Source organism: Oryx dammah, unplaced genomic scaffold (genome assembly GCF_014754425.2).
Source record: "Oryx dammah isolate SB20612 unplaced genomic scaffold, SCBI_Odam_1.1 HiC_scaffold_15, whole genome shotgun sequence".
NCBI lineage: Eukaryota > Metazoa > Chordata > Mammalia > Artiodactyla > Bovidae > Oryx > Oryx dammah.
The window spans coordinates 12,872,438-12,944,526 of NW_024070199.1; positions in this window are offsets into that span (position 1 = coordinate 12,872,438).

Genomic DNA, 72,089 nt, shown 5'->3' on the forward strand with positions numbered 1-72,089 from the left:
TATATACATTTATAGATACACACCTATGTTTATATCATATATGTGTGTGTATATATATATTTTATATTTTATATATATATATAGAAACACACACATATATATACACATACACATATTTTTTGGCCTAATTTTATATTGGATTTTTTTTTTTTTTTTGGTCACTTGCAGCAAAGAATCTGAATATAGACAGAAAATTGACAGCCAGGACAGAGAGAGGAAACTGAGGGGGAAATGGTGGCAGCATAGATACTGCTTAGTAAACTGGGTTTATGGATGTAAAAACAGCTCTACTGCTGTCTCACTCATACCTATTGTCCTATGACCTTCAACCTGATGTTTTCAGAGGTGGTAGTGTGTCTTGTTTTAAAAGAGAATTCCCCAAATATTTTTTTCATAAGAGCTTGTAGATACAGTAAAATATATCAAGGAAGATTTCTTCTATTCCTGGTTTATTAAAACTGCCTTTTACAATCACGAATACTATGGAATGGTATTCATTGTCTTTCTGTGTATCTACTGATATATTTTTCTTTTGTCAAAATGAAAAATTTTATATGAACAGAATTTTTTTCCTTTTTTAAAAAATTCGGATATAATTGACATATACCATTATAGTAGTTTTGGGTGTAAAACATAATGATTTGATAATTGTATATGATAGGTAATGATGACCACAGTGTCATTATTATCCATTTTCATGTAATTAAATTTTTTTTCTTGTGATGAGAACTTTTAAGATTTACTCTTCTAGCAACACTAAATATGGAATACATGTTTTTAACCGTAGTCACCGTGCTACACATTACATCTTCATGATTTATTTATTTTGTAACTAGAAGTTTTTCTCTTTTGACCCCCTTCACTCATTTGACTTGTTCCTCTTCCTTTGCCTCTGGCAGCCGACCAATCTATTCTCTGAATCTAGGTGTTTGGCTTTTATTTATTTATTTATTTTTACAGCTCTACTGTTACATAATTTACATATCATAAAGCATACCTATTGAAAGTGTACAGTCTGTTGAGGTTGTGTATATGTATACATCTGTGTAACCATTACCCCAGTCCAGTTTTAAAACACTTGCATTACTATAAAATTGTCCTCATTTCTATCTGTAGCTGACTCTCTCTTTCCAACAAAATGCCTATCTACTTTCTGTCCTAATGGATTTTCCTTTTTAAAAAATCTTATTTAAAAAGAATCATAAAATACGTGTATCTAGTTTCTTTCACTGTGTATGATGTTTGGATATTTGATTACAACCAAATATATTTTTTTATATTGCAGAATAACATCCCAGTATATATTTTATTGAGTATTGAGTGTTAAGCCAGCTTTTTCACTCTCCTCTTAGAAAGAAAGTGAAGTCACTCAGTCGTGTCATACTCTTTGTGACCCCATGGACTGTGTAACCCACCAGGCTCCTCCATCCATGGAATTTTCCAGGCAAGAGTACTGGAGTGGTTTGCCATTCCCTTCTCCAGCGGATCTTCCCGACCCAGGGATTGAACCCCGGTCTCCCGCATTGCAGGCAGACGCTTTACCGTCTGAGCCACCAGGGAGGTCCCATTCCAATGTATAGATATGTCATATTGTTTATTCATTTATTGTCTCACATTTGGATTGTTATTGTTTTCAGGATTTGGATGATATATGTTTGTGTATGTCATGTATATTCCTGTGATGATCCCCTGGATGAGGGCATGGGAACCCGCTCCAGTATTCTTGCCTGGGGAATCCCATGGACAGGGGAGCCTGGCAGGCTATACAGTCCATAGGGTCGCAAAGAGTCAGACACTACTGAAGCGACTTAGCATGCATACATATTGCTGTGTGAGCATGTTTTCTTTTAATTTGGGTAAATATCTAGAAGTGGAATTAGTATGTCATATGGTAAATATATGTTTAAGAAAATGACAAATTGATTCTTAAGCGGTTGTCTTACCGTCTCATGAGTAATATATGCATGAAGGTTCTAGCTTCTAAATAGAATTCAAATTATGCCATTCTGTAACTCTAGAATGGCATTGAGAATCTTTCTGAATATAGATATTCCACTGAATGTTTATGGAATGTCATTTTTTTCACTTTAAAATTTTTTTAATTTTCAGTTCAGTTCAGTCGCTCAGTCGTGTCCAACTCTTTGCAACCCCATGAATCGCAGCACGCCAGGCCTCCCTGTCCATCAACATCTCCCAGAGTTCACTCAAACTCATGTCCATCAAGTCGGTGATGCCATCCAGCCATCTCATCCTCTGTCGTCCCCTTCTCCTCCTGCCCCCAATCCCTCCCAGCATCAGAGTCTTTTCCAATGAGTCAACTCTTCGCATGAGGTGGCCAAAGTACTGGAGTTTCAGCTTTAGCATCATTCCTTCCAAAGAACACCCGGGGCTGATCTCCTTTAGAATGCACTGATTGGATCCCCTTGCAGTCCAAGGGACTCTCTAGAGTCTTCTCCAACACCACAGTTCAAAAGCATCAATTCTTCGGCATTCAGCTTTCTTCACAGTCCAACTCTCACATCCATACATGACCATTGGAAAAACCATAGCCTTGACTAGACAGACCGTTGTTGGCAAAGTAATGTAGGAAAACAAAGACATTACAAAAAATGTGAACTGAACCTCCTCAAATAAAATACCATACAAAACTATGTCTCAACTATGAAGGACATTGGCACAATATGATTACCTAATCCACACATCTTATTTGGATATTACCAGGTTTATATGCACTGTTCTTTAGAATGTTGTTATGTAAAATTTTATCACAACTGAAAACTGATATAAACATCACTATAATCATAAGAGTCAGACACAATTGAGCGATTGAACTGAACTGAAAATCATAAGACAGAACTTCATATCGCTTTACTCTCCTATATTTCTAAATAACCCTAACCATTGCAAACCAGTGATTGGTCTTCACCACTGTAATTTTGTCACTTCATAAATGTTATGTAAACAGAATCATACACCATGCACCCTTTTGAATAGGTCTTCTTCACTCAACAGGATGCTCTTGAGATCTATGTAGGTTGTTATGCATATCCATGGTTCTATATTTTTCTTCTTCTCACTCCATTTATGAATACATCACAATTAACCATGAAAACATTGCAGAACATTTGAGCTGGTTTCAGTTTTTGGCTCTTATAAATAAAGCTAGTATAAATATTTCCGTATAAAAGTTTATGTGAATGTCAGCTTTTCTTTCTCTAGGGCATGAGTCAACACAGTGTGCCCTGCAGGAAGAATCTTATCCATGGCCTGTTTTTGTAAAACCCACGAGGTTTGTGACACTGATACTCAGTAGTGTATCTGAAATGGAAAACAATAGTGCCAAGTATTGAAGGTGTTTAAGAGAAACTAGAGCCTTCATACTTTGTAAATGTTACTTACTGAGGAGAATGTCAAGTGGACTATTCTGAATCCATCTGACAGTCTCTTTAATAAATACACATTTACCATGTGATTTACCAGTTTCACTTCCAGATATTTACCCACATTAAATGAAAACATATGCTCATACAATGTTAAATTCTTTTACCATTTTTAAAGGGTTGAAAAAAAATAAAATGAAGAATGTGTGATAGAGCTGGAATTTTGCTTATGAAACTGAAAATACTTACTGTCTGGCATTTTACAGAAAAAGTTTGCCAGCCTCTGCTCTGGAGTAAACTTCCGAGAGTGGGTTGCAGGATTCTGTGACATATGCGTGTTTGATTTTGTAAGAAACAACCGAACTGTTTTCCAGAGTGGCTGTTACATTTTACATCCTCCTCAGCAGTATTTCAGAGATCCAGTTGCTCCAGATTCTCAACAGGACTTAGTAAGAATTCTTATTGCAGCAGTTCTATAAATGAGATATAGTGATTTATCTTTAAGCTCAGTTTGTATTTCTTTACTGCTTAATGTTGATGTGGTTGATCATATTTTCACGTATTTATTTGCAATCCATATGTCCTTTTTTGATGGAATGTCTATTAAGTATTTTGCTCATTTTCTAATTGAATTGTGTATTTTCTTACTGTTGCAATTACGGATTTCCTTATATAATCTTGATACAGTCCTGTTGTTGGGCATGTGATATGCAAATATTTTCTCTCAGTGGTTGACTAATTCTTTCTCTTAAACTATTTTTCTATCCAGTATATATTTTAATTTTGTAAATTCCTATTTACTGATGTTTTCTGTATTTTGCTTTTGGTGTCATGTCTGAAAACACTTAATGTGATTCTAGGTAATGGAGATTTTCTCCTATGTTTTCTTCAGAAAGATTAATAATTTTATATTTAGGTCTAAATAGTATGTTTCCTATAATTATAGTCCTCTTTTTAAAAAATGTTTTAGCTATTTGAATCCATTTGCTATTTATACTTTAGGAAGAGGTAATGACTTTTGCCACTGAAATTTTTAGAGATTATGTTGAACCTACATATCTGTTTGGAGAAGAGAACATAAAAATTATGAAACCTCTACAGATAGTGTTCTGCTTTGGTTTTTAATGCCACTTCAATTTCTTAATCAATGTTTTGAAGTTTTAAATGTGCAAGTATTTCACTTTCCTTGTTTATTCCATGTCAAGTGTTAACTTGACTTTTGAATTTTTCATAATAGCATTTAGAATGAAATCAGTTTTCTTGAGTATTGATTGTATATTCTGTGACCTTACTAAACTTATCTGTTTTAGTAGGATTTTGATTTTTGGTCGATTCCTTAGAATTTTTTGCCTATGAGATTATTTCAACAGTGGATGAAGGCATTTTACTTATCCCTTTCCAATCTTAGTGCTATTGATTAGGCTTGACCCCCTGGAAAGGCATTTAATTGAAACAGTAAAAACAGGCATCTTTGCCCTGTTCCTGATCTTAGAGACAAAACAATAGTCAATGACTATTAAGTATGAAAGTAGCCATAGGTTCTTGACATTTTCAAGAGTCAGATTTGGGTTTCATTAATTTTCTTGAAAGTTTTTATGGTTTATAGTTTATTGATATTATTAATATTTCTAATAATAACTTCTAAATTAGTATTTCTCTTAATTATTTCCACCCTTACTGTTATTTCTTTCCTCCAACTTATTTTGAGATTGATTTGCTCTAGTTTTCTAGCGTCTTGAGTAAAAGTTCAGAATATTGACTTAGATTTTTATTTTTTTCTAACATTGGTTTAAATCTATACATTTCCATCGAAGCCTTGCTTAAAGCTTTAGCTGTAGCCTACAAACTTTGAATGTTATGTTTTCATTTTTATTTAGTTCAGTTTTAAAATTTTTCTTGTGATATCTTCTTTAACTTCTGAGTTTAGAAGCATATTCATTTCCCAAACATTTTGGCATTTCCTGAATTTCTGTCACTGAATTCTATATCTGAATTTATGTCACTGATTTCTGTATCAGTTTTAATGTAGTTTGAGAACATTTTTATTGTTTCCTCATTTCAGTCTTGTTAAATGTACTGAGAAAATAACTTCAGTTCAGTCACTCAGTCGTGTCTGACTCTTTGCGACCCCATGAATTGCAGCACATCAGGCTTCCCTGTCCATCACCAACTCCTGGAGTTCACTCAGACTCATGTCCATCAAGTCGGTGATGCCATCCAGCCATCTCATCCTCTTTTGTCCCCTTCTCCTCCTGCCCCCAATCCCTCCCAGCATCAGAGTCTTTTCCAATGAGTCAACTCTTCGCATAAGGTGGCCAAAGTACTGGAGTTTCAGTTTTAGCATCATTCCTTCCAAAGAAATCCCAGGGCTGATTTCCTTTAGAATGGACTGGTTGGATCTTGTTGCAGTCCAAGGGACTCTCAAGAGTCTTCTCCAACACCACAGTTCAAAAGCATCAATTCTTCAGCGCTCAGCCTTCTTCACAGTCCAGCTCTCACATCCATAAATGACCACTGGAAAAACCATAGCCTTGACTAGCCGGACCTTTGTTGGCAAAGTAATGTCTCTGCTTTTGAATATGCTATCTAGGTTGGTCATAACTTTTCTTTCAAGGAGTAAGCATCTTTTAATTTCATAGCATATGGTTTATCCTAGAGAATAGTACATGTGTGCTTGGAAATAATGTGCATTCTGCTATTGCTGGGGTTAGTGTTATATATTAATATTAACATTTTTCTTATAAAGTTAGCTGTTTCCTTTTTTATGTTGGTTTTGTTTTATTTCATTCTTCTCTGTTCTTTTTGAACTGTGTATCTTCATTTACTAAGAGAGGAGTATCAAACCTCCAAGTATAATGATCAAATAATCTATTTTTCCTTTAAATTTAGTTATAAAATTTGTGTATTTTGAGCCCTGTTGTTGGGTACATTTTTATTTATTTTTGTTTTATCATTCTGGTATACTTGCCTTTTCATCTCTGTAAAACATTATTCTTTGTCTTTAGTAATATTTCTTGTCTTAAAATCTATTTTGTTTTGTATTTATACAGCTACTGCAGCTCTCTTTTGATTGCTGTTTTTGTGATGTATCTTTTTATCATCATATTTAAAGTTTACTGTGTCTTTAAGTCTGAAATTTGTTTCATAGTCATGTGTTTTGTTTAGAATTTTGTAATTCCCTTGCTCTATCTGTAAATGTCTGAAAAGTAAAAGTGAAAGTCTCTCGTTTGTGGTAGACTCTTTGCGACCCCATGGACTATACGGTCCATGGAATTCTCCAGGCCAGAATACTGGATTGAGCAGCCTTTCTCTTCTCCAGGGGATCTTCCCAATCCAAGGATCGAACCCAGGTCTCCTGCATTGCAGGCGGATTCTTTACCAGCTGAGCTATGAGGGAAGACTCTCCTACAAAAGTCTACTTTCACCCATATGTGACATAATAATTGTTATGTTAGGATTTACACCTTCCTTTTGTTTTCCATGTGTGTGTGTGTGTTTGTGTGTTTTATTTTTTGAGGAGGTAGATTTCTCTGGTTTTCTTTTTTACTTTTTTCTTTTCAATCAATATTTTTAATATGCTATTTTAATTTTTCTGTTGAATTTTTAACTATATTATGAAATACATAGTGGTTGATATAGGTATGAAAATATGCATATTATATATCTTCACATTCTAATTCAAATTAGTACTTGTTGATTCTGATAAAAATGTAGCTACTTTTCTCATATGCATGTGCGCTGAGTTGCTTTGGTAGTGTCTGACTCTTTGTGACCCTATGGACTGTAGCCCGCCAGGCTCCTCTGTCCATGGGATTCTCCAGGCAAGAATACTGGAGTCGGTTGCCATGCCCTTCTCCAGGGGATCTTCTTTATCCAGGAATCAAACCCGGCTCTTTTATGTCTCCTGTATTGGCAGGCAGGTTCTGTACCTCTTGCACCTCCTGGGAAGCCAAGTTTTCTCATATGTTTTGCTTTTTCCCTTTGTACTGTTTCACATATATTTCATACATATGTTATAAATGCAAGTATGGAATTTTCTAATTGTATTTTTAAAGGATTTAAGAAATGAGGAAAGTGTCTAAGTGCATTTTATATTAATCTATATATTTATCATTTCCACTATTCTCCATTCTCTTCTGTTCACCCTGCTTATGATCTGCTATGATTTCCTTTAAACTTAAAGGTCTTCCTTTAGTGTTTCTCACAGGAAAATTCTGCTAAGTAAAATTCCCCAAGCTTCTGTTCATCTAGGAATATATTTATTTCATCTGTTCTTCAAAATGACAGTATTAGTAGATATACTAATTATTACAGTATACCAGGTTGATTAGTTGGCAATATTTTGCTCTATTTTGTATGCCATTTCTGTTTGTATGCCATTCTGCTGTCTCTGCCTTCCATTATTTTAATGAGAATTCGGCCATTTTTGGGGGACTTCCCTGGTGGCTCAGCAGTATAGAATCTGCCTGCAATGCAGGAGACACAGGTTCGATCCCTGGGTCAGGAAGATTGCCTGGAGAAGGAAATGGCAACCCACTCCAGTACTCTTGCCCGGGAAATCCCATGGACAGAGGAGTCTGGCACGCTACAGTCCATGAGGTCACAGAAGAGCTGGACAGGACTTAGTGACTAAACAACCTTGCCATTCTGCTGCCTCTGACTTTCATTAAACTGATTAGAATTCTGCCATTAATTTTATTGCTATTCATGTTTTATATGATAAACCATTTTGTTTTTGCTGTTTTTCAGATTTTTCTCTTCATCTTTGCTTTTTCAGCCTTTGAGTGATTTCACAAGAGTTTCTATCATTTCTGCAGTGGTGCAGTTTTTCCTTTTCCTCCTAATACCTTCCATGGATCCTGAATTTCCCATCTATTTTTTTGAAACAGAGATACCTTCCAGTGAGGTTGTCTTTATAGGGAATACAATGTGATACAACGTTAAGGACAAGGAGACAGAAATCTTTTCATATATAATTTTAAAGGACAAACTTTTTCATGACCAAACAAATTAGTTTCAAATAAATGTTTTTTTTTTTCTTTTCTAGACAGCTGACAATCCCACCTGTAATGCCCCTTCTGCCAAAGTTTCCTATTTGGATTAAATATTTATTTATGTAAGGGAAACATTTGCTTTATTTTGTCTCTCCCATTGTCATTCTTCTCTAATTTATTAAACATGCTTCCATTATTTATATGGGAGTTAGGTGTTAGTAGTACCTTGATGCAGAGAAGGCAATGGCACCCCACTCCAGTACTCTTGCCTGGAAAATCCCATGGACGGAGGAGCCTGGCAGGCTGCAGTCCAGGGGGGTCACGAAGAGTTGGACATGGCTGAGTGACTTCAGTTTCACTTTTCATTTTCATGCATTGGAGAAGGAAATGGCAACCCACTGCAGTGTTCTTGCCTGGGGAATCCCAGGGATGGGGGAGCCTGGTGGGCTGCCGTCTATGGGGTCGCACAGAGTTGGACACGACTTAGCAGCAGCAGCAGCAGCAGCAGCAGTTCCTTGATGAGGAAAGCATCCACCGTATCAAGTACAGGCCTTCCAGTGAATCCTGAAATCAGTGCTTGTTAGACTCTGATGATTCTACTGTAGGAATTTTATCTCCTGTGCTGAGACTTAGAAAACTGCTGTTTTAACCTTCAAGATAGAGAGTAGTGTGGTATTTGAGCTGGCAAGTTTCTCAGAGATTATACTATCTAAATCTCAATATTTTATTTTTATGTTTGCTTATGTGTTTGGCTGTGTCCATTCTCAGTGGCAGCATATGGGATCTTTGCCTCGGGCAGGATCTTTGCCACAGGCAGGATCTTTTTGTCACGGTGCAGACTCTCTAGTGTGGCACAGGGGCTCCAGCGCGTGGGCTGAGTATTGATGCATGTGGACTCAGTTGCCCCCTTCCCACTGCCTCGTGTAGAATCTTAGTTCCCTGACCAGATATCGAGCCTGCATTCAAGCCTGCAATGTAAGGTAGATTCTTAACTACTGGACTACCAGGGAAGTCCCTAAATCTCATCATTTTATAAATGAGGAAACTGAGGCTTAAAGAGGCTGAGTGACTGGAGTAACTAAAGATGAGAACTAGAGCAACAACAGGGGCTTCCCTGGTGGCTCAGATGGTAAAGAATCCACCTGCAGTATGGGAGACCTGGGTTAGATCCCTGGGTTGGGAAGATCCCCTGGAGGAGGGCATGGCAACCCAGTCAAGTATTCTTGCCTGGAGAATCCCCGTGGACAGAGGAGCCTAGTGGGCTATAGTCCATGGGGGTCACAAAGAGTTGGACATGACTGAGTGACTAAGCACAGCACAGAGCAACAACCAGATCTTCTAAATAAATGATTGACTATTTACTGTGTATTGGGCATAAAACTAGGCACTAAGGTTTACAGAACTGAGTATGAAACTGAGCTTTGTCCAATGCAGTTTAAGTTCTTGAGGGTGGAAAAATATAAAATGATGTTTGTAATGCATTATGTGATGTACTTACTTTAAAATCATAGAGTCAGAAAGACGAATTACGAAGGCTAGTCACTTAGCCTCTGATACTCATTTTCTTATCTGTTATGTGAGAGTAGTATTACTTATCTTAGATTTGTTATGCTACTCAATGTAGTAATTCAGTTAAAAGTTCCTTAAAAATGGTAAAGTTTAGTAAAATATAAATGATTATTATTCCTATGTTTTACTTATTAATCAAGCACACACACAATCATAACTATACTGCTTTATCTGGGTCTCACACAATGTAGGAACAGGTAGATATAAAAAGAGGTGCTACACAATTTTTATAGGTTCCTTTGGATGGCTGTATTAGAAGATTAATTGATAAAATCCAATCACAGTTAAAAGATTTTTTTTTTTTGCAAAAGTTCTTTCCTGTTAAATAAACAGAGAAATAGCTAATTCTTCTTTATTGAAAATCTTTCTTTCATTTACTCAGCTTAATTAAATCTCATCATATTTCTGCGTCCCTTCTAAGGAATGATTTTTAGCAATTAGTAGTTTTTTAATAATAAAAATTCTTCTAAGGGACTGTATCAAATCACGTGCAGCCTAATAAATCGACATAATCTCTCAAAGAACAGGATTTAGATGTAGCCATGGTGACAAGAAAGGTTCTGCTGTAACTTGACTTCAGGAAATGACAAAATTCAGCAAAATAAGAGCCTATTAATAGTAAAAGGGAAAAAGAGCCCATGCGACAGACACAGGGAATGGTTAAGGAAACAATTTGTTTATGTCAGAGTATGTCCCAATTTATAATAGTAGCTTTTATTGTGTTCCCATTATACAGCTATTTGGAAAGTGAAGTCATTCAGTCATGTCTGACTCTTTGCAACCTCATGGACTGTAGCCTACCAGGCTCTTCCATCCATGGGATTTTCCAAGCAAGAATAGTGGAGTGGGTTGCCATTTCCTTCTCCAGGGGCTCTTCCTGACCCAGGGATTGAACCCGGGTCTCCAGCATTGCAGGCAGTCGCTTTACTGTCTGAACCACCAGGGAAGCCCTTATACAGATATATTATATAATAGTAGACTAATTGATCTCAAATATGATTTATAGAAGTGACACAGAGCAAGAACTTGCAATTAGTTGTCCAGAGATGTCCATAGACTATCTCATCTGAGTTTAGAAAGGAGGAATTATCTTGGTTTACAGATAGAAAAACTAAGCCTCAGAGGGATTAGGTAATTTTCCAAAGACAGCGTATAAACGGCTCTGGGATTCAAATTCAGATTTATCCAAAGCTAGAGTCTTCTTCTGTCCACATTACTTTCCTTATGATAAGCAATATGAGGAAACCTCATTGTAGTAACCTAGTTGTAAGAGTAGATGATTCATTTGATTAGTGTTTTAAATGAACACATGGTGTTTATGATTAAGATCAGTATTTCCAAGGAGGATACATTCCTTCCAATGAAGAGTTTGGTCACATTTTGACAAGTGTTATTATTTTTTAGCTAGCACAATTTAATACAACCAACCTTTTCTATGAAAAGCAGTGTTCTGATACAGACAAGATGATCTTTCAAAGACAAATGAGACATTTTAATAACTTCAACATATTGTTTGTATTAAATAACAATATATTCTTGTGATAAAAAATTTCCCTTGATTTCTACAAAAAACAAGGAATACTACTATCCCTCATTATATATACTGTGTGACTTTATGAAATAGAGACCAAGTCATGACATTAGTACAAATATCTTGACTTACATAGGACACACCTTTCTAGCCAATCTCAGGATTCACACCCATTCATAAACAAGCTTTGATGTGTTACAAGAAAAATCATTCAACTCAGAATTGGAATACCTGGTGCTAGTTTTGGCTCTGTCACTTCCAGTCATTTTTATTGCAGAAAAATTTTTTTCCCACTTTCTCAATCTTCATACCATCATCTGAAAACTGAGGGAACAAGATGCCCTTATTTCTAAAGTGTATTTTGGCTCTGATATCTTAAGAACAAAAACAAAGATTAAGAAAACCTTCTGTGAATATAGTGAGGTGGGCACATTAATGCAAAAACTAAACCTTTTCCTGTGGCATGCTTAGGCATATTAAAAAAATGAGATACCTGATATAAAACAAGAACAAAACAGAACAACAATAATAACAAAATCTTACAAACAGATCAGATTTATCATTCAGAGTAGATTGGAGGACTTTATAATGTATAATTAGAGTTGCAAGTATGCAATCATTGCTATGTCTATATTAATAGCTAATTATGTTACCTATTAGCTCTGTTTGCTCATGAGTAAAGCTAATCTACTGATACCAGTCAGGGTGAAGGAAAGTGCAGTGTTTACTGAAGGATGCCATGCAAGGGGTCCAATTCCCCACTGGATTAAAAATCTCAAATTTCAGGGAAAAGTGAGGGAAAGGGTTGTGGGGTGTGTGATCAGCTCACGGCCATTCTTCTGATTGGCTGGTAGTGAGGTAATAGGGAGTCAACATCATTAACCTTCTGCTTCCAACCAGTCTGGAATCTACATGCTTGTGGACAGCATACAGTTAACTTCTTCCACCTGGTGAAGTGCAGTATCTGCAAAACAGCTCGAAGGATATAACTCAGAACATTGTCTATCGCCCTTGTGCTAAGTCACTTCCGTCGTTTCTAACTCTGTGAGTCTATGGACCATGGACCGTCAGGCTCCTCTGTCCATTGGGATTTTCCAGACAAGAATACTGGAGTGGAGGTCTTCCCAACCCAGGGATCGAACGTCTCTTATGTCTCCTGCACTGGCAGATTGGTGCTTTACCACTAGCGCCACCTGGGAAGCCCCTTGAGGAGGAACTAAAGGTCACTGACTTTGTTCAATGGCTAAACTATTTGTCTTGCTTGACTGTTTTCCTTTCTTTCTGCATTTTCTTACTTCTCTGATTAAATTTATTCTTTAGAACTCTGGGAAGGCCTAGGAAGCTAAAGTTTTTCTAAAACAAGAGGCAGGCAAAAGTCATGTGGATGGGTGGTCTGTCCTTGGAAGGCCCTATAGGATCCTGCTCCATTAAAGTTATATTTGTATTTTCTAATCTTTTAACTTTTCTGATGAATTCAGTAGTTTGTGTGTGTGTACACCTTGACTTACTTGTCATGAAAACAGCTGTGTTCCTAGTAACAAGGAAAGACTAGCAAAATTTAGTTATTTCATGTTTAGTATAATAATGTTTAGCTTCAATTTAGTTGAGATCTCACCTTTAGTTTTTGTTTTTCACTGTTTTTAGATATCTTACATATTTAAGGGCTTTTTTGGTGTGTGGCAAATCCCTATACTAAGACTTATCCCTTATAAGCTGAGACTTAAAGACATGGCGTTGAAATGAGTTATCACCTGGGAAATTGCATAAACACTGGAAGAAGGAAAGCTGGGAAGGATGAGGGGATGACAGAAGGAAGGGAAAAAAAGATACAGGAAGAGAAGATAGAAGGGTTCAGAAAAGGATAAGAAAAAAGAAAGGATGGAAGGAAAAGGAGGGGTAGGATAGAGCAAAGGGAAAGGAGAAAGAAGGAAACAGAAGAATTATTTGGCAGGAAGCTATAAGTATAATCTACAAGCAAGTTTCAAGCATCTAGAAACCTATGTATCCCAGCCAGATGCCTCTTTTCACTCTTTGCTGTGAATATAGGAAGCTACAGGCTACAGTGGCTAATATCCAAGATATATAAAGAGCTTCTACAACTCAATAGCAAAAAAACCCCAAATAACCCAGTTTAAAAAAATGGATAATGAACTTGAGTAGAACTTTCTCCAAAGAAAACATACCTACAGAGAAAATAATAGCTTTGGAAAAGTGAATTTTCTCCCCCAGTTCTCACAAAGAATTGTATTGAAAGCAGAGAAAAGGTAGAAAATCTTTAAAATTTTGTCTTAATTTGGTTATTAACCCATTAACACTGTGAAGATTGGAGTCCACTATCTGAGAATTTTGCATTTACCCAGAAATTTATCCCAACAAAGAAAGTTGTGATATGTGCCACCAAATATCCAACACCTTGGGAAAAAAGTCTCCTATTCATAAACTTTACTTTATTTCTGTAGAGAGATTCTTCTGAAACAACACCCTTCTTAGATTATTTACCTTCATTAAAATCTTATTCTTGTTAGAAGAATAAATGACCAAGTAAATGTTTTTTGTCAAAATTAACAAAATTTTACAAAATTGTAGTTATCTTTTACTGAAGAACAAACTTAATCACACGCCTGAGTTTATTGAAGTGTTATGCTTTAGGAAATATTACAAAATACTTTTGTATTAACAACTCTTTCTTCACTTTGGTGGTGATTGACAGTTAAGATATAGGTTTTCTGTGGCTGTGCTGTAAGAATGTGTCGTCAGGGATGTTAATATCTATTCTGCATAGTTGAATTAGACACTGTGTTACATCACTGAATTTTCATGATTGCTTTGTTGAAAGAAGTAAGAGGCCTCAAATGGAGTCACTTGTGCTAAAGTGGCACATGAGCAAACCAAAATTTAATACCAAACATAGTTTCAGTTTCAATCTATTTGGAGGATGTAGCTTAAACAGTCAGTCTGAAATTTCCTGGTCAGCAGTAGTGAAGTAATCTGCCTGACTGACCCCTTTCATCCCCCAAAGAAGGTTGAGGTAATCCACCTTTTCCTTATTCCTGCCAGCTTCTATGTATAAAAGCTTTCCATTCTGTATGGCTCCTTAGAGCTCTTCTTTTATTTGCTAGGTGGGATAGTTCCAGATTCATGAATTGTTGAATAAAACCAATTTGATCTTCAAATTTACTAGTTGAATTTTGTTTTAAATGACCTTTGATGTAGATACTCTTAGTTTTTTTTTTTTTTTTTAGATTAAGAAATTGTGGATGAAAGTTTTAGGTAATATATTTAAGATCACAAAAATAAAAATTGCTGCAGCTGAATTTTGAAACCACATTGTTTGATTTCAGAGTCTATCACTTAATCCCTATGATCATCATTAGCCATTCACAATTTAATCACTTTCCTAGAGCCCAGAATTGCCCTGACTCATTTGAATTAGGCCTAGACTCATGACTTGTTCAGCCAAGGAAATGCAAGCAGCTGGGGCACGGGTCACTAGGGTGGTGGAAACTTGTTCATTTCCCTGGGTCATAGTCTTCCTATTTTAATAGTGATCTTGGATAAAGGTTAAAATTTAGCTGCTGTCAACTCTGCTCCTTGAGTGACTATAATGGCTTATGTTGGGCAGGTGGCAGAGATGATAGATTAAATTTTGTTGCAATAAACCTCTGAAATTGTGAAGCTGTTTGTACCTTCCACATAGCCTTGTCCATCTTGACTGACCAAACCACTCTGCAACATGTTTTGTTAGAATAAGAGGAGCTACCAGTAGAAACATCTTGGAATCTGGAAGAAGGGGCTCATGTTTGGGAACGCATGTACACCTGTGGTGGATTCATGTCAATCTATGCCAAAACCAATACAGAATTGTAAAGTAAAAATTAAAAATAAATAAATAAATTAAAAAAAAAATAAAATAAAATAAACATCAAAAAAAAAAAAAAAAAAAGAAAAAGTAACAGTGCCTCTCAGAAGGGCAAAGAGAGAGGGAGCATGTAGAAATTGTGAGAAGATGAGGAATAAGAAGAAAGATAAGGCAATTGTCAACAAAATGGAACTATGTTCCATTCCAATCTACTAAAATTAGTAGAAATTGCAGGGATCTGAAATCAAGTCAAATGATGAGAGTAGGCAGCTGATGAGGATTACCCTGTTCATGATATTTAGAAGGTGGCTAACAGGTTATGATTTCATAGGATAAATCTGAAACAATTGTGTGATGGGGGCTATATGTTAAACAGACTGTTTCATTCTGTGCAGGAAAAGAATAAAGTATTAGAATTTACAGGTGGGAATGGGTATATGAATAAAGTTTACTCAGAGATTTTAAATTTCATTATAGAATTTAGACAACCAAACTAGTGTTTGGTATATTTGTGTCCATATAGGCTTATTAAATTTCCCTAACATTTTAAAATTTAACTGCATAGAAGTTGCTTATCCTAGTCTTTAGATATTCCCCTAAGTGCTAGTGAAGTAAGATTTGGATGTTGTGATTTGACATTTCATGAAATTAATCGCCTGGAGAAATCATATAATGAATGCATTCAAGTATTACCACGTTTAACAAGAAAACTCACCCGAAGAGGATATTCATAGACAAATGTAGCATGTGCTTGAACATCAGATTAGATTGATTTTGCATGTTGATTGTTGAGAAATCCTTGGGAACAGGGTTACAAATGAATTCACTTTTGTTACTAAGATGACCTTCTTAATGGGTGACTCATATAAACAAGACAGAGGACTGATTTACCTAGGGAAAAAACTGAGTATTATGAAAGAATGTATGGTACTTTTACTAATACTCACCATTGAATGTTACAACCTCACCAGAGCCATGACAGGCTCAGAGAGGTGCACTAGGCCAAAAATAATCCCTGAGTCATGCTTCAGGGGCTTCAGAGAGATGATAAGTCTGGCCAATCAGAGGGATGATAAGTGGCCAATCAGTAAATACCAGGAAACCCCTGCAGCCAATCAACCCTTGCCAACTCCCTGTCTTTGTTCTAAACTTATAAATACTGCTGAAAATCTGGGCTCGGGGCTCTTGTTCTACTCCACTGTGTTGGATGTGACAGGAGCCCTGGCTCGAGCTAGCAATAAACCCCTTTATGCTTTTGCATTGCTGTGGATGTCTTATTCTCTCAGTTTTGGGGACTCGGACTCTGGGAAAAACAAATTTAAAAAAAAAATGTAGAACGGACTTTTGGTTCTAACTTTGTTGCAAAGTCCAAACTTGTTTCTTATTGCTGCACAAAGCCCAGTAGATTGGGAGATGTTGGGGGAAGGAATAAGGACTTTATTCAGAAATTCAGTAGACTAAGAAGATGGCAGACTAGTGGCCCAAAGAACCATCTTACCCTAGTCAGAATTTAGGCTTCTTTTCTACTAAAAAGGGGAGGGGAGGTGGTTGATCATTGCAGATTTCTTGGTGCAGGGATCCTTTGTTCTTAAAAGCTGTCCACATATGTTCCTATAAACCTCTAAGTGGTTTTTTTTTTTTTTTCCTGTTCTGAAACTTTTTATTTCTCTCTAAATGGATTTTTAAAAGTCAGAGCCCTGAGAATAGGCTATCCTGTGGTTCCAGGCTATGTGCGACAATTTTTTTACAAAATGTGTAGAGCCAGCATGACTAAACACAGGCCACAGAGCACAAAGGTTAAAGTAAAAGGAACAGATCCAACATGGAGTCAGATTTGCTCTTCTCTGTTTCAATTCGAGAACAATTTACTTAAATTAAAAATGTTTTGATAAAACTCCAAATTTAAAAAAATATTAGAAATTAGAAAAGCCTCCAGAGGCATATTGGTCTTATCCAGCAGGTGTGAAATAACCATGGTTATCCATGTACACCTAACCGGGAGTATACTTTATCTGTGAGGGTAACTCTGCTCAATTTAACTTCATAGGTAACATGGCTATGGTGTGATGTTAGCCCTAATGAACAGAATAGTTCTGAGAAACATATTTGAGCCTGAAGATGGTACACTATTCAGTTAGAAGTAAGCTATGGTAAAGTTTCAGAAGTCTATGATTACTCTAAGGTTGGCAGAACAGAATATCCTATGTAGCATTGAGATGGAAATGTAGTTTCACGAGTTGGGTATTAGGGAAGATGTAAAATCAGACTAGTTACCTGTCCCTCCTCAACACAGAATGATAGAAGAGGCCTAATCGTTCTGGATATTTCTGCTTCAAAAGGGAAAACGCAAAGGAGTCACTGATGCAAAACAATTTTAAAATCCAGCCGTGAAAATATTTGAAGATCTCTGCCTAGGTCCCAAGGCCTCCGCATAATACTGTTTTTTTTTTTTTTTCCTCTACCCTGTGGGGTCTTTGATTAAACTTGATAAATATTAGCTTTAGTGTATGATATTCTCTTTTTAATGGATCAATACAGATTTAAATACTATTTTCCCCATACCTTTAAATGTCACTTATATTTCATAAACCATAACATCTCTTCCACCAGTATTCTATTCTGTTCCCCCGAGGTGAAAATCTCAATGATAGAACTTCTGGAATATGCCAGGACTTACCCCATACTTTCCCTATTCCCAACAGTGGCCTTTACTTCTGTTCAGCCAGTGAGTGATCTGGTTCCATGTTCTCTTCCTCAGAGCTGGTTTCCTAGGGTTACAGTCTACTAGATTTAGTCTCTAGTAGTAGAACCAGAAGATTCTTCTCATACAAGTAATTTATTAGGCAGTGTCTCACAAGAAATTAAGGGAGTGAGGGAGGCCTGTTAGGGGAGGCAAAGAAGCAAAGCTAAGAGTTCTGCAGCATATATCGAACCACAGAGTTTTCTTTGTTTTTGTTGTGTGTTGATTTGCTTAGAGGAAAGAAAGATTTGGGGGGTCTTTTTTGGTATCCTCAATTAGGCTGATCATTGATCATTTTTGGTTAAGGAAGGCTGTGTGGCATAAACTTCAGGCACCTCCAAGCAAGACATCACCTGCAGCTCAAGGGTAGCACTCTGAGGAACCCCCAGGAAGAGAGAGATGAAATGTGGACAAACGCGAGCTGAGAATCACAGTGAACATAATTTTTGTGAATGATAACCAACCGTTTTGGAACTGTGCTTATAATACCCATAAGTGTAGCACTGGGTTCAGACACAATAGAGAGATTTCTCAGAAAATTTAGAAAGGTCTGGCTTAGTGTGACATAATCCCAGTGAAGATCCTATCTGTCAGAAGGACTGTATACCTGATCTCTCTGAATACCAGAATCTTACCTCTAATCTTACCTCTAATATTCAGGAAAGGCTCATTCATTGTATGTGCTTAGTGGCTAAGTCGTGTCCGGCTCTGTGTGACCCCATGGACTGTAGCCCGCCAGACAGCTCCTCTGTCTATGGGGATTCTCTGGGCAAGAATACTGGAATACTGGAATGGGTTTCCATACCCTTCTTCTGTACATTCATTTTATAGTGGTGTAAATTTGGAGAGGTTCTTAAGTTAGGGTTTTATAAAGGTAACTAGCATAGATTAAGAGTGGCTGAACCCTCCCTGTGACTGAAGAAATGAGCACAATTTATTTATACGTGTGTTCATACAGTGAAATACAAGATAAATGGTGGGTTCTGAAATGAACCCCTATGGTCTTTTGTATGAAGAGCTAAGAATTCTTAACTACTGATGAATACTGAGTCTGGGTGAGAGTGCATTCTCTTTCTGGGCACTTTGTGTTCTTTTTCTGTGAACTGTTCTCTGGAACGTCATCATTTTGTCTCATAGTTCTTAGTATTCTGTCCCCATCTTTGGGCTTGATCTGTCAGCGATTGCCACATAGGAAATAGTTACAAATCTCAGTGGGTTTCAGAAATAAGTATTTATTTCCCATACATCTTAGAGTCATCTGGGGGAGATGAGCAAAATTTATCATTGTTTTGTTAGGCTTTTTCATCCATAAAGATGCCCTCAAAAAGCAAACTTCCCTCTTCACTTGTGAATGGAAATAGCTAGATGATTCTGCAGCTCTCTGTCTCTCTCTCATCTATGTACTTGTGTCTATATTCTTTTCTTTGTAATAAGCAGTAGGTAATAAGCATGGATGACATTTGAAGTAATAGTTTTCATCTTTCCTCTCCCTTAATTTACTTCCATCAAAATCTGAGTTCAGGTAAGGTATATGAACAGGTGTTACATATTAGTTACTCTGTATTACCATTTTAGGTGTCTAGAGTAGTGCCTCTCAAATCTTCAAACCAAATGAAATAAAATCATAAAGTCACCTGGAATATTATTAAAATGAAAAGTCTGATTCAGTAGGTTGAGATTTGAGTCTGAATAATTTCTTATAAGCATTTAGGTGATACTGATGCAGTTGGTTCACAGAACACAATTTAAGAAACAAAGATGAAATTGCATTTCACAAAAAATTATACAGAAATCTGGTTCTTCTGCTTGTCAGATTATCACTCATTTCAGTATTATACTTTCAGTATATACTTCAGTATTATACTTTAGTGTGTCACAAACAGAAGACTTGAATCCTTGAAAAAGCAATTAAATACTTAACGAGAATGAGTAAACATGTATTGGAGTATGTGCAGAGGAAGTAGTGTATCTATATGTCTCCTCATTGTCCTCAAATTGCAAAATATAGCATTCCTATCTATTGTGTTTGAAGGAGTCTTTCTAGATGGAAAATACTTACTACTCTCTGCCAGGGTAAGATTTTATGAATGAAAAACAGTTGTTTCTACAAAATTTCATTAATTAATATTAGTGACAGAAATTTCTTCTCCTTGGTCATATAAATTGAGAAAACTGCATATTCTGCAAAATCTGCATAATTATCCTTTCTCAGAGGATTTCTCAGTTTGAGGTTCATTCTTGTCCTTAGTGAACATGATGTCTCGTTTGTTTTATACCAAAGCCCATCAGAGATGTGGCTGCTCTTATTTCTCTTGTGTTTTCTGTGGTTTCTTCACCTTTTGCATATGACTTAATCTCAGGGTAAAGATAAATCAAGGATGGGTATATGACTCTTTGGGGCCTTTCAGATGGTATTTAGAAAATCTTCTCAGTGGAACAAAAAGACGTTTAAAGACTTCAAGGTCATGGCCCTAGAAACCTTATCCCTAAAATAACTATGAGTAAGTCTAGAGATAACATAATACTTTAATAGAGGGGTATAATCTGATAGATAGAAAACCCACAAAGACTTACTGGCCCAGACTAAAAGGTACTGAGATAGTTCAAATTACATGGAGGTCTCTGGACTCCCAATTTTTTGTGGAATGAAGCGGACTGAGAAAACTACTTAGTGTCAATCATAGGCCATTTCTTATAGTAAAGAAAGAACACGCTAGAGGGCAAAATCAAGAATATTGGAGAACAGTGGACTAGAGGGTATTGCCAAGCAGCAGAACAGGGCCCTAATTTAGTAACACTTTATGCTTGTGGAAGAAGCTGATCCAGTAATGCGTCCAGGTGGAGTTCAGAAATTCCATGAACCTGTGATTTTCTTATGCTTGTTATGTTTCTACTTTTAAATGAGCACATCTATTATCATTATCTGCCACTGTCTTAACAAAGTATGCTGTTTGTATATCATATAACTTGCTCTCTTAAGTTTAAGGTCTCTGGATCATAGAAACTCTGACCACAGGGATGAACTGTTAGAATCCTTTATACATCTAGTCTGAGAGGGTTAGATTCTAGATTTCCATTCTGATGTAGTAATGGGAAACGGCTTTTTGAGGTCCTGGAATAGGAGTGAGTATACTTTACACGTAGGAGGAATGTGAATAATTTGTGGCCGTGAAGTACACAGAACAACCAACCATTTAGCTCACAACCAAGAACAGTGATGCTGCCTGATAAGATATTATTTTTGTAATATCTCACGTGTAGATGTTGTTTATATGCAACAAGTATAATTAAAATAATTTGCATATATCGTGTCTCTGTAACACCAACTAAAGGTACACTCATGGTTGACATTTGGAAATTTAAAATTTTAAGAGGCATTAGAGTGTTTTACTCTAGTTTCCTTATTTAACTGATGCTTAGCATATTTAGGACCCCACTCCAGTCCTCTTGCCTGGGAAATCCCATGGACAGAGGAGCCTGGTGGGCTGCAGTCCATGGGGTCGCTAAGAGTCAGACACGACTGAGTGACTTCATTTTCACTTTTCACTTTTCATGCATTGGAGAAGGAAATGGCAACCCACTCCAGTGTTCTTGCTGGAGAATCCCAGGGACAGGGGAGCCTGGTGGGCTGCCGTCTATGGGGTCGCACAGAGTCGGACACGACTGAAGCGACTTAGCAGCAGCAGCATAATTAGGGCTTCCCTTATAGCTCAGTTGGTAAAGAATCCACCTGCAATGCAGGAGACCCTGGTTTCATTCCTGGGTTGCGAAGATCTGCTGGAGAAGGGAAAGGCTACCCACTCCAGTATTCTGACCTGAAGAATTCCTTGGACTGTATTGGGTCACAAAGAGTCAGACATGACTGAGTGACTTTCACTTTAGCTTGTTTAAGTGATTGTTATGTTAATCTGTGTTTATAACAACGCCAATGTGTTTAATTCTGAGCCCCATACATTCTATCGAACCATTATCTCTCTCTCTCTCCATCCATCTGCTATCTCTCTAAAAGGCTTCTCTGAATAAGAATATCAGAGTATATGAAGTTCATTTCAGAAACATGCTCCACCAAATGCTTACAACAATTATTTTATGGCAATAAATTTTTTAAACTCCAATGAACGTTTCAAATTTGTGAAAGTCTGGGTGAGTAAAATGCTTCTTTATATATATGGTCAAAAGTTAAGACCATTTTCCCTTGTAAATAAAACAATATTCAGCAAAAGTGTATAGCATAATCTTTATTTTCCTACTTTGTAGAAGTTTAGACTTTTCTTAGCTTTTCTGTAAGTGGAAAAATACCATGATAATAGTTTCCTCCTTTAAAATATGGGAGGAACAGGCATTTGTGGTTAAACAGGTGAAAAATACATATATAGAGTTTTTGAAAGAAGATGTAAATAGAAAGAGGGTTGTACAGTGGGAGGCCTGAAAAAGATGCCAAGAAAGAAAACTGGGATAAGAGGCAAACAGAGAAAGTGATTCTGAGGGGTAGACCTCAGTTCAGTTGCTCAGTCTTGTCTGACTCTTTGCAACCCCATGGACTGCAGCACGCCAGGCTTCCCAGTCCATCACCAACTCCAGAAGCTTGCTCAAACTCATTCCATTGAGTGAGTGATGCCATCCAACCACCATCTTATCCCCTATTGTCTCCTTCTCCCACCTCCAATCTTTCCCAGCATCAGGGTCTTTTTCAGTGAGTCAGTTCTTTGCATCAGGTGGCTAAAGTATTGGAGTTTCAGCTTCAGCATCAGTCCTTCCAATGAATTTTCAGGACTGATTTCCTTTAGGACTGACTGGTTGGACTCGCAAGAGTCTTCTCCCAACACCACAGTTCAAAAGCATCAGTTTTTTAGCACTCAGCTTTCATTATAGTCCAATTCTTACATCCATACATGACTACTGGAAAAACCATAGCCTTGACTAGATGGACTTTTGTTGGCAAATTAATGTCTCTGCTTTTTAATATGTTGTCTAAATTGGTCATAGCTTTTCTTCCAAGAGCAAGTGTCTTTTAGCTTCATAGCTGCAGTCACCATTGCAGTGATTTTGGAGCCCCCAAAATAAAGTCTCTCATTGTTTCCATTGTTTCTCCATCTATTTGCCATGATGTGATGGGACTGGATGCCATGATCTTAGTTTTTTGAATGTTGACTTTCAAGCCAACTTTTTCACTTTCCTCATTCACTTTCATCAAAAGCCTCTTTAGTTGTTCTTCACTTTCTGTCATAAGGGTGGTGTCATCTGCAAACCTGAGGTTATTGATATTTCTCCTGGCAATTTTGATTCCAGCTTGTGCTTCATCCAGCCCAGCATTTCACATTATATACTGTGCATATAAGTCAACTAAGCAGGGTGACGATATACAACCTTGACGTACTCCTTTGGAATCAGTCTGCTGTTCCATGTCCAGTTCTAACTGTTGCTTCTTGACTTGCATACATGTTTCTCAGGAGGCAGGTCAGGTGGTCTGGTATTCCCATCTCTTTCAGAATTTTCCACAGTTGATTGTGATCCACACAGTCAAAGGCTTTGGCATAGTCAATAAAGCAGAAGTAGATGATTTTCTGGAACTCTCTTGCTTTTTTGATGATCCAGTGTATGTTGGCAATTTGATCTCTGGTTTCTCTGCCTTTTCTAAATCCAGCTTGAACATCTGGAATTTCATGGTTTACGTACTGTTGAAGCCTTGCTTGGAGAATTTTGAGCATTACTTTACTAGCGTGTGAGTTGAGTGCAATTATGTGGTAGTTTGAACATTCTTTGGCATTGCGTTTCTTTGGGATTGGAATGAAAACTGACCTTTTCCAGTTCTGTGCCAACTATTGAGTTTTCCAAATTTGCTGGCATATTGAGTACAGCACTTTTATAGCATCATCTTTCTGTATTTAAAATAGCTCAACTGGAATTCCATCGCCTCCACTAGCTTTGTAGTGATGGTTCCTAAGGCCCACTTGACTTCACATTCCAGGATGTCTGGCTCTAGGTGAGTGATCACATCACCATGGTTATCTGGGTCATTTAGAGCTTTTTTGTATAGTTCTTCTGTGTTTCTTGCCACCTCTGCTTAATATCTTCTGCTTCTGTTAGGTCCATACCATTTCTGTCCTTTATTGAGCCCATCTTTGCATGAAATATTCCCTCGGTATCACTGGTTTTCTTGAAGAGATCCCTAGTCCTTCCTATTCTATTGTTTTCCTCTATTTCTTTGCATTGATCATTGAGGCTTTCTTATCTCTCCATGCTATTCTTTGAAACTCTGCATTCAAATGGGTATATCTTTCCTTCTCTCCTTTGCCTTTAGCTGTTCTTCTTTTCTCAGCTTTTTGTAAGGGCTTCTCAGACAACCAGTTTGCCTTTCTTTTTCCTGGGGATGGTCTTCACTGCCTCCTGTACAGTGTCACAAACCTCCATCCATAATTCTTCAGGCACTCTGTCTATCAGATCTAATCCCTTGAATCTATTTGTCACATCCACTGTATCTACCTGTCTTGAACCAAAGACGTTATATAATTTGGGAAGAAATTTGATGCAGAGAGTAATTACTTCTGCATGTTTTTATGTTATTTGGTCATTATAACTGGAACATTGGTGAGAGAAAAATAAGTGTTATAAACATAGTTCAGATTATTTCTGTGTCTTCTGAAAACTACAGAAATTGTTTAGATATTGGGAGTTTCTATTCATAATATATATAAAAAATCAGTTTCAGAAACATACAGATCCTAGGTACTGATGTAAATTACACCCTTTAAAATTGTGACTAAACAGAAATGATTAGCTAATTTACACATATAAGAGCCATCAAGAATAATGTAAAAATACTGCTTTTAAAGGCTGAAATAATTAAATATTATTGTTTGTAAGAGACCGATTTGCTTGACCTACAACAGATTCATTCTACACATCAGCACTTGGGTGAATACTATGTAATTGTGCTGTAGTTGGGACTCAAGGTGCCCATTTATTGTGGAAAGTGAAAGTGTTAGCTCAGTCATGTCCAGCTCTCTGTGAGCCCATGGACTGTAGCTCTTGAGTCTCCTCTATTCATGGAGTTCTCCAGGCAAGAATATGGGAGTGGATTGCCATTTCCTTCTCCAGGGGATCTTCCCAACCCTAGGATCGAACTCAGGTCTCCCTCATTGCAGGCAGATTCTTTATCATCTGAGTCACATGTAGCTATTAATGAAAAGCTGAAGGTGCGTCTTAAAATTAACAGGCTGGCCACATTCTTTTAGAGCCATGTTTCAAGAGGCTGAAAAGTTTCTGCTTCTTAAAGATTATTCAAAGGAAGTGAACAGTACACATTACTGGGTTTTTACTCCCATTTTATCTCATTAACGTATTTTAATAAGGATTAGATGTTGATTAGCTGTAATGACAGCTAATGATTTATATACTAAATTTAGGCAGATGTTAAGGAATTTATTCTAAAAAATACCTTCCATTATAAATCTCAGGAGAAGCTAGTGAGAGAAAGTCAGAGCCTTCTGTGTTCACCATGATAATGAATTAATCGTGACCTGGAAAGGCAAAATGATATCTATTGCATATGATTGGCTCACACACAGGATGGGAATAACAGGTGCTCAGAGCGCTTTAAAATTCTAATGAAAAATATTTTTAGAAGCACTGACAAACTTGAGGTGAAAGTTTTCAGAGTGGAACAAAGAAGCCTTTGATTACCATCATATATTTGTTTTAGAACTAGCAGTGCCTTCATAGATATATTAGTCCAATCCCACCCAGTGAAATTTCCAATTGATCTGAAGTCACATAGAGCATGTTCAAACTAGATACCAAGTCTGTGTTTTTCTTTTCCAAATGGTCCATTTCCTTGTGCAAATTTCTTGGATATTTAATTCAACAAATTCTATTTTGTACCACTTTATGTATTGAGCATTTATGTGAAAGCACAGTAGTGAGTACTGAACCATGATCCATGTAAAGAAATTCCTTTGCCACTTTAAAAGTCTTCTGAAGACTGAAGTGGAAAACAAAATGGATGGTTAACCATCCAGTGCAGGATAAATATTAATATCTTTGAATTTGAAGGTAACAACACATGGGGAAACAGTGGAAACAGTGTCAGACTTTATTTTGGGGGGCTCCAAAATCACTGCAGATGATGACTGCAGCCATGAAATTAAAAGACGCTTACTCCTTGGAAGAAAAGTTATGACCAACCTAGATAGCATATTCAAAAGCAGAGACATTACTTTGCCGACTAAGGTCCATCTAGTCAAGGCTATGGTTTTTCCTGTGGTCATGTATGAATGTGAGAGTTGGACTGTGAAGAAGGCTGAGCACCGAAGAATTGATGCTTTTGAACTGTGGTGTTGGAGAAGACTCTGGAGAGTCCCTTGGACTGCAAGGAGATCAGCCCTGGGATTTCTTTGGAAGGAATGATGCTAAAGCTGAAATTCCAGTACTTTGGCCACCTCATGCGAAGAGTTGACTCATTGGAAAAGACTCTGATGCTGGGAGGGATTGGGGGCAGGAGGAGAAGGGGGACGACAGAGGATGAGATGGCTGGATGGCATCATCACTGACTTGATGGACGTGAGTCTGAGTGAACTCCGGGAGTTGGTGATGGACAGGGAGGCCTGGCGTGCTGTGATTCATGGGGTCGCAAAGAGTCGGACACGACTGAGCAACTGAACTGAACACATATGGTATATCATAATCCCTGTATGGTGGGTCAACTATTGTGAGAAAACTCCAGATCTCCATTGTTTAACCAGTTAAGGCTCAATACTCATTCAGGTCCCATTCTCTGAGGGGTTTGGTGAGTAGTCTTTCTCACAATGTCTTGCAGGCTCAGGTACCCTCAGTATAGTAGCTTTCCTAATCTACCAGCGTTCAGCATCCTCCACTGGATTAAATGTTGATTGCACACAATGGCTAGCAATTTTGAGAGTCACAAAAAAGACTTTAAGGATCAGGGTGTGTTAGTAAAATACCTTACTTTCACATTCCACTGACTAGTAATTGATCACATGGTTCCATTGAGCTATCGGGTTGGCCAAAAAATTCATTTGGGTTTCCACAGCATCTTACAGAAAAACCCAAATGAAATTTTGACGAACTCAGTACAAAGCAGGATGGGAAATACAGGCCTTTCATTAGATGAGGACGTAAGTTAGATGGGAGTTTGTCCCTGCCAAATCCCTTTGTCCAGTTAAAAAAAAAGTTATCTAGTTCTCAGGTTTCCCAGGTTTCAACACTCTATTGTTGTTGAGTCACTAAGTCGTTTCCAACTCTTTGTGATCCCACGGACTGTAGCCCACCAGGCTCTTCTGTCCATGGGATTTCCCAGGCAAGAATACTGGAGTGGGTTGCCATTTCCTTCTCCAGGGGATCTTCCTGACCAAGGATCAAACCTGAATCTCCTGCATTGGCAGGCAGGTTCTTCTTTAATGCTGAGCCACCAGGAAAGCCCTTAACACTCTATTACTGTTCATGAAATTTTGAATAGTTCAACAGGGAATGTGGATCATCCTCTTGATAGTAAAGGATACCTGTCAATTTTTTAGGCATAGATTGTATGTGGGTGTGTGTGTGGGTGTGTGTGCCGAAAGAGGAGTTGCTCAGAACTCACAGGTCTTTAGCTCTAATTCAGCTGTACCACTGCTTGGCTGTATGATTTTGTGCTTTCATTATCACCCCAAGTGGAGATAATAACACCAGATCTATCAACCAGATGGCTTGATAATTTTTTTCACTTTTAATAGACTTTATAAGATGAGTTTTCAGCTCACAAAAAGATTGAGAGAGAGGAAAATGAGTTCTTCTATATCCTCTGACACTCTGCACATGCACACGCGCACACACACGCACACGCACACTCCATCACTATCAACATCTGCCACCAGAATGATACATTTGTTAGAATAGGTGAATGTACACTGACAGATCATAATCACTTAAAATCCATAGATTACATTAGAGTTCACTCTTGGTATTTTTCATTCTATGAGTTTTGATTAATGTTTTGTGACATCCATAATTGTAGAATGATACAGAATAGTTTCACTGCCCTAAAGATCCTCTGTGGCCTGCATATTCATACCTACCTCATCCCTAACTCCTGATCCTCTTTCTTAAGCTGTTCATAGTTTTCTTTTCCAAAATGCTGTATGATGTATTTATACAATATGTAGACTTTTCATGTCGACTTCTTTCATTTTGTAAAATGCTTTCAATTTCCTTGGTATCTTTTCATGGTTTGATAGCTCATTTCTTTTCAGTGCTGAATAATATTCCATCCATCACTATTTGTTGATTCATTTATCTACTGAAGGACATCTTGACCACTCACAAGTTTTGGCAATTATGAATAAATATCCATGTGCAAGCTTTTGTACAGACAAGATTTTAGCTGTCTTGAGGTAATATTGAGGAGTGTGATTGCTAGATTGTATGGTAAGATTATAATTAGTTTTGTAAGACACTGCCAAACTGTCTTCCAAGGTGATTGTATCACTTTGCATTTCCACTAGTAATGGATGGGAGTTTGTTATGTTTTTTAAGCAGTGATATTTTTCTGACCTCACTAGCAATTTTCTTCCCTTCTACTCCGTTGTGTTCCTGCCTCAGATTTCTTTCACTTGAGTGCCCTGCTGCCTGGAAGATTATTTTCCCTAGTTCTTTACATAGTTAGGTTCCTCTCTGTGATGTCACCCTGTATATTTTCTTTGAAACATTTATCAAAGCATTAAAATAAATTCTGCTAGAATGCAAGTTCTCTAATAAGGAGATAGATATATGGACACTGAATATATAATTTTTAAGTGAATTCATTGAAGGAATACAAACCCATAGCCAGAAGTGTATGTTACTGAAAATATTTGTTTGATCACGTGCAAATTTTGTCCCTTCTCTGGACATTCTCAATTATCAGGTGACATACAGAGTCCTTCTAAATATAATGTGGTCCTTATGCTCTTTGTAATTCCCAGGGATCACCTTGAGTAGGTAGGGCCTTTTCTTGTATGGTTTAGATAAGAATCATGGGCATAGGTAGTAGCCTACTAAGGAGCCTCTTCAATGAATCTCTTATTAACTGTATTATCTGGGTTTTACTCAAGCTTCTCATGAACAGTGGACAAACCAAGAGCTTTTATGTATACTGATGGCTGATTCATGTTGATATTTGGCAGAAACCAACAAAATTCTGTAAAAAATTATTCCTCAATTTAAAAATAAACAAATTTAAAATTAAAAACAAAAGAAACATGAGGCAAAGTTCTGAGGGGAAAAATTCTTTTCCATTATGATTTATTACAGAATTTAATATAGTCCCTTGTGCCATACAATAGGACCTTGTTGTTTATCCATTCTATATATAATAATTTGCCAACTAAGAGGTTTTTCTTGAAAGAAGGTCAGCATAACTAGGTGGTATTATGTCTACATCCTATGTTGCTTTGACTTTGACCAATGAGGGTTCACAATTACTCTTTGAAGGATTTGCCCACAAGTGCTACATTCCTGATGTGTATCATCTAATTTACAAATTAAAACACAACTTACATCTAGATAGACAAGCTTAAAGAAGTTCAGCTTAAGAAAACCTTAAAAAAAGGTGTTTTTTTGAAAATCCATACTTTGTTCTAAAGAAAAGCATGATGAAGGCTTTTCAGAGGGCAAAGTATTGTGAAAAAGCATTTGAAAATATTCATGGCATCAGAGAAAAATAGATATCATTTTCTTCTTTTAAGATGTAAATATTTGAGAATAAAGCATTAGAATGAGTGCTCAATATGATGTAATTAGAAAGCCTAGTATTCTTGGTGTCAGCTAAATCTGAGCCTCTGGTTTCCTGTCCTTGAATCCTAAGTGTACAAGGCTGAGGATAAAGGAATTCCTTCCATTTTAAGAGAGATAATACCTAAAATTCACCAAGTAATTGTACTAATGTCATAGGCTTATAATTTAGATAACATTAGACCTAATTTTATAACTAAATAGAATGAAAAGTGTTGAAGTAGCATAGCTATTAAATGAGATCTAGTACTCAAGCATAGATCTCTCTGACCTCAGAGCCTTCGATAGATTCTTCCATTCAATTACTATCTGTACATTTCTTCTATAAATACATTATCTTATGTAAAGTGAGGTGAATTTATTTCCCTTATTTTGTGCTTGTGCCTTCTGAAGCTCAGAAGTGATGTAAAAACTCTAAGGTCACACTTAAACATAAGTGATTTAGAATTGATTAAACTTTATGTCTTTTTCAATTCAGTTCAGTCTGACTCTTTGCGACCCCATGAATCACAGCACGCCAGACCCCTCTGTCCATCACCAACTCCTGGAGTTCATTCAGACTCACGTCCATCGAGTCAGTGATGCCATCCAGCCATCTCATCCTCCGTCGTCCCCTTCTCCTCCTGACCCCAATCCCGCCCAGCATCAGGGTCTTTTCCAATGAGTCAACTCTTCGCATGAGGTGGCCAAAGTACTGGAGTTTCAGCTTTAGCATCATTCCTTCCAAAGAAATCCCAGGGCTAATCTCCTTCAGAATGGACTGATTGGATCCCCTTGCAGTCCAAGGAATTCTCAAGAGTCTTCTCCAACACCACAGTTCAACAGCATCAATTCGTTGGTGCTCAGCCTTCTTCACAGTCCAACTCTCACATCCATACATGACCACAGGAAAAACCATAGCCTTGACTAGACAGACCTTAGTCGGCAAAGTAATGTCTTTGCTTTTGAATATGCTATCTAGGTTGGTCATAACTTTTCTTCCAAGGAGTAAGCGTCTTTTAATTTCATGGCTGCAGTCACCATCTGCAGTGATTTTGGAGCCCCCCAAAATAAAGTCTGACACTGTTTCCACTGTTTCCCCATCTATTTCCCATGAAGTGATGGGACCGGATGCCATGATCTTCGTTTTCTGAATGTTGAGCTTTAAGCCAACTTTTTCACTCTCCATTTTCACTTTCATCAAGAGGCTTTTTAGTTCCTCTTCACTTTCTGCCATAAGAGTGGTGTCATCTGCATACCTGCATAACCTGAGGTTATTGATATTTCTCCCAGCAATCTTGATTCCAGCTTATGTTTCTTCCAGTCCAGCATTTCTCATGATATACCCTTTTAAAAAGTTTTTATGTATGTCTTTTAAAAAACTTTTTATTTGTACTGGGGTATAGCCAATTAGGCTTCCCTGGTAGCTCAGATGCTCATCTCACATGTTAGCAAAGTAATGCTCAAAATTCTCCAAGCCAGGCTTCAACAGTACATGAAGCTTGAACTTCCAGACATTCAAGCTGCATTTAGAAAAGGCAGAGGAACCAGAGATCAAACTGCCAACATCTGTTGGATCATCAAGAAAGCAAGAGAGTTCGAGAAAAACATCTACTTCTGCTTTATTGACTATGCCAAAGCCTTTGACTGTGTGGATCACAATAAACTGTGGAAAATTCTTGCAGAGATCAGAATACCAGACCACCTGGCCTGCCTCCTAAGAAACCTGTATGCAGGTCAAGAAGCAACAGTTACAACTGGACATGGGACAGCAGACTGGTTCCAAATCAGGAAAGGAGTACGCCAAGGCTGTATATTGTCACACTGTTTATTTAACTTATATGCAGAGTACATCATGAGAAATTCCAGGCTGGATGAAGCACAGGCTGGAATCAAGACACCGAGAGAAATATCAATAACCTCGGATATGCAGAAGACACCACCCTTATGGCAGAAAGTGAAGAAGAACTAAAGAGCCTCTTAATGAAAGTCAAAGAGGAGAGTGAAAAAGTTGACTTAAAACTCAACATTCAGAAAACGAAGATCATGGCATCTGGTCCCATCACTTCATGGGAAATAGATGGGGAAACAATGGAAACAGTGACAGACTTTATTTTTGGGGCTCCCAAATCACGGCAGTTGGTGACTACAGCCATGAAATTAAGAGACACTCCTTGGAAGAAAAACTATGACCAACCTAGACAGCATATTAAAAAGCAGAGACATTACTTTGCCAACAAAGGTCTGTCTAGTGAAAGCTATGGTTTTTCCAGTAGTCATGTATGGATGTGAGAGTTGGAGTATCAGGAAAACTGAGCACCAAAGAATTGATGCTTTTGAACTGTAATGTTGGAGAAGACTCTTGAGAGTCCCTTGGACTGCAAGGAGATCTAACTAGTCCATCCTAAAGGAGGTAAGTCCTGAATATTCATTGGAAGGACTGATGCTGAAGCTGAAACTCTAATACTTTGGCCACCTCATGTGAAGAACTGAGTCATTTGAAAAGATCTTGATGCTGGGAAAGATTAAAAGTGAGAGGATAAGGGGACAACAGAGGATGAGATGGTTGGATGGCATGACTGACTCGATGGACATGAGTTTGAGTAATCTCCAGGTGTTGGTGATGGACAGGGAGGCATGGTGTGTTGCAGTCCATGGGATCACAGAGTCAGACATGACTGAGTGACTGAACTGGTAGCTCAGATGGTAAGGAATCAGCCTGCAATGAAGGCAACCTGGGTTTGAGCCCTGGTTTGGAAGACCCCTGGACAAAAGAATGGCTAGCCATTTCACTATTCTTGCCTGGAGAATTCCATGGACAGAAAGCCTGATGGGCTATAGCCCATAGGGTCAGAAAGAGTTGGACATAGCTGAACAACTAACACTAGTAACTATAGTCAATTGACAATGTTGTGATAGGTTTAGGTGGACAGCAAAGGGTTCACCATATCTGTACATGTATCCATTCTTCCCCAAACTCCCTTCCCATTCAGGCTGCCATATAACATTGCACAGAGTTCCCTGTGCTATACAGTAGGTCATCCATTTTTAATATAGCAGTGTGTACATATCCATCCCAAAGTCCCTAAAACTCATGCCTTTGTTTCCATATTTCAGAATGTTTCTCTGTAGGTTTGTACCAGATAAGATTCAAAAGGGAATTTTATCTTATCAATTCTCTTCATATGTCTGTGAAGACCAGGATCAAGTCTTTAGTTAGTTTTTATAGTATTTTGTTCATGTTATTCTAAAATAGTTGTTTCAAATATTTTTCCATAATAATTAAGAAAAATGAGTTTCACATTAAGAAAAACATTTTTTGTCTTCACAGGTTCTATTTCAGTAGTTGTGGATTAGGATCCATAAATCTGCATATTCAACAAGCAGGTGCTTCTGAAATAAGAGGTCTGCAGATGAAATTTTGGGAAGCACTGTTTTTTAAGTGCTTGCTATATTATCATTTATGGATTTCATCACAAAATTTCCATTAACTTTAGTTTCTCACTCAGTGAGTCAGTTCTTATTGAAAGTCTCACACAATCATGCTGGATAATGACATTGATAAAATATGTCCTTTATGTTATTGATAATGTTACAAGTTATACTAAATCTTGCTTTATTTTCAACTATTGAATAACTTCCTTCCCAAAGGGAGGGACTACATGAGCAGAAGCCTTGTGAATTGTGTTGACTCCTGACAATTTAAGTCACTTTTTCAATTTTTGGTTTCTCAGGTAGCTTATATCAAACTCATTCCAGATTTATCTCACTATTTGGTCAAAGGCTTCATCTCCATACAACTGGGCTCCTTATATGTTTCCATTTTTGCAGCCTATTTTTTGACACAGTCTTCTATATAACAAGGCTGTTCGAGTCTGATATGTTTACTTAATTCAAAAAATAACTCAAAAAAAGATATTAAAAAAGAGTACAGAATATTTGTCTTTTGTTTCTTCTTGACCAAAAACTCTAATGACTTTTTTTTGGCTTCAGTAGTTTAATTCAGAAACTGAAACACTATTAAAATAAATGGACAAGTCACAGCAGACTTCAAGTTGACTACTGGTTGTAACACCTCCAAGGCCATAACTAGGATATCACGGATTCTACTACTTGTTCCTTTATGTAGTCATTAAATGGGTATTTCTGTAACACTCACGATGTTAAGAACTAAAGTAGACATACAAGAATGAATGGTACCTTTTTTCATAACATTTATAATCTAATGAAGAGATTGATGTTAAACAAGTAATTATAAAAGGTGAGGAGAATATTTGACTCTACAGAAGAACTGACACAACATACACCTCACTGCATAGTCCCAAACATTCTTTCAGACGAAGAGAGAGGGGAGCTGATGACTGAAGAACTAGGGAGAAATTATCTAGGCAGAGAGTATGACGTGGCCTGCAGAACAACTCTGACAGTCTGAGAGGAGAAAGGGTCTACTGTAACTGAAAGGTTGGAAGGATCTCTATTTGGTTGAAAGAACTTGAGCAATAAGAGGTAACACTGAATGGAATAGTATCTGATCAAGAAAGGCCATGATAAGGGGCTTGCAATTCATCTGAAGGCCAATAAGTAACAATTTTTTTAACAGGGCTGTCAACATATACAGATTAACATCTTGGAGAAATAATTTTCAGTGTTCTTTGGAGATGCAATCTGATCAGATTAACAGTGGGGTAGGAGACCATTTACCAGGCTGTGGCAATTGCCCAGGTCAGGTTTGGTGGCTGCCTGACCTTGGATATGGCTGGGGAGGCTGGAGAGGAATGGGAGGAGTGGGAGGAGTTGGGACTTACTAAGGGAGTGGAATCTGTAGGATGTGGTGTTTGAATGAGTGTTGAGGTGAGGAAGATGGAGTTGCAGTTGCTGGGCTTCCGGTTCTTTAAGGGAAGTATTAACTTGTGCTTATTCTTGCTATTTCAGAAAGACAAGCAAAGTTAAGTCACTCATTCTTCCTGTTTCTCTGTCTTCTACCTTAGAGGACAAGCAAAACTTTGAATCTTGTCAATCATTTCACAAAATCTTTTGAAAAGTGTAGAAGTGTCGGGGAGGAGTTCTGAAATCTGTTCAATAGGCCTAAGTTTCCTGAACCTGAAAATAGCTCTCTTTCCATGGTGGAAAGGGATAGGTGTTGAATGGATGGAAGTATTATTCAGTTTCCTGTCCCATAGGAACTTAGATGGTGAGGGCTACAGATAACCTGGTAGTCTCTGAAAGATATCCAGGCTAAATCCAGCACACAGTAATAAATATCACTGGAATAGACTCCAAAACTTTCATAAGGGATACATTGTAAACCATTTTTTTTTCCAGGCAGACATTATGTAAGCCTCTTGATGCCTCTGAGATTCTAGGGTGGAGGAAGAATCTAAAACAATAGCTGCAATGAAACATTTTGCCACCTAATCGTGCCTAAAACCAGATTTTTCAGAGGACTTAAAAAATATAGTCTTGAGGTTTAAAAAGAAGTTAGAGAGGACATTAAACATTTTGGACTCTGGTTATATTGAAAGGCTAGATATAAAGGCTGTTAGTGCCCACTAGGTACCAGCTCAAGGCTCTGTGCAGTGATTCGACTCTGCGAGCTTCATTCTCTCCATTTGGCAAATAAGCCAAGTGAGGCTCAAAGGTGTTGGATGACTTGGTGCATGGCCACATGCTGGCCGTGAGAGAATACATTAATGCCAAGTCACTGCGTAATGGCTTTTGAAATGCTTCTCAAAACTAGTGGGGTCTCATCATCAACACCTCTTGACCCAGGGAACAAACCTCCACACAGAAACTGCTCCTCCTCTTAACTTTCGACGCTATGGAGCACTGGTCCAAACTACCCAGTTAATAACCATAACTCTCTGTTGTAATTATCCACACAGTTGGGTGCCTCTAGATAGCTTGTCTCTTATTTTTAAGCTGAAGATTTATCTTCTGTGATATTAAACACAGTTTGCTGGTTAAAGGTAATTGTTTCCCTCACAAAAAGCTTCCTTTTATTGTTCAATAAATATTGTGCTTGATTTTCTCCTTTCACATTGGAGAACACATGTTTCCCCAGGCATTCAAAGTCAAATGTGTGTTACTTTCTCTGCTGTGTTGGTGACTTTATAGACTGTAAGGAGTATGGCTGCTTCTCTAAAGGGCTGGGTTTATACCTATTGGACAGGGTATGCATGGCCCCTAAAATATTTTTATGAGGCCTAGTTCTGTTAATATAAACAGTGTGATTTAAAAATATAATACAAAATTTATAGGACCATGTGGAATATCATGATTTATCAATGAAAAGTGAACGTGAATGTGTAGAGAAGAGGTACTCATATGTATATTTTTATTGTCCATTGAGTGCATTTGAAGATTCTTCACAGTTCCAGCATCCTTCCTATTCAGGTCCAGGAGCCGTCTTTCCTTTTTTTTTTTTTTTTTGGTCAAATGTGTTATCCCTGGCTAATTTCATCTCTTACCATAAGAAAATGGTAGCAATGCTGTAATTACTCAAAATGTCATGGCTCTTCAGGACTTATTTTCTTAAAATAATGTAGATTTAATTTGTGTTTCAGTTCCCTAATTCCTTTAGAAAAAAAAAAATTGCCCACACTATGTCTTAGTTGTGACATGTGGGATCTTTCAGTTGCAGATTCTTTAGTTGTGGCATGTGAACACTTAGTTGTGGCATGTGGGATCTAGTTCCCTGCCCAGGGATTGAACCCAGGCCCCTTGCATTGGGAACCTGGAGTCTTAGGCACTGAACCACCAGGATGCATGTGTGTGAAGTCACTCAGTCGCGTCCAACTCTTTGCGACCCTATGGGCCGCAGCCTGCCAGGCTCTTCTGTTCATGGGATTCTCCAGGCAATAATACTGGAGTGAGTTGCCATCTTCACCTCCAGGGGATCTTCCCAACCCAGGGATCAAACCTGCACAGCTCAAGTCTCATGCACTTGGCAGACTGATTCTTTACCACTAGCGCCACCTGGGACTACCAGGAAAATCCCCCCAATTCCTCTTATTTGTTGGTTACACCATTATTCATTAGGCTTCATCATCTACCACATTCATTACTCATTGTGCTGCCTGTGAATACTAGCCTAGAGAGTCTCAAAAATTGCTTCTGTGCCTCACTGATGGTGAGCACAAGTGCAAGTCTTACCCAGAGTATACAGTGTCTGTGAATCATAGTTTTCTGATCATATTAAGCATATTATTTGGTACTTTATAGTATAACTGTAGAGAAAATTCTTCCAATTGTGTCTCCAGTTGAACTCTGATTTTACTGGATTCTTATATAGATTGTGTTCTGATAGCTCAGTTGGTAAAGAATCTGCCTGCAATGCAATGAAGCCAGAGACCCTGGTTCAATTCCTGGGTCAGGAAGATCCGCTGGAGAAGGGATAGGCTGCCCACTCCAGTATTCTCGGGCTTTCCTTGTGGCTCAGATGGTAAAGAATCCTTCTGCAATGCAGGAGACCTGGGTTTGATCCCTGGGTTGTAAAGGTCTCCTGGAGAAGGGAAAGGCTACCCACTCCAGTATTCTGGGCTGGAGAATTCCAAGGACTCCATAGTCCATGGGGTCCCAAAGAGTTGGACATGACTGAGCAATTTTCACTTTCACTCACTCTCTCGTTCAGTGTTAACTATAATGCTACTTTCTGCATACTGATACCAGTGGGGCAGATAGGCAATAAAGAATGAAAAAGTGGTCCTAACTGAGCAAGAAATATCTGCCACTCCCTCATTTGACAAAGCATAAGACCAAATTGGGAAAGCAGCTCCCCACAGAATAAACTGGAAGAGAGAATGTTAATCAGAAGAGCCAGTTGATCTGCTGAGAAGATAGGTGGAGTTATCTTCAGAAACCTGATAGACACGTGGCCTGGAGCCTACTGAGGAAGTATGGCGACCACCTGGGTGCCTATGGCAGGGCACGTGCAAGGTGAAAGGAATCCTGGACACCATGCCTGCCACTGCTGGTTGCTATAGACCAGGGGCAACACTGCAGTCAGAATTCATACCACTGAGACAGAGTCCTACACAGCACAGGGGGCTTGATCAAGTCCAAGGGCCACATGTGGACCATGAGATGGGACCTGGGAAACTGCATGCTGAATGAGCAGGTGTTTCTGAAATACAGGGTCTTTAGACCACACTTTGGGAAGTACTGTCTTTTAGCACTTACTGGTTTAGAATTTATTCGTTTCCTTTCTGTATTTTCCATTTGCCTGAACTTCTCACCAAATCAGTGGCAGACAGTGAGACAGATAAAACATGTTCTCTCACATTTATAGAAAATATTACAATGACTAAGAAGTCTGGACTCATTTTCCATTGTGGAGTTGTTTCCTTGGGCTACGTAGAAAGGAAAGGGATTGCTGGATCAAAAGGCTTGGGCATTATATTGAATCTCTTTTTCATTTTAGACTTTTCAAAACTGGTTGACCCTATGCTTAAAGGTGGACATAGAAAGCCAGAAGAAAATCCTTGGGATCAAGTGGTCCCAGGTTCATGGTGTTCTACCCTGATGGCACTCCCAGCCCCAACTGGTCTTATATCTAAAAGTAGGATCTAGAGAATTTAAAGGAAGGTACCCAAATTGTGAGACCAAAATGGCAATATTGTCCAGGGTATTGAAATTTATTCCAGCCCTCAAAATAATCTGCTTTGTGAAATTAGGTAAAGTGTCTTACCTCTCTGAACTATAGATTTCAACACAGGTAAGGAAAGAAAAAAAATCTTTGACAATTGTTGAGAAAAGTAAAATGAAATTATAGATGGGAAATAATCCTTCCTAAACAGAAGCAGAAGATATTAAGAAGAGATGGCAAAAATACACAGAAGAACTGTACAAAAAGGATCTTCATGACTTGGATAATCAAGATGGTGTGATCACTCACCTAGAACCAGACATCCTGGAATATGAAGTCCAGTGGGCCTTAGAAAGCATCACTACGAACAAAGCTAGTGGAGGTGATAGAATTCCACTTGAGCTATTTCAAACCCTAAAAGATGATGCTGTGAAAGTGCTGCACTCAATATGTCAGCAAATTTGGAAAACTCAGCAGTGGGCACAAGACTGGAAAAGGTCAGTTTTCATTCCAATCCCAAAGGAAGGCAATGCCAAAGAATGATCAAACTACCGCACAATTGCACTCATCTCACAGGCTAGTAAAGTCATGCTCAAAATTCTCCAAGCCAGACTTCAGCAATACATGAACCGTGAACTTCCAGATGTTCAAGCTGGTTTTAGAAAAGGCAGAGGAACCAGAGATCAAATTGCCAACATCCGCTGGATCATGGAAAAAGCAAAGGAGTTCCAGAAAAACATCTATTTCTGCTTTATTGACTATGCCAAAGCCTTTGACTGTGTGGATCACAATAAACTGTGGAAAATTCTGAAAGAGATGGGAATACCAGACCACCTAACCTGCCTTTTGAGAAATCTGTATGCAGGTCAGGAAGCAACAGAACTGGACATAGAACAACTGACTGTTTCCAAATACGAAAAGGAGTACGTCAAGGCTGTATTTTGTCACCCTGCTTATTTAACTTATATGCAGAGTACATCATGAGAAATACTGGACTGGAAGAAACACAAGCTGGAATCAAGATTGCCAGGAGAAATATCAATAACCTCAGATATGCAGATGACACCACCCTTATGGCAGAAAGTGAAGAGGAACTAAAAAGCCTCTTGATGAAAGTAAAAGAGGAGAGTGAAAAAGTTGTCTTAAAGCTCAACATTCAGAAAACGAAGATCATGGCATCCGGTCCCATCACTCCATGGGAAATAGATGGAGAAACAGTGGAAACAGTGTCAGACTTTTTGTGGGGGGGCTCCAAAATCACTGCAAATGGTGACTGCAGCCATGAAATTCAAAGACGCTTACTCCTTGGAAGAAAAGTTATGAACAACCTAGATAGCATATCCAAAAGCAGAGATATTATTTTGCCGACTAAGGTCCATCTAGTCAAGGCTATGGTTTTTCCAGTAGTCATGTATGGATGTGAGAGTTGGACTGTGAAGAAGGCTGAGTACCGAAGAATTGATGCTTTTGAAATGTGGTGTTGGAGAAGACTCTTGAGAGTCCCTTGGACCGCAAGGAGATCCAACCAGTCCATTTTGAAGGAGATCAACCCTGAGATTTCTTTGGAAGGAATGATGCTAAAGCTGAAACTCCAGTACTTTGGCCACCTCAAGTGAAGAATTGACTCATTGGAAAAGACCCTGATGCTGGGAGGGATTGGGGGCATGAGGAGAAGGGGACGGCCGAGGATGAGATAGCTGGATGGCATCACTGACTCGATGGACGTGAGTCTGAGTGAACTCCGGAGTTGGTGATGGACAGGAAGGCCTGGTGTGCTGCGATTCATGGGATCACAAACAGTCAGACGCGACTGAGTGACTGAACTGAACTGATGTATTCAAAATGTTATTTTCTTCTTACCTAAAAAGTCAAATTCCTATTTTACTTTCAGAGAATCTTTTTCAGTTTTTTTTTAATAGCAGAAAAATGATGTCAAGGAAAACTTTGAAGATGAATTTTTGTGCCTCTGGCTTCCTATTTTTCATTCCCTTTTCTCTTTGGTTCACTGTGCTTTATGTTCTGTTCACTTTTCTCCTCAAAATGTGTTCCTTGGGAAGATCCTGAATAATTTATTCACATACTACTATGAAGATGTGCCACTATATTTGCATCCACAAGTAACTGATTTGTTACATGAAGCAAGTGTTTACTGAGTTCCTCTTTACCAGGTATTGTGGTAGACCCTGGATGTAAAGTGACAACAGGGCCAGCTTCATGTTCTTTGTGATCTGACCCATCACACAGGGTTCTGTCCTCAAGGGATGCCATGCTTATTTCAGTGTTGAATGCCTGAAATCCTTAATACATTTTGAATAAGGGACTACATTTTCATTTTGCATTTGACACCACAAATTATGACGTGAATGCTGAGTGTTGATTCCCCAAAGAAACACACTTCTTGCCCTCAAGAAACTTATACAATACACACGTATTTAAGTTTATAGATCACCAAGAAGTACACAATATACATATAAAGTTCTAAAAAGGAAGGAGTATTATTTGGAATAGATTAAGAGGGCAAAATTAATTTAGACCAAGGCAATTATGAAGGTCTCTCTCAGCATGTAAGCTGACACTTCAAGAATGAATAAGAGTCAGCTATATTAGCAGCTAAAGAAAAAGAGAGAGAAAGAAAGAAAGAAAAAACTACAAACCAACATGTTTACAAGCCTGAGGATGATAAGAGCTTGACACTTCAGGAAACAAATTAATCTGAGATGAGTTTGGAGGAGGAAGTAGTGGGTAGATCACACAGAGGTTTTTAGTCCAAAGCACAGATTTAATGTTTTATGCCAAGAAGAGAAACAAGAGAACAGTATATGTGTGTGTGTGTGCACATATGCACGCACACACTGCTGTGAAGTCAGTGCTATGATTCTCAGTGATTCCCTAATGCTACCCTGAATATGGACATGGCTGGATCAGAAGGACCAGTAGGAAGCTGTTGATGTTCTCTGTAAAAGAGGATTCAGAAAAACAGCAGAGTTGTTTAGGAAGACAGCATGAGATTTCTGCTTTAAAATGAAGCATTTGACAATTTTCAGGATTTACTCCTAAACATATGTGTGTTTTAGCTTATTCCTAGGAATCTTAAACGCACCTCTTGTTCTTGATATATGTATCGCCTCACCGGGAAGAGTGATGTTATAACTCATTTTTAATGCATCCACTAGAATAATGCACTGGTCTAATCTTTATTTTTCCCAATTCTCATAGAATACAGAAAGGAAAAAGATAGTTGTGATAGCTAATTTGTGAGCTTGACCAGGTTAAGGGATGTTTATATAGTTGGTAAAAAAATATTTCTAGGTGTGTCTTTGAGGGTTATTTTTTGAAAGAGATTCAGCATTTGATTCAGTGACTGAGTAAAGAGATCTTCCTCAACAATGTGGGCAGCTATCATGTAATCTGTTGAAGGGCCACGTAGAACAAAAAGGCAAACAAAGGCCAAATTTCCCCTCTCCATCTTCTTGAACTGAACCATCTTTTCCTGCCCTTGGACATTGGAGCTCCTTGTTTTCAGGCCTTGGCCCCAGATTGTGAGTTACACCATTGTCTCCCCTGGTTCTTAGGCTTCCTGACACATACTAAATTACATTATCAATTTACCTGGTTCTCCAGCTTGCAGAGGGCACTTCTAATTCTCCATTAGTGAGTGAGCAAACTCCTATAATAAATTTCCACACATATCACCTATTGATTCTATTTCTCCAGAGAACCCTGATTAATGCAATAGAAGAGATAATAGCACATTATCAGAAGGATGTTGAAGTATTTCTCCACTCAAAAATTGAGTAGATGTAAAAGTAACATATAAAACAGCCTCAGTTAATGGTTAAAGACAGTTAAAGGATTCATGTTAGTTAATACCAGGCAAACACATACTTTGGATATTGTATAAGCATATAAATTTATTAGCAGTTAACGTATATGCATATAATCACTATGTGACCTTAAGAAATTTATTCAATCCTTCAAGTATAGGTTACTCAAGAAAATTCACATACAAATATTAATATCTTCTTGGGCTCTTTTACTTTGGTAATCTTAGCCTTCAGCTCGGCAAGATTTTCTTGGAAGCCACTGATCTTCCTGTGCCTAGCTTATGTGCTACTTCTATTTACCTTTGTAGAGTTCTGGGCTTCCTTCTGAAGAGTTTTGTTTTGCTGTTTTGAAATAACCTGTTTACTAATCTGCCTCCTCCTCAAGAGTAGATTTCTCGAAGGCTAAGTCAACCAGTAACGCTGAAGAAGCTGAAGTTGAAAGGTTCTATGAAGACCCACAAGACCTTTTAGAACTAACACCCAAAAAAGATGTCCTTTTCATTATAGGGGACTGGAATGCAAAAGTAGGAAGTCAAGAAACACCTGGAGTAACAGGAAAATTTGGTCTTGGAATACAAAATGAAGCAGGGCAAAGGCTAATAGAGTTTTGCCAAAAGAACGCACTGGTCATAGACAACACCCTCTTCCAACAACACAAGAGAAGACTCTACACATGGGCATCACCGGATGGTCAACACCGAAATCTGATTATATTCTTTGCAGCCAAAGATAGAGAAGCTCTATACAGTCAGCAAAAACAAGACTGGGAGCTGACTATGGCTCAGAGCATGAACTCCTTATTGCCAAATTCAGACTTAAATTGAAGAAAGTAGGGAAAACCACTAGACCATTCAGCTATGACCTAAATCAAATCCCTTATGATTATACAGTGGAAGTGAGAAATAGATTTAAGGGACTAGATTTGATACACAGAGTTCCTGATGAACTATGGACAGAGGTTCGTGACATTGTACAGGAGACAGGGATCAAGACCATCCCCAAGAAAAAGAAATACAAAAAAGCAAAATGGCTCTCTGAGGAGGCCTTACAAATAGCTGTGAAAAGGAGAGAAGTGAAAAGCAAAGGAGAAAAGGAAAGATAAAAGCCTCTGAATGCAGAGTTCTAAAGAATAGCAAGAAGACATAAGAAAGCCTTCTTAGCGATCAATGTAAAGAAATAGAGGAAAACAACAGAATGGGAAAGACTAGAGATCTCTTCAGGAAAATTAGAGATACCAAGGGAACATTTCATGCAAAGATGGGCTCGATCAAGGACAGAAACAGGGGGGCCTGGCGTGCTGTGATTCATGGGGTCGCAAAGAATCAGACACGACTGAGTGCCTGAACTGAACTGAATGGAACTTAATCTCTGGGTCTAGTACCTTGGACAGTGCCCCATAGTAGTGCTTAATCAACTTGAAGATACTTTGCTCAGTTCAGTTCGGTTCAGTTCAGTGGCGACTCATTGCGACTCCATGAATCACAGCACGCCAGGCCCCCCTGTCCATCACCAACTCCCGGAGTTCACCCAGACTCGCGTCCATCGAGTCAGTGATGCCATCCAGCCATCTCATCCTCAGTCGTCCCCTTCTCCTCCTGCCCCCAATCCCTCCCAGCATCAGAGTCTTTTCCAATGAGTCAACTCTTCGCATGAGGTGGCCAAAGTACTGGAGTTTCAGCTTTAGCATCGTTCCTTCCAAAGAAATCCCAGGACTGATCTCCTTTAGAATGGACTGGTTGGATGTCCTTGCAGTCCAAGGGACTCTCAAGAATCTTCTCCAACACCACAGTTCAAAAGCATCAATTCTTCGGTACTCAGCCTTCTTCACAGTCCAACTCTCACATCCATACATGACTACTGGAAAAACCATAGCCTTGACCTTACGGACATCATGTCTAACTCTTTATGACCCCATGGGCTATAGCCTGCCAGCCTCCTCTGTCCGTGAAATTCTCCAGGCAAGAATAGTGGAGTGGGTAGCCATTCCCTTTCCAGTGGATCTTCCCAACCCCAGAATTAAACCCAGGGCTTCCACATTGCAGGCAGAGTCTTTACTGTCTGAGCCACCAGCTATTGCTGAGTGAATGAATGAATGACTTATTTCTACACTGAGGCATTATGCAAATTTCTAATCAGGTAATACACATAAAGACACTCAGAACAGTATCTCAATGACTATAGTTAATAAATGGCAGTTGATATGGAATGTAAACTTCTTAAGCTCTTTATGGCTTTGATTCTGTGTAAGAAGACTGATTGCAAATCCAAAGAAGTAAAGACTGCACCAATCCATGACACCAAAGTCTGCCAGGAAAGCTGTTCTAAGGAAGGGACATGATTTATAGGACTTAATCCTTTGTAAATATTTATTTCATTGATTTTATCCTCCTTCTGAGACTCTTAAAAACATGTCCATCAGAGGAGTTGCACACAAGAAACCTTTTATAAGGGATTCTCAGTCTCTTTGAAAATGGGTAGGATTCTTTGTTGTTTTTACAGATTTTTTTGTTTGAAGAAATTACTAAATGATGAAGACTACTTCTAATAGGATTCAAAAATATTATTTTTAGTAACATTTTGTTACTTTTTAATGAATGGAGTATGTTTTAGTTTATTCAAATCAGAGCCAGGGGAGCATATTTTCTTCCTAGTTGCATTGCTGACTTATTTTACGATTGTAAGCAAACTGTGAGCTGCTTCACCTCTCTGGTTCTATAAGCATCTTTACACACATCAAGAAATTTTAATTCTCTTTCTTTCTCTTTTTATTTTCCCTCTTTTTAATTATAGTAATGAAGCTGAGAATTACAAGACACATTTAAGTTACATTTTAGAGCACTATACTTCTATTTCAGCAATGAGAAAATATCTGAGAAAAATATTTATATTGCTTTCTAGAAATTTTTAAGAATTTTATATTTACAACAAAGATCCTTTCTAAATTTCAATCTCTAGGTTAAAAGTTTTTACAACACCCTTTCAAGGCCATTAATGGAGTAATAATAACATTTATTAACTATTTTACTGACAAAATATCAATGAATAAATGTCATATCAGAACAGCTAAATTACAAAAAGTTACATTGGTCTGCAATCTTCTTATTGGCAAAGTGACTGATTTCTTTTTTTGGTCCCATTTAATTTAAAGGTAGAATGGAATTTTTTAAAAAGTCAACTTAACTTGGAAAGATAGATCAAGATGTAAGGACTCCCTAAAATGTTAAATGTGGATAATACAATTTGATGTCTTATCTCCTTGCCTGCCCCACTAAAGAGCTTCTACAGACGCACAATTCTATGTATAATCTATAACAAATGCTCTCTCACAAGGTCAAATCCTAAACAGCCAGTTTTTCACAGCTCACCTCTGCCTATCTGGAAAGGAAAATAGGAAAAATAGCTTTTCTATATTCTAGTTTCTGAGAGATTTTCCGTGTGTTTCCCTCTTGGGTGGACTACAATTCTAACTCCATTGTGTGTGAAAATATCTCCATTAGAAGCAGATGTTTCTTTGTAGCCATGGATTCTCTTGCTACCACTATTGAGAATATGACTGCCTGAGGGCTTCAGTGAGGATAATCAAAGTTCAAGGCATCATCTCCCAAATCCAACTGTCTTTCCTATTTCATGCCAGTTTTCTTTCCATCACTTTTGAATTAATCAAACTCAAAGGGAACCCTTTATCCATCCTGTGTCTCTGTGATCTCCAGCAATTCTAGATGGGACATTGACGCTAAATTTAACACCATTCCTTGGACAGCTCTAGTACCTGATCTAATACTAGGAAAAGTAAAGCTGGTGGAAACAGGCATGGAAACCTGCCCTCTGCCTCAGAACAGGCCATAGTGAGATTAGTATCTTTCACAGGGAAAATCCTATTTCAGGGAAGGAGACATTTTGTTTTGTTCATTTTAAAAATATTTATCATTTCTTTATTGAAATATAGTGGATTTACAATATTATATTAGTTTCAGGTATATAGCATACTGATTTGGTGTTGTTTCTTTTTACAGTGTATACTCCATTATAAGCTATTACATGATAATGGATATAATTCCCTATGTTACATAATATATCCTCTTTTTTACATAAAATTTTATTTTTACTTTATTTTGCTTTACAAAACTGTATTGGTTTTGCCATACTTTGACATAAATCAGCCACGGGTGTACATGAGTTCCCAATCCTGAACCCCCCTCCCACCTCCCACCCCATATCATCTCTCTGGGTCATCCGTGCATCAGCCCCAAGCATCCTGTATCGAACATAGACTGCCGATTCATTTCTTACCTGATATTATACATGTTTCAATGCCATTCTCCCAAATCATCCCACCCTCTCCCTCTCCCACAGAGCCCAAAAGTCTGTTCTATACATCTAAGTCTCTTTTACTGTCTCACATACAGGGTTATTGTTACCATCTTTCTAAATTCCATATATATGTGTTAGTATACTGTATTGGTGTTTTTCTTTCTGGCTTACTTCACTCTGTATAATTGGCTCCAGTTTCATCCACCTCATTAGAACTGATTCAAATGTATTCTTTTTAATGGCTGAGTAATACTCCATTGTGTATATGTACCACAGCTTTCTTATCCATTCATCTGCTGATGGACATCTACGTTGTTTCCATGTCCTGGCTATTATAAACAGTGCTGAGATGAACATTGGGGTACACGTGTCTCTTTCAATTCTGGTTTCCTCAGTGTGTATGCCCAGCAGTGGGATTGCTGGGTCATAAGGCAGTTCTATTTCCAGTTTTTTAAGGAATCTCCACACTGTTCTCCATAGTGGCTCTACTAGTTTGCATTCCCACCAACAGTGGAAGAGGGTTCCCTTTTCTCCACACCCTCTCCAGCATTTATTGCTTGTAGACTTTTGGATCGCTGCCATTCTGATTGGTGTGAAATGGTCCCTCATTGTGGTCTTGATTTGCATTTCCCTGATAATGAGTGACGTTGAGCATCTTTTCATGTGTTTGTTAGCCATCTGTATGTCTTCTTTGGAGAAATGTCTATTTAGTTCTTTGGCCCATTTTTTGATTGGGTCATTTGTTTTTCTGGACTTGAGCTGCATAAGTTGCTTGTATATATTTGAGATTAGTTGTTTGTCAGTTGCTTCATTTGCTATTATTTTCTCCCATTCCAAAGGCTGTCTTTTCACCTTGCTTATAGTTTCCTTTGTTGTGCAGAAACTTTTAATTTTAATTAGATCCCATTTGTTTATTTTTGCTCTTATTTCCAGTATTCTGGGAGGTGGGTCATAGAGGATCCTGCTGTGGTTTATGTCGGAGAGTGTTTTGCCTATGTTCTCCTCTAGGAGCTTTATAGTTTCTGGTCTTACATTTAGATCTTTAATCCATTTTGAGTTTATTTTTGTGTATGGTGTTAGAAAGTGATCTAGTTTCATTCTTTTACAAGTGGTTGACCAGTTATCCCAGCACCACTTGTTAAAGAGATTGCCTTTTCTCCATTGTAGATTCTTGCCTCCTTTGTCGAAGATAAGGTGTCCATAGGTGTGTGGATTTATCTCTGGGCTTTCTATTTTGTTCCGTTGATTTATATTTCTGTCTTTGTGCCAGTACCATACTGTCTTGATGACTGTGGCTTTGTAGTAGAGCCTGAGGTCAGGCAGGTTGATTCCTCCAGTTCCATTCTTCTTTCTCAAGATCACTTTGGCTATTCGAGGTTTTTTGTATTTCCATACAAATTGTGAAATTATTTCTTCTAGCTCTGTGAAAAATACTGCTGGTAGCTTGATAGGGATTGCATTGAATCTGTAGATTGCTTTGGTTTGTATACTCATTTTCACTATATTGATTCTTCTGATACATGAACATGGTATATTTGTCCATCTATTAGTGTCCTCTTTGATTTCTTTAACTAGTGTTTTATAATTTTCTATATATAGGTTTTTAGTTTCTGTAGGTAGGTATATTTCTAAGTATTTCATTCTTTTCGTTGCAATGGTGAATGGAATTGTTTCCTTAATCTCTTTTTCTACTTTCTCATTATTAGTATATAGGAATGCCAGGGATTTCTGTGTGTTGATTTTATATCCTGCAACTTTACTATATTCATTGATTAGCTCTAGTAATTTTCTGGTGGAGTCTTTAGGGTTTTCTATGAAGAGGATCATGTCATCTGCAAACAGTGAGAGTTTTACTTCTTCTTTTCCAGTTTGGATTCCTTTTATTTCTTTTTCTGCTCTGATTGCTGTGGCCAAAACTTCCAGAACTATGTTGAATAGTAGTGGTGAAAGTGGGCACCCTTGTCTTGTTCCTGACTTTAGGGGAAATGCTTTCAATTTTTCACCATTGAGGATAATGTTTGTTATGGGTTTGTCATATATAGCTTTTATTATGTTGAGGTACGTTCCTTCTATTGCTGCTTTCTGGAGAGTTTTTATCATAAATGGATGTTGAATTTTCTCAAAGGCCTTCTCTGCATCTATTGAGATAATCATAAGTTTTTTTTTTTTTTTCAATTTGTTAATGTGGTGAATTACATTGATTGATTTGCGGATATTGAAGAAGCCTTACATCCCTGGGATAAAGCCCACTTGGTCACGGTGTATGATCTTTTTAATGTGTTGTTGGATTCTGATTGCTAGAATTCTGTTCAGGAGTTTTGCATCTAAGTTCATCAGTGATATTGGCCTATAGTTTTCTTTTTTTGTGGCATCTTTGTCAGGTTTTAGTATTAGGGTGATGGTGGCCTCATAAAATGAGTTTGGAAGTTGACCTTCCTCTGCAGTTTTCTGGAAGAGTTTGAGTAGGATAGGTGTTAGCTCTTCTCGAAATTTTTGGGAGAATTCAGCTGTGAAGCCATCTGGACCTGGGCTTTTGTTTGCTGGAAGATTTCTGATTACAGTTTCAATTTCCGTGCTTGTGATGGGTCTGTTAAGTTTTTCTATTTCTTCCAGGATCAGTTTTGGAAAGTTGTACTTTTCTAATAATTTGTCCATTTCTTCCACATTGTCCATTTATTGGCATATAATTGCTGATAGTAGTCTCTTATGATCCTTTGTATTTCTGTGTTGTCTGTTGTGATCTCTCCATTTTCATTTCTAATGTTATTGATTTGATTTTTCTCCCTTTGTTTCTTGATGAGTCTGGTTTGTCAATTTTATTTATCCTTTCAAAGAACCAGCTTTTGGCTTTGTTGATTTTTGCTATGGTCTCTTTTGTTTCTTTTGCATTTATTTCTGCCCTAATTTTTAAGATTTCTTTCCTTCTGCTAACTCTGGGGTTCTCCATTTCTTCCTTTTCTAGTTTCTTTAGGTGTAGAGTTAGGTTATTTATTTGACTTTTTTCTTGTTTCTTGAGGTATGCCTATATTGCTATGAACTTTCCTCTTAGCACTGCTGTTATAGTGTCCCACAGGTTTTGGGTTGTTGTGTTTTCATTTTCATTCATTTCTATGCATATTTTGATTTCTTTTTTGATTTCTTATGTGAGTTGTTGGTTATTCAGAAGTGTGTTGTTCAGCCTCCATATTTTGGAATTTTTAATAGTTTTTCTCCTGTAATTGAGATCTAATCTTAATGCATTATGGTCAGAAAAGATGCTTGGAATGATTTCAATTGTTTTTAATTTATCAAGGTTAGATTTATGGCCCAGGATGTAATCTATCCTGGAGAAGGTTCCATGAGCACTTGAGAAAACGGTCAAATTCATTTTTTGGGGGTGAAATGTCCTATAGATATCAACTAGGTCTAACTGGTCTATTCTATCATTTAAGTTTGCATTCTTTGTTAATTTTCCGTTTAGTTGATCTGTCCATAGATGTGAGTGGGGTATTAAAGTCTCCCACTATTATTGTGTTACTGTTAATTTCCCCTTTCCTCAGTTCAGTTCAGTCACTCAGTCGTGTCTGACTCTTTGCGACCCCATGAATCAGCATGCCAGGGCTCCCTGTCCATCACCAACTCCCGGAGTTCACTCAGACTCACATCCATTGAGTCAGTGATGCCAACCAGCCATCTCATCCTCTGTCGTCCCCTTCTCCTCCTGCCCCCAATCCCTCCCAGCATCAGAGTCTTTTCCAATGAATCAACTCTTTGCATGAGGTGGCCAAAGTAGTGGAGCTTCAACTTTAGCATCATTCCTTCCAAAGAAATCCCAGGATTGATCTCCTTCAGAATGGACTGGTTGGATGTCTTTGCAGTCCAATGGAGTCTCAAGAGTCTTCTCCAACACCACAGTTCAAAAGCATCAATTCTTCGGTGCTCAGCCTTCTTCACAGTCCAACTCTCACATCCATACATGAGTACTGGAAAAACCATAGCCTTGACTAGACGGACCTTAGTCAGCAAAGTAATGTCTCTGCTTTTGAATATGCTATCTAGGTTGGTCATAACTTTTTTTCCAAGGAGTAAGCATCTTTTAATTTCCTGGCTGCAGTCACCATCTGCAGTGATTTTGGAGCCCCCCCCCCCAAAAAAAAATAAAGTCTGACACTGATTCCACTGTTTCTCCACCTATTTCCCATGGAATGATGGGACCGGATGTCATGATCTTCGTTTTCTGAATGTTGAGCTTTAAGCCAACTTTTTCACTCTCCTCTTTTAGCTTTCATCAAGAGGCTTTTTAGTTCCTCTTCACTTTCTGCCATAAGGGTGGTGTCATCTGCATATCTGAGGTTATTGATATTTCTCCTGGCAACCTTGATTCCAGCTTGTGTTTCTTCCAGCCCAGCGTTTCTCATGATGTACTCTGCATATAAGTTAAATAAGCAGGGTGACAAAATACAGCCTTGACGTACTCCTTTTCCTATTTGGAACCAGTCTGTTGTTCCACGTCCACATTCCACTGTTGCTTCCTGGCCTGCATACAGATTTCTCAAGAGGCAGATTAGGGTCTGGTATTCCCATCTCTGTCAGAATTTTCCACAGTTTGTTGTGATCCACATAGTCAAAGGCTTTGGCATAGTCAATAAAGCAGAAAGAGATGTTTTTCTGGAACTCTCTTGCCTTTTCCGTGATCCAGCAGATGTTGGCAATTTGATCTCTGGTTTCTTTGTCTTTTCTAAAAGCAGCTTGAACATCAGGAAGTTGATGGTTCACGTATTGCTGAAGCCTAACTTGGAGAATTTTGAGCATTACTTTACTAGTGTGTGAGATGAGTGGAATTGTGCAGTAGTTTGAGCATTCTTTGGCATTGCCTTTCTTTGAGATTGGAATGAAAACTGACCTTTTCCAGTCCTGTGGCCACTGCTGAGGTTTCCAAATTTGCTGGCATATTGAGTGCAAAACTTTCACAGCATCATCTTTCAGGATTTGAAATAGCTCAAGTGGAATTCCATCACCTCCACTAGCTTTGTTTGTAGTGATGCTTTCTAAGGCCCACTTGACTTCACATTCCAAGATGTCTGGTTCTAGATAAGTGATCACACCATCGTGATTATCCAGGTCGTGAAGATGTTTTTTGTACAGTTCTTCTGTGTATTCTTGCCATCTCTTCTTAATATCTTCTGCTTCTGTTAGGTCCATACAATTTTTGTCCTTTATCGAGCCCATCTTTGCATGAAATCTTCCCTTGATATCTCTAATTTTCTTGAAGTGATCTCTAGTCTTTCCCATTCTGTTGTTTTCCTCTATTTCTTTGCATTGATTGCCGAAGAAGGCTTTCTTACCTCTTCTTGCTATTCTTTGGAATTCTGCATTCAGGTTCTTGTATCTTTCTTTTTCTCCTTACTTATTAGCCTTTTTCTTACATATTGCGGTGTTCCTATGTTGGGTGCATATATATTTATAATTGTTATATCTTCTTCTTGGATTGATCCTTTAATCATTATGTAGTGGCCTTGTTTGTCTCCCTTCACAGCCTTTGTTTTAAAGTGTATTTTATCAGATATGAGTATTGCTACTCCTGCTTTCTTTTGGTCTCTATTTGCGTGGAATATCTTTTTCCAGCCCTTCACTTTCAGTCTGTATGTGTCCCTTGTTTTGAGGTGGGTCTCTTGTAGGCAGCATATATAGGGGTCTTGTTTTTGTATCCATTCAGCCAGTCTTTGCCTTTTGGTTGGGGCATTCAACCCATTTACGTTTAAGATAATTATTGATAAGTATGATCCCGTTGCCATTTACTTTATTGTTTTGGGTTTGGGTTTATACACCCTTTTTGTGTTTCTTGTCTAGAAAATGTCCTTTAGCATATGTTGGAGAGCTGGTTTGGTGGTGCTGAATTCTCTCAGATTTTGCTTGTCTAGAAGGCTTTTGATTTCTCTTTCATATTTGAATGAGATCCTTGCTGGGTACAGTAATCTGGGCTGTAGGTTATTTTCTTTCATCACTTTAACTATGTCTTGCCATTCCCTGCTGGCCTGAAGAGTTTCTACTGAAAGATCAGCTGTTATCCTTATGGGAATCCCTTTGTGTGTTATTTGTTGTTTTTCCCTTGCTGCTTTTAATATTTGTTCTTTGTGTTTGATTTTTGTTAATTTGATTAATATGTGTCTTGGGGTATTTGGCCTTGGGTTTATCCTGTTTGAGACTCTCTGGGTTTCTTGGACTTGGGTGATTGTTTCCTTCCCCATTTTAGGGAAGTTTTCAACTATTATCTCCTCAAGTATTTTCTCATGGTCTTTCTGTCTTCTTCTTCTGGGACTCCTATAATTCGAATGTTGGAGCATTTCAGATTTTCCTGGAGGTCTCTGAAATTGTCCTCATTTCTTTTAATTCATTTTTCTTTTTTCCTCTCTGATTCATTTATTTCTACCATTCTATGTTCTACTTCACTAATCCTATCTTCTCCCTCAGTTATTCTACTATTTGTTGCCTCCAGAGTGTTTCTGATCTCATTTATTGCATTATTCATTATATATTAACTCTTTTTTATTACTCTAGGTCCTTGTTAAACATTTCTTGCATCTTCTCAATCCTTGTCTCCAGGCTATTTATCTGTGATTCCATTTTGATTTCAATATTTTGGATCATTTTCACTATCATTATTCAGAATTCTTTCTCAGGTAGATTCCCTATCTCTTCCTCTTTGGTTTGGTTTGGTGGGCATTTCTCCTGTTCCTTTGCCTGCTGGGTATTCCTCTGTCTCTTCATCTTGGTTATACTGCTGCATTTGGGGTGGGCTTTCTGTATTCTGGGAATTTGTGGAGTTCTCTTATGGAGTTTCCTCACTGTGGGTGGGGTTGTACGGGTGGCTTGTCAAGGTTTCTGGTTAGGGAAGTTTGTGTCGGTATTCTGGTGGGTGGAGCTGGATTTCTTCTCTCTGGAGTGCAATGAAGGGTCCAGTAATGAGTTATGAGACGTCTGTGGTTTTGGAGTAACTTGAGCTGCCTGTATATTGAAGCTCAGGGGTGTGTTCCTGTGTTGCTGGAGAATTTGCGTGGTATGTCTTGCTCTGGAACTTGTTGGCCCTTAGCTGGTGCTTGGTTTCAGTGTAGGTATGGAGGCGTTTGATGAGCTCCTATCGATTAATGTTCCCTGGGTTCAGGAGTTTTCTGATGTTCTCAGGATTTGGAGTTAAGCCTCCTGCTTCTGGTTTTCAATTTTTACAGTAGCCTCCAGAGTTCTCCATCTATACAGCACCGATGATAAAACATCTAGGTTAAAGATGAAAAGTTTCTCCACACTGAGGGACACCCAGAGAGGTTCACTGAGTTACATGGAGAAGAGAAGAGGGAGGGGGTAGTTTGAAGTGACTGGAATGAAATGAGGTGGGATCAAAAGAGGAGAGAGCAAGCTAGCCAGTAATCACTTCCTTTTGCACGCTCCACTGTCTGGACCACTCAGAGATGTTCACGGAGTTATTCAGGGAAGAGGAGAGGGAAGAAGTAGACAGAGGTGGCCAGGAGGATAAAATAGGGAAATGAAAAGGAGAGAGACAGATCCAGCCAGTAACCAGTTCCCTAAGTGTTCTCCATCGTCTGGAACATACAGAGATTCACAGAGTTGGGTAGAGAAGAGAAGGGGGAGGGAGGAGACAGAGACAACCTGGTGGAGAAATAGGAGAGTCCAAAGGAGGAGAGAGTGGTCAAGCCAGTAATCTCGCGCTCAGGTAAAACTGGGTACTGAAGACTGGGTTTTTAAATGTACAAAATTGACAACAAATACCAAAAAGCAAAGATTAAAAATCTAGAGTAGAGGTTGGATTTTCAAAAATACAATATTAAAGAAAAGAAGAAAAAAAACAAAGTCACGAGAATCATTAAAAACCAACAACAACAACCACACACAAAAATATATATATGGCGTTTGCTTTTAAAATAGGGTCTTTTTTTTTTGAAAAGTAATAGTAGGTTATAAAAATTAAAATTAAAGGAGAAATAGAGGACTTAAAAATTTTAAAAAGTTTTAAAAAAAAGAAGAAAAAGAAAAGAGGAAAAAAACAATCAAACAACATCAACAACAACAAAAAGAAAATGGTCGTAAAAATAGTAAAGATATATCTGGGACTTTCTCTGGTGTTGTGGGCAGTGTGGGGTCACTTCCAAGGTGGTTCCCTCTGTTTAGCTTCTTCTGTTTGCTGGTCTCTTCAGTGTCTGATTTCAGCCCTGACACAAGGAGGGTGGTGGTGGACACTTTTTTTTTTTTTTTTAGGCTCACTTGTTCAGTCGTGCTGTGGGGAGGGAGGGATGCTGCAAACAAATAACACTGGTGTGTGCTCGCAGTGTCTCAGCCACACTGGGCATGCCCCTGTACACGGCGCACACCACTCAGGCTCTACGTTGCTCCACCAGGAACCGTCTGAGGCCGGCCCTAGGCTGCATGCACCTTCCCGGTCTAAGCTGCTCAGGCTCGGCTCTCAGGTAACTCTCAGAGGCGCAGATTCGCTTGGGCCTGCATTTGGTGCCCTTCCCAGGACCAAGTAGCTCAGGTGTTTGGCGAGCACCGTCACTGCGACTTATCGCCTTTTCCGTCCCTGCTGCTCAGTTTTCTGGGTGTACCGCTAGTACCCCTTGTCAGGTGGATGGTGAATGTCCAGGACCCCAGGCAGTCTTAGCAAAGAAGCCTGCTTGCAGTTTGGTAGGTAAAGTCTCTCCAGGGCTGCGATTGCCCCGTTCCAGCCCTTACAGCTCTGGCTGCCCGTCACCGGAGGGGGATGTTCTGCAGCTGGCTATTTCTGTTCTGTCCTTTGTTCTGTGTGTGGTCCTGGTGGTGTCTTATGTTAGAGCTTTTCACATGGTAGCTATCCCACATTCTGGTATGCTAGCCCAAGTTAGTTCGCTCTGGTTACACTCGGGGCTTTCCGGCCGGATTCTTAAAAAGCACTGCAGCCTGTGCCTCCCTGCCCAGCCCCCACTTGCTAGTGGTGGATGCAGGTCTCTGCACTGCTTCTCTGCTGGGAGAGTTACTGTTCGGCTCATAATCTGTTGGTTTTAATTATTTTTCTTCCCTGTTATGTTGCCCTCTGTGCTTCCAAGGCTCGCCACAGACTCGGCAGTGAGAGTGTTTCCTGGTGTTTGGAAACTTCTCTCTTTTTAAGACTCCCTTCCCAGGACAGGACTCCCTTTCCAGGATGGAGCTCCCTCCCTACCTCCTTTGTCTCTTTTTCTGTCTTTTATATTTTTCCTACCTGTTTTTGAAGACAATGATCTGTTTTTCTGGGTGCCTGCTGTCCTCTGCCAGCATTCAGAAGTTGTTTTGTAGAATTTACTCAGCGTTGAAATGTTCTTTTGATGAATTTGTGGGGGAGAAAGTGGTCTCCCCGTCTTATTCCTCCGCCATCTTCCATAATATATCCTTGTTGCTATCTATTTTATACACAGTAGTTTGTATCTCTTAATCCCATAACCCTCCTCCCTTTCTTTTCCCCACTAGTAACCACTGGTTTGTTTTTTTCATAGTGTGTCTGTTTCTATCTTACTATGTACATTTGTTTGTATTATTTTTTATATTCCAAATTGAAATGATCTCACACAGTATTTGTCTTTGTTTGACTTATTTCACTAAGCATAATATTCTCTAAGCCATTCTTTTTTATGGCTGAGTAATATTTCATTGTGTGTGTGTGTGTGTCTTCTTCTTTATCCATGTGGCTTTTGATAAACATTTAAGTTGCTTTTATATCTTGGATACTGTAACAGTGCTGCTATGAACATTGGGGTATGTGTATCTTTTTGAATTAGTGTTTTCATTTTTTATTTCTGGATATATACCCTGGAGTGGGTTTGCTGGGTCATATGGTAGTTCTATTTTCAGATTTTTGAGGAACTGCCATACTATTTTCTGTATTGGCTGCACCAAATTTACCCTCCCACTAAGAATGTACATGTGGTACACTTTTTCCACAATATTGTTCTGTACATGTCTCTGAAGGCAAAACAAATGAATACAAAGATTAACAAATGGGATCTAATTAAACAAGCCTTTTATGCAGCAAAGACAACCTATGGAATAGGAGAATATATTTACAAATAATATGAAGAACAAGAGCTTGATATATAAAATATATAAATTGTTCATACAACTCCAAATAAAAAACTAACAAGTACCACATTTAAAAAATGAGCAGATGACCTAAATAGACATTTTTCCAAGGAAGACATACAGATGGCTAAGAGGCACATGAAAAGATGCTCAACACCACTAATTATTAGAGATATGTAAATCAAAACTACAATTAGATATCAGTTCACATCAGCAAGAATGACCATCAAAAAATCTACAAACAATAGATGTTGGAGAGGGTGTGGAGAAAAGGGAACCCTGTTACACTGTTAGTGGGAATGTAAGCTGGTACAGTCATTATAGAGAATAGTATGGAGGTTCTTTAAAAAAGTAAAAATAGAGCTACCATATGATCCATCAACCCACTTATGGCATATATCCTGAGAAAAACATGATTTGGAAGGATATGTACATCCCAATGTTCATTGCAGCACTTTTATAACAGCTAAGATGTGTAAGCAACCTAAATATCCATTAACAGATGAATGGATAAAGAATATGTGATACATATATCCAAGAGAATATTACTCAACCATTGAAAAAAAATACCATTTGCAGCAACATGGAGGGACCTGGAGATTATCACACTAGTTGGAGTAAGTCAGACAGACAATAAGTATGATATGATATTTCTTATATATTGACTCTAAAAAAAGATACAAATGAACTTTTTAAAAAACAGAAACAACAGAAACAGACTCACAGGCTTAAAGAATGAATTTGTAGTTATGGGGAGTGGGAAAGGAGGGACTGATTGGGAGTTTGATATTGACATGTACACACTGCTCTCTCTCTCTCTCTCTCTATATATATATATATATATATATAGGCTGTGCTGAGTCATCATTGCTGTGTACAAGCTTTCTCTAGTTGTGGTGGGCAGGGGCTACTCTTTAGTTGCAGCCTGAGTTTTCTTTGCAGTGCCTTGTCCTGTTGTGGAGCAGGGGTCTCGGGCACACAGGCTTTATTAATTACAGCATGCAGGCTAAGTAGTTGTGGCTCGCAAGCTTGGGAGTTGTGGCACGTGGGCCAAGTAGTTGTGTTACGGGGTTTAGTTGCCCTGAGGCATGTGGGTTCTTCCTGGACCAGGGATTGAGCCTCTGTCCCCTGCATTGGCAGGTGGATTTTTAACCACTGGACCACCAGGGAAGTCTCCACACTGCTATATTTATAATAATCAACAAGGACCTACTGTAAAGAAATAATAATCATAATAGATAAAGGAAAGAAGTCTGCAAATATCAAATTTTGGCCAGAGAGAGAGACTTTATTTTAAAATTTTATTTATTGAATTATAGTTGATTTACAATGTTGTGTCAATTTCTATTGTACAGAAAAGTGATTCAGTTAAATATATATATACACACACACACACAATATTTTTCATTATCTTTTCCATTATGGTTTATCACAGGATACTGAATATAGTCCCTGTGCTATACAGGGGCCTTGTTGTTTATCCATTCTGTATATAATAGTTTACATTTGTTAATTGCCAACTCCAAATCCGTCTCGCCCTAGCCTCCCTTCCCTCTTGATAACCACAAGTCTCTTCTCTGTGTCTGTTTCTGCTCTGTAGGTAAGTTCATTGGTGTCATATTTTAGATCCCACATAGAAGGGAAGTCATATGATATCTGTTTTTCTCTTCCATATTTACTTAATAATCTCCAAGTCTATCCATGTTCCTGCATACGGCATTATTCCGTTCTTTTGATGACTGAGTAGTATTCCATTGTATATATGTACAACATCTCCTTTATCCATCCACCCATTGATAGAAATTTGGGTTGCTTCCATATCTTGGCTATCGTAAATACTGCTGCCATGAACATTAGGGTGGATGTATCTTTTCAAATTATAGTTTGTTTGGATATAGGCCCAGGAGTGGAAGAGGTAGGAGGATTCCCATTTCTCTACATCCTCTCTAGCACTTATTATTTACAGAATTTTAAATGATGCCATTTTGACCAGTGTGAGGTGGTATGTCATTGTAGTTTTTAAAAATATTTATTTAAATAAATAAATTTAAATAAGTTTATTTAAAATAAATATGGGTCTTCTTTGCTGAGTGTGGGCTTTCTTTCGTTGCTGTGAGCAGGGGCTACCCTCTAGGTGTGGTGCACAGGCTTCTCATTGCAATGGCTTCTCTTGCTGGGAAGCACAGGCTCTAGGGTGCTTGAGCTTTAGCAGTTGTGGCTCGTGGCCTCTCGAGCACAGGCTTAGTATTTGTGGTACACAGGCTTAGTTGCTTAGTGCCATGTGGGATCTTCCTGGACGAGAGATCGAATCTGTTTCACCTGCATTGGCAGGCAGATTCTTAACCACTGGACCATCAGGAAAGTCCTCTCATTGTAGTTTCAATTTGCATTTCTCTAATACCAAGGTTGAGCATATTTTCATGTGTTTACTGGTCATCTGTATGTTTTCTTTGGAGAAATGTTTATTTTAGTTTTCTATCCATTTCTTTTTCTTTGTTAATTTTTGCAATATTGTATTTGTTTCTTCCATACAACAACATGAAATAGCCATATGATACATATATCCCTTCCCTCTGCTCCCCCCATCCTACCCCTCCAGGTCATCACAGAGTGCCAGACTGGGCTCGTTGTGCTACACAGCAACTTACCAGCCATCCGTCTTACACATGATAATGCATATATGTTGATGCAGCTTTCTCCATTCATCCCCCACTCTCTCCCTCCCCTGCTGTGTCCACAAGTCAATTCTCTACATCTGTGTCTCCACTCCTTCCCTGCAAATACGTTCATCAATACCATTTTTCCACACTCCATATGTGTGCATGCCAAGTTTCCTCAGTCACGTCTGACTCTCTGTAGCCTGCTAGGCTCTTCTGTCCATGGGATTCTACAGGCAAGAATACTGCAGTGAAGCCATGCCCCGCTTCAGGGGATCTTCCCAACCCAGAGATCAAAGCTGCATCTCTTGTGTCTCCTGCACTGGCAGGTGGGTTCTTTACCACTAGTGCCACCTGGGAAGCCCAATGGCAAGATTCTGTATATCTGTGTTAATACACTATATTAATTTTTCTCTTACTGACTTACTGACTTCACTCTGTATAACAGGCTCTGGGTTCGTCCACCTCACTAGTTCAGTTCAGTTCAGTCACTCAGTCATGAGTTAGATGGCCATCTGTTAATAGACATCTAGGTTGGTTCCATGTCTTGTACACGTGTCTTTTAGAATTGTGGTTTTCTCAGGGTATATGCCCAGTAGTGGGGTTTCTGGGTCATATGGTAGATGTATTCCTAGTTTTTTCAGAAATGCACATACTGTCCTCTATAGTGCATGCTAAGTCACTTCAGTTCAGTTCAGTCACTCAGTTGTGTCCGACTCTTTGCAACCCCATGAACCGCAGCACACCAGTCCTTCCTGTCCATCACCAACTCCTGGAGTTGACCCAAACCCACGTCCATCGAGTCGGTGATGCCATCCAGCCATCTCATCCTCTGTTGTCCCCTTCTCCTCCTGCCCCCAATCCTTCCCAGCATCAAAGTCTTTTCCAATGAGTCAACTCTTCATGTGAGGTGGCCAAAGTACTGGAATTTCAGCTTTAGCATCATTCCTTCCAAAGAAATCCCAGGACTGATCTCCTTTAGAATGGACTGACTGGATCTCCTTGCAGTCCAAGGGACTCTCAAGAGTCTTCTCCAACACCACAGTTCAAAAGCATCAATTGTTCAGCACTCAGCTTTCTTCACAGTCCAACTCTCACATCCATACATGACCACTGGAAAAACCATAGCCTTGACTAGATGGACCTTTGTTGGCAAAATAATGTCTCTGCTTTTCAATATGCTATCTAGGTTGGTCATAACTTCTTCCAAGGAGTAAGCGTCTTTTAATTTCATGGCTGCAGTCACCATCTGCAGTGATTTTGGAGCCCCAAAAAATAAAGTCTGACCCTGTTTCCCCATCTATTTCCCATGAAGTGATGGGTAAGTCACTTCAGTCATGTCCAAATCTTTGTGACCCTATGGACTGTAGCCCACCAGGCTCCTCTGTCCATTGGATTCTCCAGGCAAGAATACTAGAGTGGGTTGCCATTTCCTTCTCCAGGGATCTTCCCAACCCAGGGATGGAACCCATATCTCTTATGTCCCCGGCATTAGCAGGCAGGTTCTTTACCACTAGTGCCACCTGGGAATCCTGTCCTTTATAGTGACTCTATCTATTTACATTCCCACCAGCAGTGCAAGAGGGTTCCCTTTTCTCCCCCACCAGCATTGCAAGAGGGTTCCCTTTTCTCCACACCCTCTCCAGAATTTATTGTTTGTAGATTTTTTTGATGATGGTCATTCTGACTGGTGTGAAGTGATAGCTCATTGTAGTTTTGATTTCCATTTCTCTATAACTAGTGACGCTGAGCATCTGTTTACATGTTTTTAGGCCATATGTATGTCTTCTTTGGATTCTGTCCATTTTTCAATTGAATTATTATTTTTTTTTGTAGTTGAGTTGTATGAGCTATTTGTACATTTCAGGAATTAATGCTTATTGGTCACATCTTTTGCAAACATTTTCTCCCATTCTATGGGTTGTCTTTTTAGTTTACTTAGCAGTTGGTATTTTCCTCTTTATCTACTTATTCATTTACTTACATCTGTTTCTACTCTTGTATTCTTATGTATTCCCTAGATTGTAAACTCAGATTTGGGATGCTCAGACTCTCGCAGATTTGGCCAGTGGGAGCTTCTTCAATTTGGCTCTTATTTCTTTTAGATATGTCTCTCTGATTATTTGAAGATTTTCTGTTACCCACAGGAAGATCACAATTCATCCTTCAACAGTCTCAATTCTGGGATTAACTATTTCTCCAGAGTCTTTGTTTCTGTGTCTAATTTTTAATAGAGATTTTAGATTAGGAATCATGATTTTGTACCTGGTGGTCTCATTGTTATGTTGACACTGCTACCATTTCTATGCATCTATCTGTATATCTCTTTGCTGCTGCTGCTGCTAAGTCGCTTCAGTCATATCCAACTCTGTGTGACCCCATAGACGGCAGCCCAGCAGGCTCCCCCGTCCCTGAGATTCTCCAGGCAAGAACACTGGAGTGGGTTGCCATTTCCTTCTCCAATGCATGAAGGTGAAAGTGAAGACGCTCAGTTGTGTCCGACTCTTACGACCTCATGGACTGCAGCCCACCAGGCTCCTCCGTCCATGGGATTTTCCAGGCAAGAGTACTGGAGTGTGATGCCATTGCCTTCTCCAGTATATCTCTTTACTTTTCTACATTTCAAAACTGCCTATGCTGGTACCTCCAATTCCATTCCAGCACCGCAGAATTCATTCTTCTCTTCTCCCTTTCAAATTGTAACACCTTTCCCCAGCAGTGAGAAACCTAAAGCTATACTTGTTGCTAGATAATTTATTTTATCAGTCTTGAACACACAAAAAGTAGTTTCAGAATTGCTTACACATACCACTGAGAAAAACAACTCCGACAAGCATTCACAATTTATTTACAGTTCTTTTTGCCTTCAGCCTGAGAGTATAAAATCAAAATACTGGGTACAAAAAAGTAATCACTTTTTTTCCTTTATCATTTTTTACCTTTGTAATGAAATTATTGATTTACAATATGCAAGGGTTATGTTTGGATACTATTTTAAAGTTTACCCCCTCTTTGATTTGATTGATTGAATAATTGATCAGACTATGGGAAATCTTAGCCTAGTGCCAAAAGTCATAACTGTACAATGAGGTGTATACGCAGAGCCATACCACTCTCCCGCTCTCTATTGTGTACCGTTTTCATCCTACTCCTAACATCCCTCATGTAAGTAACCAATCTCATTAGTTTCTGACTTATCCTGTCTGGATTTATTTTGTGTAAATAAGCAGATATGTGAAGAAGTCATTTTGACTGTACATTCAGCACTGTTATTTCAATGTCTTTCTTTCCTAAGGACATATGATTCTATAGAATTAGTATAGCATTTTATTCATGTGTGAATTCACTTTGATTCTATACTCTCTTAAGGTATTATAAGCTCTTTTTAATACATAATTAGTGCACAAGGAAACACACTATATATATGTGTGCATATTATATATATGATATATGAATATACATATGTATATGATCACTGAGGTCATGATCATTCCTACCAGTCTGCTTTATTCCTCATTTATTGCATTATTTCTGCCTCATTTTCTAAGCTGATTTGTTTGCTGTGCTTTTACTTCTCTGTGATTGGCATTAGACTGTGTACATTAACAGCAGAGTGCTTTCAGACTCACTCATTGACATTTTTTAACACTGTTTTAAAGTTCAGAAGATACCTATCTTAATCAAAGAGACTGGTATTTCTATTGTACTCTTTTCTCATTTGGAATTGTACTAATTTAGAAAATGCACAATATTTAGGAATGGCTACTCTTTGCATATTTCTCTGATGTCTGTCTGTGATTGCCTTCTGCAACATGCCTACAAGTTTGAGGAAGATTAGAATGGAAAGGGAATAAAGTGATAACTGACAGAGCTTCCAGGTTTTGCCCAGAGTTTGTATCCCAGGAATGTTTTTAAGCATATGTGGGCCTTCAACATGAGTAAACGGAGGCTCAGAGAGGAGGGAAATTTCTTCTGGGGTGTTTGTCTTTGTTTGCCAGTTGCTGTTAATCTTGGATGGCATGGACGACGTGAATGGTGGAGTATAAAATAAGAGGCAGGGAGGGGGTAGACACCGCAGATTTCCTCTTCGGTCATTTATTGATAGTTCAGTTTCCTAGGGCAGGAAAGGAGGAGCTAGGATGGCGTTGGGGGTGAGGAGTCATCTGGTGAATTACTTGACTCTCTACTCTTTGACGGACACTGTCACCAATTTGTACATCACTGTTCCCTTTATCCAGAATGTTCCCTTCTGGCAGCTGCCTGAGAGATTGTGATGTAATTCCCCCAAACTTGCTGAGAACCTCATCTACAGTCTCAAACTGTGGCAGATTCCTCCACAACAGTAAATAACTCCTTCTTTAATAACGTGTCAAATAAAATCTATGACTGTTTTCTTTTAGCAGATGTGGGCAGTATGACTCAAAAAGGTTTATGACTTCTTTAGTCTACAAAACTTTATAATGGCTTGGCCAGGATTCACACAGTCACCTTTCTGACTTGACCCTGTTTCACATTAATTGGGACACCTCTATTAGTATCGAATGCATTTTAATTATGTGATTTCTCTCCTATCTTCTGTATTATTCTGTAAGCTCCTAGACAGTCAAAACTTTGGGCTTAATAACTTTTCAAACTGAACAATGTTTCTGAAGATCCTGAAAGGCTAAGGTGAATCTCCTAACAGTGGTTAGTTTTAAAATGTTTTAGAAACCATTGCTTTCCTTTTCATTATGTCATTTTAAAAAGTTGGAATGCTCAGTTTTCTCTAGTTGATTTCTCCAAGTGCCCTGTGAAAACTATTTACAGAGATTTCAGAAACTCTGTACAAAATTCCTACGACTCTGAATTTACCTCCTGTGTCTGTGTGGGAGCAACATCTTTATTCTCTCTGTCAATCACATTCACCCAACACAATAATCATAAATTTTTTTTTTTAGATTGCCCTCTGCTGTGTATCTGTGTGTGTGTGTGTTTCCCTCAAACTGACCAGGAAAGTGAAAGTGAAAGCGCGCAGTCGTGTCCGACTCTTTGCCACCCAGTGGACTGTAGCCTACCAGGCTCTTCTGTCCATGGGATTTTCCAGGCAAGAATACTGGAGTGAGTGGCCATTTCCTTCTCCAGGAGATCTTCCCGACTCAGGGATTGAACCCAGGTCTCCCACACTGTAGGCAGACACTTTACTGTCTGAGCCACCAGGGAAGTCTGACCATGGGATACTGACAATTAGTCTTTGCATCTGATCTTTTACCTGCTGTGCAAAACTTTGGAACAGCTTGATGGCTCCACTCACTGACTACATGCCCTCATGAATTATGGTAATTGGTAGATTATGAGATGCCTCATGATATACAGTCAGTCTTTAAGGGGAAATTCTGTGCACTTCTTCTTGGTTAATTTGGAAATGGAGGCCGCGTAACTCATGTGGACTTCTTCATTAGGACCGAGACCTGAAAAAGCAGGTAGTAAGAAAGAAGTAGGCTGATGCAGTGAAAAGAGCACTGGAATGCTCTTTTCAGCCGGTGTCTTTGTGCTTTCCTGCTAGGTAACCTTGACCAGTTTCTACAACGCATCCTACATTATATTTCTTATCCACAAAATAGAAAAACCTCTACTTTTCCTTCTCACAGATGATGTAAATGTCAAATGAGGTAATACCCAGCAACTTATCATTAACTCATCTATCCTTTCATTTATCCTATGCACATTTATTGAATATCAGCTAAATTCTAGGGCTACTAAAATTTATGAAAAGCCCCTAATCTCAAAATGGAGGAGAAAAAAACAAGTATCAGTAATGTAATAATAGTTTAAACAATTCTATGTAAAAAACCACTTTTTAAATTTTACTGGCAAAGAAATAGAGGTAGTCCCTCTTTTCTTAGAAAATAAAATCACCTGTCATTCAGGCCTACAAGCTGGAAAACTTGAGGGTCATTTTACTCTCCCTTCTTCCTTATAAACTTTCACACCATCAAATAAGGAAGTCCTATTGAATATTCTTCCTTAACCATTTAAAAGTGTATCAGTTTGAGGAGCTTTGATGGCCTTTCTAGAAACAAGCTTTACTTTTCTCCAAAAGTCCTTCAAAGAGCTGTATTTTGTTGTTAAAATAAATTGTAAGCATTTTAAGAGGAATTAAAATCATTTTTGTCTCCCTTCTGTGTGCTGTCAGAGTATCCTATATTTCCTCATCTATTTCTATTGCTTCATCCCAAATAATATGTAAGCTCTTTGAGGGAACATGCCTGTATTTTTATTGTTGTATTTCTGACAACCAGCCTCTTTTTGTACTGTAGTATATATTTACTAAATCCTTGTTGCAAGAATGAGTCCCCCACCACTTTTTTTTTAGTCAAAATGTTCCTGAGGTGTGTTGGATTAAAGTGACTTCCTATTCTGTCGTCACCCTATTACATCTCTCTTGGTGGCTGGAATTCAACCCCTGGGAAGAATAACATGGTTCAATGATACGTTATTTTGAATAGCTTGATACTTTCAGGTACATAATCTGTATATTGCTATCATACCAACAGGAGATGAGACATCTTTTATAAGGTTTTATATACCTTATTTGATGTGTATGTGTGCGCTCAGTCGTGTCCAACTCTTTGCAACCGCATGGACTGTAGTTCGCCAGGCTCCTCTCTCCATGGGAATTTTCAGCCAAGAATACAGGAGTGGGTTGCTGCCATTTCCTTCTCTAGGGGATAGTCCCCACCCTAGACGGACCGCTCATCTCTTGCATTGACAGGCGTATTCTTTACCACTAGCGCCACCAGGTGGAAGGCTTGAAGAAGATTAATTTGTGAAAGTACATAAGCTTTCAAAGGCTATGAAATTTTAAGGCTCTATGATGAGATACTTTGTTCATGTGATATATGTTAGAAATATGACTCATAGAATTTGTTCACCTAGTGATTTTTGTCGATTTTACATTTGTCCATGTCCATATTATCTGATTCCATGGTTTTACGTTCCCAGACATTCTTCTAATATATGTAAAAATATGCATTGCTAATCTAAACAAGGACATGATAAGTCAGGATATACAATAACTTATTGATTTTTTAAGGTGTTGCTCTGTAATGTATTTTACAATTTAAAAGCACCTTGCCACCACATGCTAAGCCAGCTGCCCTATGCCAATAAAGACCAAGTTAAGAAAATTGAACAGAATTATTAAACTGCTGAAATATGCAAGGGCAATATCACTACGCTGTCTCTGTGCTGGCATTAAGTGAACTGTAGCTATTTTCAATGTCTAGAACTGTTTGGCTTTCAGTCATTGTGAACCATCCCAAATGATTAAGCATTTCTTTTGCTAATTGGGCGATATCGGAGAGGGGAACTTTAGTTTTTTACTTCCCTTTTTCTACTTTTTAAAGTCAGTACCTCTTCTTAGGATCCTTTTTTCTTGGTAACCCTCTTCCTCTTGTAACCTTGCCACCTAAGAGTGACTTGAGTCTTTCTCTGTCCTTTCATTTACCCTCGGCATTTTGTTACCATAAGACTGGCTGTGTTTATGGAATTATTTAACTGCCACTCTTTATCACTAGAACGCTAGGTCCTTGAGGGTAGGCAATGTATCTTTCTCAGTTTTATTTATTTATAACAAATTCAGTGTATTGCTCAGTGAAAGTCATTGTGAGATTTGGGGCATGGAGAGAGCAGCAGATTATCATTTGGGGGACCCTAGAAAATCTGAACAAAACACATCGAATTGTTTACTTGTCAACATTGTTTGACACACAAATGATGCAGTGATTATTAAAATAGAATAAATGTAGGTTAATTATTTTTCCAAGTTGATGCTTATCTTTTGAAGAAGATAGTTACATTTTATGTCATATTGCCTTTGTGTCAATATTAATAAAAACACAAAGTTTTGTTTGTTTTTTTTTAACACATAGGAAGTTCACACAATACTGTGATTTAGCCACTTACTAACTGTGCAATCTGGAGACAATAAATTTATCATCGTCCCACCCTCTGAGAGATTATCTTAAGACCAATTTGCAAATAAAAATAAATAGCAATAGAGAAATATTTATGCTGTTATAATTAGAGCTTGGGCAACATTTCTTATATAAATAATTTAACTTAATCTTCACAACAAGCTCATGAATTTGGTATTATTCACATTTTAAAGGTATATAAACTGAAATATAGAACAGTTAGTTGACTTTCCCGGATATAAACAGCAAGTGGCAGTCAGGATGAGACCTTGCTGTGTGACTTCACAATCATTAGCTCTGACCTACATGTCAAGTAAGTAAACTACATTGTATATTATTAATAAATGGTGACCAATAGTATGGGCTTCTCGGGTAAAGAATCCTCCTGCCAATACAGGAGTCACGGGTTCGATCCCTGGGATGGGATGATCCTGTGGAGGAGGAAATGGCACTCCACTCACGTATTCTTGCCTGGGAAATCCCATGGACAGAGGAGCCTCACAGGCTATAGTCCATGGGGTCACAAAGAGGCAGACACTACTGAGCGCGCACACACACACACACACACACACACAATATTATTACTATACATCTATAGCTGTTGAAAAGTAGACAATATTTTCACTGGCTTTACCTTTAGCCATAAGCCATTACTTACAGGTTTTAAGTAAAAATCCACTATCTCCTATGAACTTCCTTTATCAACTGGTGAGATGCATGGGTAAAGAGTGATATCATTCTAAAGATATCGGAATGAAGTCAGAGGTTACAGGGGTTTTGACTGATTCTACCAAAAATTCCTGATTTCTTATCCAGTCCACTGACTCAAGGCAGCCAATGCATTGTATTGAAATTAGTCGTCCATCAGTGTGGGAATATTCGTGTTTGAATGTTCTGAGGCACAAAATCCTTTGTCCTTCTTTTCAACCTCATTTTACATACTTGAACATAAGCCATTTTTGTTGACAGAATTCAGAGATCTTATGGCAACTCCCTAATTATTCAAGGTAGATGACCTTGACATTGATCAATATCCAATGAGTTATTAAAAACTGAGCAATGATTGGTGACAGAAAGGGCAAATGTAATTTACACTTAAGATATCTGAATTATAAATGCAATTGCAGTGACTTGGCATAATTCCTTAAGTTCTTGGTAGGAGTGTTAAAGGATATGTTAAAGATTAGTCTATAAAGGTTTACAAGCATGTGACCTTGAGGGATCCAAGAGATATTCAAGAAGTTTGCATTTTCTGCACTTAACCCAAACTCTCAAATCAATTATGAAATGCAAGTAGAGTAGGACTTTCAAATAAGTAGCATCATGGCTTGTCATTTTTCACTGATCAACTCTTGCAGTGTGGACAAACACATGAACTAAAAGAGAGGAGATACCGGTTTAATTTTGTGATCTAGCCATATGTATGTGACTTTAGACAAGTCTTTTGTAGATACTAGTCCCTTCTGAGAAGTGAAGTTATTTTCTGGATGTTCAGGATCTTTTTGTTCTGTAGCAAATTTTGCAAATCTCTCAAGTCTTGTAGGAAGGCTGGAAGCAAACTTTCATCTCTTGTTTCCAGACAAATACATCCTATGATGTCCAGGGTAGAATTGGGCTCAGTGTTAAGTGTTCCTTCTTAATGGGGAACACTTTTGAAATTTTAGGGACACTTTGCAGATAAATTGTTTAGCCAAGCATATTGTACATAATGGGGGATTCCCTTTATCACAGGAGAGACATGATCAGCGCAGATTGAACTCAATGAATGAATAGTGATTGAAGTCAGTTAACTATATCACATTCTCGCTCAGACTGGATATTCCCAAAACACTGAAAGAGAGAATTGAAATGGAAAGACAGAAACAATCTCTCTTTGAAAGAGATAAACAATCTATTGAAAGAGAGAAACAACTGGATTGTTCCCTATTTCACACCAACCACGTGAGGTCAGTTTTTTTTACCCCACTTTATGTATAAGGAACCCAATGGTCAGAGATTCGGTTATGTTTCTGTGGTTTGTAACTCTTGAGACAAAAACTGAATCTTCTGAAACCAATTCCAGTACTTTTTCTAAAGTACTATACTGTATTTTTCTTCCTACTATTTCTATGACGGTTTAAATATTTAGAGAGCTTCCTGGCATATTCTAGCCACTGCATAATTAACATAGTTATTAGTTCACTGAAGTACACTGATAAGTAAACTCATTCCTTACAGTTCCTTTATAATATAAAGAGAATCTTTTAAAAATTCCCACATCTATTTCTGATATTCATGGAGAAGATATTAAGTAAATGAAAGAAAATGATAAAACGTGACTTGAACTTTGAGGACTAAAGGACAGAATATGGTTGCTCTATCTACAAACATGAAACCTGAAGCTCGTACAATACCAGTTTGTAACCTCACTCTTTGGCAGATGGTAATGTTAGCCACAGTCTTTTAAGCTATCTATGCTTGGTTGAACTAAACTTCTCAAGATCGCCTTCTCACTTTCTGAATTGTTTATGAAAAAGGTGAAGTGAAGTTTTTTGAGTAGGATGAACTATAGCTTAAATCCTTGTCTTGACTCTTCAGATGTAATTAAATATCAAAAATATTTGTATACTGGCTCCAATACATACTTACTTGATGATCTTGGAGGTATTGTTTAACCTCTTATCTGTAAGAGGAATAATTTCTATATCAAAACAGGTATTGGGTACATTTAGTAAAGTCTTTGGATATACTATATAAAATTTTTAATTTCATTGAGGATCAGCTCTCTCATCCATAAAATAAGAGTGATTACTATATAATGTACAATTGTAAAGGTTTAAAGTGATAATATAGGACCCCTATCATATAAGAGGCATCCAATTATGATATTATTGTCATATTCTTAATTGTCATTTCCCAAACAGGGTTTGTATGGGGTATGTATGGAGAAAAAGATAAACACCTGTAGTAACTGAGCACTTGCTCAGATGATGGCCTGATCGACAAACTTAGACTCTCTGTGGGGTGTAGTCAGGATCAGTTCAGTTCAGTTCAGTCACTCAGTTGTGTCTGACTCTTTGCGACCCCATGGACTGCAGCACTCCAGGCTTTCCTGCCCATCACCAACTCCCGGAGCTTACTCAAACTTATGTCCATTGAGTCGGTGATGCCATCCAATCATCTCATCCTCTGTCGTCCCCTTCTCCTCTCGCCTTCAATCATTTCCAGCATCAGGGTCTTTTCAAATGAGTCAGCTCTTCACATCAGGTGGCCAAAGTATTGGAATTTCAGCTTCAGCATCAGTCCTTCCAATGAATATTCAGGATTGATCTCCTTTAGGATGGGCTGGTTGGATCTCCTTGCTGTCCACAGGACTCTCAAGAGTCTTCTCCAACACCATAGTTCAAAAGCATCAATTCTTCACCACTCAGCTTTCTTTATACTCCAACTCCCACATCCACACCTGACTACTGGAAAAACCATAGTCTTGACTAGATGGACCTTTGTTGGCAAACTAATGTCTCTGATTTTTAATATGCTGTCTAGGTTGGTCATAGCTTTTAATCCAAGGAGCAAGCATCTTTTAATTTCATGGCTGAAGTCACCATTCGCAGTGATTTTGGAGCCCCTCAAAATAAAGTCTGTCACTATTTCCATTGTTTCCCCATCTATTTGCCATGAAGTGATAGATTACTTTTTAAAAGCTAAACAAATAGTGATCATTGCAGTTCTGGTTAAAAATAAGCAGTGGTCTAATTTCCTAGATCATATCTTTTCTCTCTTCCCTTTCCTACATTGTCTCATTTTAGATTCGAGATTCTTCCAATATAGTCCTGAGGTATTTATACTCTCTTGAATTTGGGCAATGTAGTTGCCAACTATGTGTAAATTTAATAAAAAGAGCAATTAGGTTTCTTTAGATTTGGGAGAGCCCTTCCATTTTTTCTGCATATATATTTATTAAGTAAAGTTTTATTTCATTATGTTTTTAACTTTTGTTTCTGTTACAATTATTCTTGTTTCCATTTGAGAAGAAAACAAGAAATCTTATGCTGGCTTTTCACTTTCAGTTTTTTCATTGTTCTTTATTTTCATACTCTTAATCATTTAATGAGTTTATTATAAGTATTAAATCTATTCTTCACATTCTGATTTTATTTTCAACCCAATTACCTTTGGTATTTACTAACTTTAATGCAGATTTTCATTTTGATATTTTAGTTTGACTTTTAAAAATTTCCCATTCATCCTTTTAATCTCTTCATATCCCCTTTCACCTCCACCTGCTGACTTTTTAAAATCCAGCTTATTTGCTTATGAATTTCTGTATGTTATAGTTGTAATAAATAACTTTCAATGATTTTTTTTTCCATCTGAACCTGTAGGCTATTTGCTTTCTCTTTATTTACACCTCTTTTTTTTTTTTTCCGCTAGTTACATATAACTCAAGAGCAAGCAAATACAGTCCCAAGTAGATGTCCCTGTAGACCTAGGTTTGACAAAACATGAACCTTGTAAGTTGCCCTTGACCCCATGTTTGTGTTGATCATATCCCATTCTCAAGTATAAAGATGAATGATAAGTTAAGACATAGGGCTTCTAGCCTGAAGTTTAATGTATTCTATACAGAAGAGCTTTAAGTAGTCAAATAGTGTGAGTTAAAAGACATAATTAACAATAACCTCTTAACAATAACCTCTAGTGTTAACAGTAAGCATCTAGTATGCCTCTAGCATTAACTGTCAATCTGAGATTTGTCTACTAAGTTGAGGGCAGAGATGTGGAAAAGATTGAACAATGAATTATCTCTTGAATAGCAGTTCTGGAAGATAACTCTTCTATCAATATATAACAGTAAATACTTAGGCTTTCATGTTACCTTTG